The sequence below is a fragment of the Quercus suber genome, unplaced genomic scaffold (assembly GCF_002906115.3).
Source record: "Quercus suber isolate HL8 unplaced genomic scaffold, Cork oak 2.0 scaffold_449, whole genome shotgun sequence".
Lineage (NCBI taxonomy): Eukaryota > Viridiplantae > Streptophyta > Magnoliopsida > Fagales > Fagaceae > Quercus > Quercus suber.
This window is the reverse complement of record NW_027069900.1, coordinates 77,007-140,959: the sequence shown is the minus strand read 5'-3', so window position 1 is coordinate 140,959 and position 63,953 is coordinate 77,007. Positions and strand designations below refer to the sequence as shown.

The following is a 63,953-nucleotide window of genomic DNA, read 5'->3' as shown; positions in this document are numbered from 1 at the left end:
ACCCAGCAAACACCGAAACCAGTTACACACAAACCCAGCAAACCCAGCAAACACAGCCACCGAAAAAAAAAAAAAAAAAACCAGAGAAGCTCCGAGCTTGACGTCCAGCTACCGCGCCGATCGAAGCCGATCTCCAAGCCACATCGGTCTCCAAGCCGATCTCCACCGCGCTTGTCGTCCAGCCACATTGCCGATCGCAGCCACGCCACATCGCCGAGCTTGACGTCCAGCCACATCGGTCTCCAAGCCGATCTCCACCACGCGTTGACGTCCAGCCACCGCACCGATCGCAGCCACGCCACCGCGTCGATCCGAGCTGGCTTGGTGATTCGGCGTGAGCTCTGAGAGAGAAGCTTGAGAGCTGAGAGAGAAAAGAAAGAGAGAGACGATGAGAAACAGAGAGAGGCAGAGAGAGAAAAGAAAGAGGAGAAATGGGAGGTGAGAGAAAATTTCGGGTATAAAAAAGTATTAAAAAATTATTTTTTTTTTACAACCCAGCTACAGTGCCATCTTACATTTGAGATGGCACTGTAGCAAAATCCCAAATTTTTTTTAGCATTTGAGATATGACCTTCCCATTGCTGATGGATTTTGGGGTTTAAATGCCAAATGTTCTTAACATTTGGCATTTAGAAACCCAAATGCGGATGCTCTAAGGCTGAAAATTGTAAAAACCATTTTAAAATTGTAGGAAAAATTATATTACCAAAAAAAAAAAAAAAATGACGTGGCAGCTGATGTGGCGCAACGTGAGAGCAGCAACATTAAACGCTACGCTTCAACTTTTAGTAATATATAGATATAAATAATGTCTCATTGTTGTTCTCAAGGGCAGAGCTACATAAAATTTTTGAAAATATTTTTATACTATATGGAAATATTCAATATTTTAAAAATTAGCTCACAAAAATAGGGCTTGGCTTCCCAAATATTTGAGTTAGTCCAATAATTTTCTTAAGAAAAATTGTCCAATTGGTCATTGTAGTTATAGAGAATGTATTATTCCTCAAATTCATTTATTGTTGTAAAATGTGTTCTTGTATCTCTTAAAGTTTTGGATCATTCATGTCTAAACACTTTATTAGTTCAACTGAAAATTTTTTACTCGCAATGGTAGACAATTGGGTAACTTATATTCAAAATGAAAATTTTAAGGATTTCACTATAGAAGATAGTGAAAGATGAATTTAACTCCTTAAAACATTTAATTTTAAGGATTTCACTATGAAAGATACTAAATTGTGTCTGTGTGTGTGTGTGTGTGTGTGTGTGTGTTGATGTATGTGTTTGTGTATATGTATGGAAGTTTGTATAGACAACAAATTAGTAACACAAATTGGCCCTCAAAATAAAAATTTCTAGCTCTGCCTGTCTATTCTAGAGCATTGGGTGTTTTTTTTTTTTTTTCCTTCTTTCTTGAGACCATTGGATTTGTTCAACTTGGCAGCTTTGAAAGTCAATTTATCCTAGGCCGGATTCAACTGGTTCCAATTCAAGAGAAAGTTTCATCAAAAAATAAATTCAAGACCGAGCTCAATAGTATTGATGAAACTCGCTCTTGAATTGGAACCGGTTGAATCCATGGCCTATGATTAATTGACTTCCAAAGCTGCCAGGTTGAACAAATCCAATGGTCTCAAGAAGAAAAATAAATAAATAAAACCCATTGTTCCTATTGAGTATTGAGCTCGGTCTTGAATTTTTTATTTTGTTTTTATTTTTGGATGAAACTCGCTCTTGAGTTGGAACCGGTTGAATCCGTGGCCTAGGATAAATTGTCTTCCAAAGCTGCCAAGTTGAACAAATCCAATGGTCCCAAGAAAGAAGAAGAAAAATCTATATCTATATATTACTAAAAGCTGAAGCGTAGCGTTTAATACAACTGCTCTCACATTGCGCCATATCAACTGCCACGTCATTCTTTTTTTTCTTTTCTTTTTTAAAATATAATTTTCCTACAATTTTAAAATAATTTTTACAATTTTCAGTCCTATAAATGCAGCCCACTACTTATTTATTTACTTCCATTACTTATTTACACTTCTTCAACCTTTCTCTCTCTCTTACCGTTTTATCTCCCCACTACTTCTTCAATCTTTCTCCCTCCTTTACCTTTTCATCTTCCCACTACCCTCTACATTAATATCATTCTTCTTCTTTCTCTTCATCTTCCTTTATTTTTGTCTCTTCTTATTCACACATTCTTACTATAAATTTGCCACTATCTCTTCTATTCCATGCATAGTTTTCCCTCACAAAAAAAAAAAGGTTTCCTCTCTCTCTCTCTCTCTCTCTCAATTTTTTGGTAGATTTTTTTATTTTTCTTGCATCTCTACTTTAGGTTGATAATTTTTTATATTCTTTAAAACTCTATTTTGGGTTAATGCAATTTAGTTTAGTTTTTTAAATTGTGATTTAGTTTAGTTTTTTAAATTGTCGTTGTTGTTTTTTTTTTTTTTTTTTATTCTCTTTGAATGTTAAATGTTGTCCTATTGCGTTCTAAAGAATTAAATATAGCATATACAAATATAATATTATTCTATTACCTAGCATGATTTAGATAATTTGGTATTTATTCTGTTACATAGCATATTTTTTATAGTGCTCAATTTAGATGTTAAACTGTGAGACTTTACTAATTTTTGTTTATTTTCTAATCCTTTGTAATGGACAAAGTACTCTTAATAGTTGTACTAGAAGTACTTTATAATGCCATTTATTTAAAGAAAAGCAAAGGTTAGCCAAATGAAAGAAAAGCAAAGGTTAGCCAAACAAAAATAATCAGATAGGTGACAAATTTTAACTTTTGCAATTTTATTTTAATTATTATTATTTTATAACAATGCATGTATAGAAATTTAATTCTTAGATTTTGCTAATAATTGTTTATTTGATAATATGTTTTGAGTGGCCGAAATTATAATTTCTACAAAGAAAATAACCTTAATAGATTATCAAAAACAAAATTTTATCTTAATATTGGTTCAATTAATCATTGTTAAGTTTTATTAATTTTTTTTAGTGTATGTTTTTTTGGTGTTTTGGATTGATCCTATATTACATTTATGATTGTTCTTATAATAAATAAAAATATAATTACTGTAAGGACTCAATTTGCGTTTGATCCTGAGTACAACTGGGTTTTTCAGCCCAATCAAGCTCAAACAATAAATTTGTAGAGAGTGGGTCAAAGGTTTAGGCGCTGGCCCTCGTTCACCAAGCATGAACTCTTGTTTATAAAAGAAAATATTTGGAGTTAATTTACAACTGGGGGAATGCTCCTCGGCCATGGCCGAGGAGCCCCTTTTCTTCTCTTTTTTTTCCCCCCCTCTCTTTACTTTACTTGCTTTTCTTATATAGTCTTCATCTTCCTATCTCCTTCTTCCATCTGTTGATCATCCATTCGCCTCCTTTCTGGCCATCCGTCCCATCAGAGGCCTTATCGGTACTCAAGTGGTTCACTCTGATCAACGTTGCCCTGCTAAAGGGTTATATCCCCATTAATGCGGCTAGAGGGGTTAGGTGAATGCATTAAGTGTGAATGTGACAGCTTGTTCTGGGCTTGTCCCCTCCCAAAAGTTATCCTTAGTATGCCGAGGACGGAGAGGTCCTCGGCGTGGGTCAAAAAAGGGGCTTTGTCTAACTTAGCCTTGGCTGGTCAGTCCTCCTCGGAGCTGGCCTTGGGCCTACTACGCAATGGGCTGTGGCTGTCAGGCCCACGGGCCCCACAATAGCCCCTCAAAACCCTGCTGCACGTTTCCTCGGACGGGGAGGAGGGTTTTGATACCTACAGGCCCTCTTAGGCGAATCGCCCCACTTCGGTTTGTGCTAATGCTGGCGACTTTTCGACTACTCGATGTGCGTTTTTTACGTTTCAAGTCTTAATACGTGCCCACATTAAATTTTGGCGGCACCACGTTTCCCACCTTCAACGGTGTGATGGTAATCGTTCGGTGGGGATCTCCTGCTTTTATGGGCAGGCAGTTACATTTGGGGAACCTAAAGGGGAGTATAAGTACCTGTTTAAACCGCCTAGTTTCCTCATTTTCGTGCTTACAACCATTGAGGCGTATGACTTGAGTCTAGTTCAACTTGCACTCTTCCTGAAGAGAATCGTCATATTTCTATAAGTCTTATTCTTCTAATGACCTCAAATTTCCTTGATTTTACTCCTCCTTTTCTTCTTCTGGAACTTTTAGTCGTCCTTGGGGAATGGGTAAGTTTAAGAAGTTGGTTGAGTCCGACGAGATGATGAACAAATTCATTGTCAACTATGGGATACCCAACAATGTGAGTTTGAAGTACTGTGAAGAAGGGGAGTGGTACCTTAAGAGAAGAGAGGGTGAAGTCGTAATCCCGATAGTCGCTTTCGTAGAGGGAGGGATGAGAATCCCTATGAGGCCGGTGACCCTCAATTACCTTAGGCATTTTCGCCTGGCTCCTACCCAATGTGCCGTGAATGTATTTAGGATATTAGGGTGTGTAGATATCTTGAATGAGAAAATGGGGCTGAGACTGACTCACCACGATGTGAACTGGTGCTATAACCTTCATCACCTGAGGGGTAAAACGTACTATATGAAGACAAGGGACGATAGGATTCATCTCATCCAGTGTCTTCCTGATTCCAATAAGGGGTTGAATCCAGATTTCCTCATAGTGTCGAGGGAGTGGCACAATGGCTTTCATTTCCCAACAGTAGAGGGGGAGCCAGGTAGGATACCCGAAGTAGAAGACAATCTAGGTTTCAATATTTTTATCTTTATAACCATATATCCGCTTTGGTTTATTAACCATAGGAGTTTCATTTTTCTTTTCGCAGATCCGCACGCTTTTGCACGTCATTTCCACCTGGTTAACAAAGCGGATTTGGAAACCGTTCTCAGGTCGGACCTTTTCCTGAACGAACCTGATAACCAGGTCAGAGCCGCTCATCAAATCCTCAGATGCGACCCAGCTCAGAAATCATTCCCAATTCCGAAGCACGTAATTAGAGCTCGTGATCCTCGGCTTACGCAGATCACCATGGTGGAGGACGGTTTTGCATTTTCCGAGGGGTCTTATATACCTGAAGGCATTCCACTAGCAGGTCCCTCCTCATTCCAACAAGTAACAGTGGTCGAGGAAGGACTATCTAAGAAAGCAAGGGAAGTGGTTGAACTGAGTTCTTCCGAGGACGAATATAGTGTATTCGACCTAGCTGATCAGCCCGAGGATCCCTCTAGTGACCTAAGGGACCCTCATTTGTCCAAAGCCGATCCTCGGTCCCTAAGAGTTGGTACGCAGGCTGAGATGGGTTTAAAAAGACAGCCCCAAACCAATCTTCTTGACCTGCTCGAAGGCGGTTCCAAGAAGGGTGTACCAGAAGAGTCACAGCCCCCAGCACCTCCGCCCCAGATTTCAGCTGTGCAAACTAGGTCGTCCTCTGTCCCCATAGTATCAGACCCCCAGACCGAGTCTCATGACCCGAAAAGGAAGAGACTTTCCAAGGGTAAAGAGCCAATGGATGGGAGCAAGTCCCACTCCCCGCCCGAGGAGGGTAGATTTCGCAGGCCTCCGAAGCAACTGAAACTCGGTGGTCAACGGAAAGGTAAGAAGGCCATTCAGCAGTCCGAGGCTCAAACCTGGCTGCCCGCTGCCATGCTCCATGATCAGCCCCTGATGGATAACGCCTCAATGCGGGAACCTCAAGGAGCCGAGGGGGCTCTCGTAGCCGATGCCCTGGAGAAATCTCTTCTTCTTCCTACTGACATGGCCGAGCTAAGAAATATGAGTGGGTTAGAGGTTGTCCTTGACCTCAAGAAATACCTAGGCATGGTGGGTCCTTTGGCACCCATTTACTTTATTCGACTTTTGTCACTTAGTACCTTCCTTTCTCTTTACAGAGTTACTTGTTTTCATTGGCAAGCTATCCAGGCTCTTTTCAGGTTAGATGAGGAGATTGATGGCTAGAGCAATGCCTTAGCGCAAGAGCGTGACAAGTTCTTGGAAGCTACTAATACCCTCAAGAGATCCGAGGCTGACCTAAAAAAGGCGACCGAGGATCTGGAGGAGATGACGAAGGCCAGGGACGCTGTTGCCTCCGACCTAGCCATGGCCATGAAGCATACTGAGGATCAAACTAATTGCTTGCAAGACGTTGAGGGTCAACTACAGACTGCCAAAGGGGACATTGTCTATATGAGGGAAAAGTTGACCGCGACAATCCATGAGAAAGGTGTTGCGGAGTATGCCAGGGACGAGGCTGTGAGAGCCAAAAACGAGGCGGTATTTGCAAAAATAGACGCTGAGCGCTCTGTAGAATAGGCAGAGAAGGAGGCTTTCGCAGATGGGGTGGCTAAGACTGAAGCCATCCTTCGGGCTCAAGTTCCTACGGTGTGCAGGCATTACTGTTCTCAGACTTGGCATGAAGCCCTCAACCAAGCAGGGGTTGATGCCTCATCTGACCTTAGGAGGGAGGATAGGGTATATTACCCTATTGCAATTCGCGAGACTACCCCTGTTGCTCCCGAGGAGGGATCCTCATTACCAGCGGTTGAGAGTCACGATAAGACCGCCGAGGATACATCTTTGACTAACCCACCATCCGAGGAGATTGAACCCCAGAGGACGTTGGGGGGAGCTAGAACCGAGGGTCAGGAAATACCACAAGATGTGGCGAGGCTTCCTGCGGACCCTTCGATTCAAAACCCTTAGGCCTTGGCTAGAGCCTCTTGATTTGCTTATCGAATTAGTCTGCCTACTGAGCTGGGGGAACTGGTATACGACATAGGATGATTTTGTTTATTTTCTCTTTCATTTCATTTTGTTTCTTGCCTCAGTGGCGTTGTAAGGAAATTGTATACTTTCTGTTCAAGCGGAATGCTTAGTACTTTGCTTCCAACTACAGATATTTTCTTTTGTTTGCTTTACTATAACATTCTGCTCAATATTTGTATTCTATTTTGGAGTTAGTCTCATGAAATCGCCTGTTATCCTTCAAATATAAATATAAAGACCGTATCATAGCTTGATTCTAGGTGACGCTTTGGTTTTTCTACAGATAGTTATTTTCTCCATGGGTTCGAGTCCGAGGACCATGCAATACCCTGGTTCCGTCTAGTACTTCTATTTTTCTATAAGTATCTAGTTTTCCATAGGTTTAGGTCCGAGGACCATGCAATACCTTGGTTCTATCTAGTACTTCTATTTTTCTATAAGTATCTAGTTTTCCATAGGTTTGGGTCCGAGGACCATGCAATACCTTGGTTCTGTCTAGTACTTCTATTTTTCTATAAGTATCTAGTTTTCCATAGGTTTGGGTCCGAGGACCATGCAATACCTTGGTTCTATCTAGTACCCAGGTATAATGATGTGAATAGTTTTACCATAGGCTTCTGTCTACCACTTCTATTTTTCTGTAAGTATAGGTTTGTCCTCAGACCGCTTTACTGGAGGTGATTCCTCCTTGGATCGGACTACGATCTTTACACGTGGCGTTGATCTCGACTCCAGCTCGAGGCCCCATCTTTTTCATTTATGAAGCGCCCTTTGTCTGTTCGTGTTCTACGCTTAACGCTTCGGTGCGCGAAACGCGCCTTCATTAATGTCCTCATGAATTAACACGAGTCCAACGGTCTGCGGCCTCCTTGAAAATTGGTAGCTTCATTATTAGCCCAGCTGATAATTCTCTTTTCGAACTCTGCATGAATTAATTCTTACCAACCCCCATCCCCTATATAAGGTAGGGAGGTGGTTTCCCCACAATCCATGGACCACTCAATACAAACAGAAAAAAACACATTCTTCCAGCTCTCCAAGCCCTTTTAACAACCCCGCCGGAATTGCTACTGGAATTGGCAAAAGCCGGTATGGCTGCAGCCCCCACTGGGCTTTCGGTGCGGCAGAATCTAGGCGTAACCCCGATGGCGCCCTACAAGAGGTGGCCTAGAGGGATGTTGTTAGAGTACCTAACGTCTCTCCTCGGAGCGCACCCCCGACGAAGAAGACGTGCGAATTCATCTCATAGGCGGTGCTCGAGTGTTGCCGTCTCCAACGGCCAACACTCGTGAGGATCGGAGAGAATCAAGGGAACATCATGGGGGAAGGTATCCCGAGCTGCATCTGCTCCTCTCCTTGTTCCAGCTCCGCCGCGCCGAGAAAGGAGTCGTCGGTGGCCTGGAAACATGATGGCCCTCCCCCTTCCCTGCTTTTTGTGTCAAGCTCTCCCATTCTCTTTATACCAATAAAAGCACGGCTTGACACTTCCCTCCGACTAGCTTTTTTAAGGCAGGTCCACCTGGGCCTCTGATTGTAGAACTAGTTGGTAGGATTAGCTTGTAAATTTGTGTGTGAAACACGCCTGCCTGAGCCTCTGATTGTAATTTGTACTGTTTCTATTTAAGAAATAATAATATCAAGATTTCTCTTTTCGCTGTTATATCTTCTATTTTTTTTTTTTTTTTGTAAAACGACCACTTAGAACAATCGTCTGGTGCACCGGCCAGCACCCTAATCCTTCCCACAAACGGCGCCAATTGTAAAGACTCAATTTGCAATGGGCTGTGGCTGTCAGGCCCACGGGCCCCACAATTACGAAATACATTACTCATTATTAGATTAGTTTAAATTGTAAATTTTTTTTTTAATAAAACCACCATAAAAATAATTATCACGCGCAACGCGCGGGTTCGCGGCTAGTAATAATAATAATAAAAACATCCAATTCTCTAGAACGACATTGAGACGTTATTTATTTGAATGATTGAACGCTTCATTGTTTATTTATTTATTTATTTATTTTTAAATGTCTCTATCCGCCCTTTCTATTCTAGAGCATTGGGTGTTTTTTTTTTTTTTTCCTCCTTCTTTCTTGAGACCATTGGATTTGTTCATCTTGTCAGCTTTGAAAGTCAATTTATCCTAGGCCACGGATTCAACTGGTTCCAATTCAAGAGAAAGTTTCATCAAAAAATAAAAATAAAAAATAAATTCAAGACCGAGCTCAATAGTATTGATGAAACTCGCTCTTGAATTGGAACTGGTTGAATCCGTGGCCTATGATTAATTGACTTCCAAAGCTGCCAGGTTGAACAAATCCAATGGTCTCAAGAAGAAAAATAAATAAATAAAACCCATTGTTCCTATTGAGTATTGAGCTTGGTCTTGAATTTTTTATTTTGTTTTTATTTTTGGATGAAACTCGCTCTTGAGTTGGAACCGGTTGAATCCGTGGCCTAGGATAAATTGTCTTCCAAAGCTGCCAAGTTGAACAAATCCAATGGTCCCAAGAAAGAAGAAGAAAAATAATAATAATAATAATAATAAAAACACCCAATGCTCTAGAACGACAATGAGACATTATTTTATTGAATGATTGAACGCTTCATTGTTTTTTTTTTTTTTTTTTAATGTCTCTATTTGGCCGTTTTGAGTAAGCAAATTGATTGATGGGCATGTGGGTATTTTAATTTTATTCATTTGAAAAGGAGATTGAGTAAATTTCTTTTTAATCCTTAAAAATTTGGAAATGTTTCATTTAAACCTTAAAGCTTTCAAATTGTTCCATTCAAACCTCAAAATTTCGGAGAATATCTCATTTTAACCGTATAGTTTCATATACTTTTATCTAAATCTTAGTATGCATTTAGATATCGCTTATTTTGTTGAAAGCTGAAACTGAAAATAATAAAAAAAATCATTTTTTGTTACTGTTCCCTTTTAAAATTACTGTTCACATGCCTATTTGCACTGTTCATGGGGCGCTGAGTTGGAAAAAAAAAAAAAAAAAAAAAAAACGCAAACAAAGGAGAATCCAAACAAAGTCTTAGAGTTACTGGGTAAATTTCATTTAAAACTCAGAGTCATTGAATACAATTAGTAATGTAATGTTTATTAGTGTTAAGTGTTAACTGAATAAATGTGATAGAAACTTATTTATTTGTTTATACAAAATAGAAATTTTATTCTAGCCTAATTTAAGAGTATATGTTTGTAAAGTTTCTTCCTAAAAATTTGAACCCTCCACACCCCACAAATCTTTATATTTGTAGAAACAATAGTAGACTTTATTTATGAAAAATCATGCTGTAAGATGGGAAAGGGGAAGAAGGGACACTCTTCTAACTATACAATGACCTCCTCCTCTTTTACAGCACTAACCAAAGTTAAGGCAGCACAATTACATTGTAAAAGTATACTACGAAAAGAAATAAAAGTAAAACTATCCTTAAAAAGATTGATGTCTTCGAGTATCCAATCAACCTCAAGAGAACAAATTCTATCTGAAATCAGTAGGTACATCAATTTAGCAAAATTGCATTCAACATACAACTTGAAGAAATAGATGCTTTGACAAAACAGCAGAGCCATTCTCATCACTAAAGCCGCTGTGCAAGACGATTCAAGCTCTTTTGTTGTCGACAACATGTTGTTGCTAAAACTTCTCCCTTGCAGTTCCGAATAAGCAGTCCAACACCAATAGATGAGCTGTTCCTTGATTGTGAAATGGCCAGGTTCAATTTATGAATTGAATCCGAAGGAGGTGGCTGCTATTTTGGGAAAAGACGAGTTGGAGCTTCGGTGTTTCTCTGCTGAACTTCCACATACTCTAGCCTATATAATTCAGCCCATGACCACAGATCCACGGAGGATGGACTTTTATTCTCGAAAATTAACTTGTTTCTGCAATTCCATATCAGCCAACATGCCGTGCAGAGGGTGTCAAAATCTGGTTGAGATAACTTCTTGAGAGCAACCTCTAAAGCATCAATGAAGCAAATGTGTTGTGGTAACTTGGAGCAGTAGGTTTCTGGCTGGAGCTTGGAGGTCTCAAGTAGATGTAGGCTTTTGGGCATCGAGGGTTCATAGCGTCCTAATGTATTGCAACTATCTTGCCCATTGAATATTTCTGACAAATGGTCGGAGGAGAGGTTTTTACTCATGAGGCTCGGGTTTTCCTACTCTTAAACAGTTCTTGGTGTTTAGTGTGGTTTGATTGCTTTCCTCTTTATTTTCTTTGCTTTACTACATTATCATGCTTTGTGTAGTGTAGTTTAGTTTGTTTGGAAATTGGTTAAATCATTTACACTTACTATATTGTCCAGTCCAGTTTACACGTGCTAGGAGTAATTTAGCATATTTCAAAATGCGTTATAATGTTAAATTTCTTGCAGATAAATGTCAATGTATTATACCATGAGTAATGATAATTTTCTGCATAGGAATTACGGCTATACTATTTTGAGACATTTTAACAATGTTCTTTGTAGTGATAGTTGAATTGAAACAGACTTTTCCAATTCTCTTATAACTTCACCACTAGAACTTCTACTTCCAAACTTCATGTTCTTTTATCTTGTGAGTTTCTCTTAATGCTTTTGTTTAAATTCATTAGATCCTCACAAGGAAAAACTGTTGGATTGAAGAAATGTTTCAACATTATTGAAGGAATTGGTCCATGTATACTTTACCTTCATAGAGATTCTAGATTAAAGACTATTCATAGAGATCTAAAGGCAAGTAACATCTTGTTGGACAAATAGCTAAATCCAAAAATATCAGATTTTGGAATGGCCAGGATTTTTGGTAATAATGAAGATTAGGCCAATACTAATAGGGTTATCAGAACACAGTAAGTACCTTTTGTTTTGGTCAATTCAATTAGATATCTATATATCATATACTATATATAATAGCAGAAGCTGAGAGAAAGTGTTTATCTAAAATTCAAACACGTGTACAGTTAATCTTTAAAAAAATCGTACAGTGCATCGTTTGGAGAAACATCCTATTACAGCCTGATGTCTCTGAATATAAATACAACACTAATTGCTTCAATGGGTATATTACATTCAAAAGGCCTGCCCGTGTACGGAGAAAGAGAGAGAATGACAGAAAGAGGCAGAGTTTGCAAGGCCCCAAGAGAAAAAGAGAAATATCCAAGGCCGGCAATTGTTCGTTCCCTGGACAGACTTAGACCATCGGAATAGAAAGCACAGAAAGAAACTGTTATGCCATATATCAACCACTCAAATCATCGGAATCAGCACCGGTAATTTTTTTTTTCTTCCATTTTTTAGATCTGGGTATGAAATTTTACTTTGAATTGAGTTTTTTTGTTGGATAGGTTTAGATTTGATTCATTTTTGTTTTGGGTTTTAGGGTTTTCTATCAAAATGTTTGTAGATATTTGCTTTTGTTTTGAGAAAAAAGGGAATCGTTTCCCAGTTCCTTTAAAAAATTCTTCCTTCTTCTTCTGACATTTTTATTAACAATGCCTCCAACGAGTCCCTATTCTTTCTCTGACTTTTTTTCCCCCCACCAAATTTAAAGTTATATTACTTTTGCTATATGTTTTCCACTTATACAATCGTAGTTAGATTTTGGTTCCAAGAATTAGGGTTAAGGAAATCAGAATTATGATATGTGACTATTTTTTGTTAAATATTTTCGGTCATGGGTTTGTTTGAATTCTTCTCTTTTGGATTTAAATCATTCAATTTCTTTCTTTGCAGAAATGAAGTGGAATCTTTCTACAATCTAGAGTATCTAATTTAATCAAAGCAAATTGTTCGGTTAAGGTTTGTTGGAACCGCAAGCATAGAGAGACATGCTGTTTAGCCATAACCGGTAAAGTTTTTAGTTTTTGTTTTTGTTTTTGTTTTCATTTAATAAATCTAGGGATTGAATATGATTTAGGTTTGAATTTCTTGGTTGGATTGGTTTAGATTTAGATTTAGTTATCTACCATGTACAAAAAATACCCGCTCAAAAAACAAACACGCGTAAAACAAACTTGAAACGCCACACTCAAAGGAAAATGATGCATTTATATTTTCTACATAATCTGTGCTTAAGGGGGCTAAGTGTAATACCTGTTGCTATTTCTGTGATGTATGTCCATGGCTGTATTTCTGCTACTGCATATTCTGTTTTCTGCAGAATAGGTTAGGATTTTCTGCATAATTTGTGCTTACAGGGGTTATTGTAATATCTGTTGCTGTTTTTGTATTCTATGTCCATGGGCTGTATTTATTTTGTTGCATATTTTGTTTTCTGCAGAACATGTCTTTGTTCCCCTATATTTATGCTTACAGGGTTGTTGTGTTTGTACATGTATTTCCCTTTTATCAAATAAAATTTCTATTTAAAAAAAAAAAATTTCATAAATACTACTGACTGCAATTTGTTGGCATTGTTTGGTTTTGTTGAACACCTCATGGGTAGTTAGCATATCTTCTCAAACTTTCAAATGTCATTTATCTCAATTGTTAATTTAATTTTTTTCCAAGCAAGGGAGAGTAGCACATAGTTGAACTCTTGGTAGTCGGCAAGTACACCTAGACCAGACAAAGGTGGTTAAAAGGCAAAGTAGTAAAATCTGCTCACGGCAGGCAATATAAGAAGACCCTTGTCGTGCCCAGAAAAGAGGATCAAAAAACAGGGAAAAAACAGGGGAAAATCACGAAATAAAGAAAGAAAGAAAGTAAAAACAAAGGGAAGAAAAAGATAAGAGAGAAAACAGAAAACGAAGAGAGTTAATACGGTGGGCATGCACCAGTAGGTCGATTTCCCTCTCTCCCTCTCAAAAACCTGCTCTCTTCCAAAAGTGAGAAGGATTCCTTTGAGCATTAACCATTCAGGTCTAGTTCCCTCAAAGCCATTAATCTCCACGGCAGGATCTTTCCTAAGAGATTAGTTGCATTGAGAAGAGGCGTTCTTCCTTCTTTGGTTTTGCTTCTGCGAACCAAACTTGGCTTGATTTATGTTTCTTCTTGATTAACTCATATTATCATTCACTCCTTTACTTTCTTTGAAAAAGTCATTATTATCACTATGATTATGTCTCATAAATAGAGATTATTTGGTCATTTTCTATTAAATAGTCAGAGGACTCTATTTTTTGTTATTGTTATTATATCCGTCTGCCATAACTCATCTGAAACAACTCTACCTGCCATAAGCACACTCCTGGCAGACGAGGCATAGTTTGTGCGCAAACCGGCCCAAATTGAGTTGCAGTTGGACCGGTCTCAACTCCTTTACTCAGAAACATTCGGGCCCACTACCGCAGGAGGCAGCCCAGCCCAACGCATAACACAAAAAAGGCCCCTACACACACTAACTTGAGAAAAATGTTAGCTTCAAAGTTCTTCAGTTCATCTAAATGATGAAGATCAAGAAGCTCCTTAGTTACAAAACCCTTGGCGCAAAGACGCAACAACTTCTACAATGAAAAGATGATGAATTTGGGAAAATTGACTACAGTCACAATATGCATAAATAATCACTTTGCATCAAGGTGCATCTGTTTGCATCAAGTGAGACGACCCTTAAAATAATCTTTATATATGTCTAGGGTTGTGAAAAAAGAAACCCTACACAAATACACTTAGATATGCGTGAAAAGAGATCTAAAAATCTGAATTTCGTAATTCTCAATAGATACTGTTTCTGTCGAGCATAAGCATTGATCCTTAATAGATATCTATCTATCGAGATTTAATGAACAGCACTTCTTCACTTGTTTCTTAAACAGATTTGCATGGCTTCAATACCAAACTTGAACTCTTGTTCCTTGAAATACTAAACTCATCCTAAATCTACCCAATTACAAATAAAGTGTGTTTTGTCAAAGGATTAGCCAATTTACATAACATATGTTCTAACAAGTTCCACATATATCCTAACAGAAAATACTCCAGAAAATATTTTTAAGTGTTTGGTTATGTTCCTTTGAATACTATGGAAACAAATTTTCTGCCGCTAATAACATGTTGCATTAGTGATAACATGTTGCACGACAGCTTAATTTTCATCAGATTCTGTAAGGCAAAAAATTGATGTGGCATGGCCAATTCTTCGTGAAGCTGTCTTCTTTAATAAGATGTTAACACCAGCCTATACCAAATTTTGAATAGCTTCACAGTATAATTAGTTTATCAATTACTTAAATTATAAACGTCTTGTCTCAATTATCCAGATTGTTGCAAATGAAACTTGTATATGCAAAGCTCAATTCCTGTATAATGGCCTAGTAATAGTAATGCAGAAGGAAATTATAATTAGAATCTAATGATGAAAATCAAAGCCAAAAACAAGTATGAAGAAGACAGCCCCACATATGACACAAAGGAAAATAGATTTCAGTGTATAGGATCAAAGTGTCCAAACCAAGTTCGCCATTCACTAGCTTCTTTATTTTTTTTTTTTTTTTGATAATTTCATGAAATATTCATTAAACTGAAAACACAGATACAACTAAGAGAGCAGCCAACAGCTGGGAATAAAAACAACAGCAAATTATACCCCACACTCCCCAATGAACTCAAGAGCCCAGCATTTAACATGTGTTTGCCTATTACAGTTTTGAGTTTTCTTTCCTTGGGCTCCAGCAACCCTTTCTAAAAGCCCCTTCTGTGGGCATAAAGGGGAAATGGTGAGCTCATTGAAAGGAGAGGGATTATTTGTGGGAAACGGGCAGTGTGGAATAAGGGCCTCAGATGCACACAATAGAGAGCCAAAAACCAGGGCCTTAACAATTCCAGTCTTACCCTTCACAGAAAACTCTTGGGAATCACGGGAGAACCCAGTTGAGGAGGGCATTGGGCTCAAGGTGTTGTTGGAGCTTGTGTGATTTGACAGATCTATTGAGCGCGCCTGCTCCGGATCCAGCCATACCAGACTAGCATCCACCGGAATCTGAACTCTGGTGACCTCCTTTAAACTTTCCCCCACCGAACCACCACAGCAAGCAGCTCTATGATTCTCAAAAGCTTCCATAAAGCCCATGCTTTTTCTGGTCCATCCCCCAAAATACCTAAGGCAATCGGTCACACCAAGACCCGAAACACCACAAATAAAACAAAAGAGATGAAGCCGCTCCATTTGAAACCTAAATTTGGACCTAACCTGGAAAGCCATTATTCCCATATCTACAAACGATTGAACCGAACCCCACATCCAATCAGTTCTTGGAGAGAACTTGAAGACTCGCGCGCACATCTCGTGAGGTCCGATCACGTAGCTAAGATAGAGAAAGCTTCAACCACTTCTGTGGAGAGTTGTAGATCTTAAAACCCCCAGTGACAGTTGATCCAAGATGCTGATGGAAGATGGAGAGAAGACTAAGAAAGCTACTGAGACTAAGAGAGCTACTGAGACTTAAGAAAACTGTACAAGAAGAGGGAGAGAAGACTTGTACCAGGCAAGAGAGAAAACTCCTATTGAGGGAGAGAGAGAGAGACTTTCTCTCTCCTACAATCCGTAGGAGAGAGAAAGTGAAGAGTCATTTACCTTAAAGTCATTCACTAGCTTCTTTAGAAGAGTGAACTTTAACGTTTCAGATTACACAAGTCAATATAATTTTACGTTGTCCATGATATTCATAGGCTTCTGTAGGTAGTAACTATTAGAATTGGTTTGAACATTGCAAACAGATCTCTCTCTCTCTCTCTCTCTTTATTATATATATTTTAAATATTTGCTTTACTTAATTTCATGTCAATGAATCAATGATGCCACACATTTCTTTTTCCTTGGTTTTATCAAATTGTTATAGCCTGACTAAGGAAATATTAAGGCTCTTGGTGGTTTTTGTGAAGAGGATCAATTTGTTTTTTCAAATTTATCCTCTCTAACCGTTGCATCAAAATTAATGTTCACAACAGTTGGGGGGGTCCCATTTACTGCTACTAACTTTTGATTCATCCGCAAATTCCCAATAAATTAAACAGTCATTGTACAATTTTTTTAATTTATGAAATTAAAATCGAAATATCTAACACTTCCCTTTGGTTTTTGCTTTGGAAGCTTGTCCAGATGAAATCACTGCTCACTACCTGATAATTTACTAGTTTGTTACTAATGCACATGCATGAACCCTTTCAAAAATAAACACGATGCTTTCCTTACTAAAGTTGAATAATTAATGAGTATAGCCATTTGTCGCAAAGACAAGAAATCCACTTGATGCAACCATGTCTTTTAAGACCCATCTTTTATTGTATATATACGATATAAATTTAGATATTAGATACTCTGGTGCTTTATGCAACTTATTTCAGACAAAATATACAAGACTGCGATGAATTCAACCGGTTTAAAGAAACGAACAATTCTAACAAGTAACAAACCAGTGTGAAATGGCAAAGAATCGGATGCTGAAAAAGAAGCATAAAGTTTTCCAACACTTCGAGCTTCTTCTACAAGCAAAACCTTTTTCTTTGGCTGAATACAAGCATTTCATTTACTGGTTGAACTATAACTCATCCATGCCAGAGTAATAATGACGGAAAACACAGGAGAAGTCCCTAGTTTCATGGCCATCCTTGCAAAGCTCTGTATATCTGCAGGAAAGAATTGGTTCATCAGCTTATGATGATTCAACTTAACATGTTGCATTAGTAATTTCAAGCTTCACCCTCTTGTTCTTGTTGCACTATAGCATAGTTTTCATCAAATTCTATAGGGCAGAAAATTGATGTGGCATGACCAACTTTTTGTTCAATTTATCTTCTTTAACAAGCAAGATGTTAACACCAGCCTGTATCAAATTTTGTAATAGCTTCAGAATTTAATTAAAATATTAATTACTTAAAATTGTAGCGACCATACAGATTGCTGCAAATGAAACTTGGATATGCAACAGGTCACTCAATTCCTTCAAAATGGCCTTGTAGCAGTGATGCTGAAGATAATTATAATAGTAATTCTAATAATGATAAGGTCAAGCAAAAAACAAGTTCGTTCAGTTCCAATATTCAAGTTTGAAGAAGACTGCCCCACATATGAGAAAAAGGAAAATGAAGTTTTAAAAAATTGCAGGATAATCTTGGTTGGAAAGGTAATAATCACTAGTCATGGAGGTTAGATAGAGAGGTTAAGTAATTCAAAAATCACTTCGACTGACTTTTGAGGAAAGACCATTGTAGAGATAGCAAAAGTTTGATACCTATTTTGTGAATCTATCCAATACTAATAGGTTTATGCAAAATCAAAATAGAAAAAACAATCACACAAGAAAGACAGTTTTTGTGGTTGAAGCCTTCGGCCTCCGTCCATAGGCAAAGTCAAAAAAAGAGTTTCATTAAGAAAATATAGATATTACAAAGGTGACATAAAACCAAGTCCAAATGCATCCAAAGAGTTCTAAACCTGGTGTGTAAAGGATCAAAGTTGTGTGAAACTGACGTTTGGCCAGATATATATGGTTGACTGCAGTCGGTTTTTGCTTTCTGTGGAGGATACCCAATTCTATTAGCAGTAGGAAAAAGTGGTTTTGTTGTACATAGCTAGGACTTAGTGCTTTGTGCACTTCAATGTGCACTATTCAAGCCACCAACTCAACAACCTTAAACTTTATAGTTGTGTACTCCACACAGAACAACAACTGAAAATGAGGGAGGAAAAAAGATGGAAACAACCAACTTTATAGTTGTGTACTCCACACAGAACCACATCTGAAAATGAGGAAAAAAAAAAAAAAAGATCAAGAGACATAAAGTTAAGGAGATGGACTTCATTAAGTGGAATCCAGTTTCTCTAGATTATTTAGGATAAACCACATTAAAATTCTGTCAATCTTGGTCGTTGAAAATATTTTAAGCATCCATGATTGCCACATCATTCTCACACACAAAGTCACACAATTATTGAAAACATAGTGGAGTACTATTTTGACTGGTGTGACAGTCTCAACCGCTGGTAGTAGGGCTTGGAAAATGACAGTAGACCAAAGAAGGGGAGGTTTGTAAGCTCTATGGTCAATCAAGTGAGTAGCAGCTCAGCAGAAACATTATCAATGTACTACCTTGTCTTGTGCAATATTGTTCACCAAAGCCCTACAAGCTCCAAACGTGTTTGATAATCTCAAAATTATATTTAAAAAATCAACTTTTCTATCCTCATTTTTGGAGAACTAAAGAAAAAATTCAAAGTTGCATTTACACGTGATTAATTATTTTTTTAGCTCAACTGGTAAAATCTCTAATGGTTGAATAAGAGATTTGGGATTCAATCTCCACCTACACCAAAAACCGATTGGTGTTTTGTTCTGATGATAAAGAACTATCATTAGGAACGGACGTCATAGGTTGAAACTCTCTCAAAAAAAAATTTATTTTATACAAGCATGTATCTGACGTTCTCCATACTCTATGTCTAGCCTCATAGTTTATTTCTTTTCTTTTATTTTTCTTTTTTTGGCCTCAAATCAACATATAAGTCATGCAAATTATGTACTAAAAGCATACGGGTTGGCCTCTTTATATTCATAGAAGCAGTTTAGGATAAAAGCAAATTCAATTGAGCTTAGTCTGACTAGCTAGTCTGGGCTACAGCAATATGTTTTATCAAAAATCCTCGGCCATCCCAGTCTTGGCTCCAGTCTAGAAATTAGACAATAAGTACAACACGGTTCAAGATATATTATTAGAATTACTCAATATGCAATGAAAGCTGACTGAAGTCACTAGTGATAAAATGATTATCAGAGGATCAGAAACTGAACAATATTTTATGCTAGAATTATGAAAATCCTGAATTGCTATACAAAGGAAAAAGGACATACAACTCTAGAGCATGGGATGTTAATGGGCATTTTTGACCAATGTCTTTGGCTGATTCTGCTGCAAGGTTTAAGTCTTTAGCCTGCAGCACAAAGAAGTACATAAAGATCAGAACCAAAGATTTAAATTACAAACCACTAGTTAGGTATGTTTCTAATAATATTTTATGACAAGAAAAACCAAGAATAGTCAGGCAGGTCTTTAGTCTACTTGACTCATCCTAGCTCTCAAATAAGCCCATCCAAGGATTAGGTGCCCCACTGAGTGATTGAGCCACCAAGTGAAGCAGAGAGTACAGGCACACAAAGGGTTGGGGAGTACATGACCATGTTATCTAAATTAACATTAAAAAAGTCATCATTTTACAAGCAAACAAGCTAAACCACTTACCATAAGCTTAGATGCAAACCCACCGTCATAATTCCTAGAAGAGGGTGCTCCTTCCATCACTCCAGGAACTGGATTATAGCTGTCACTGTCATTTGCATGTCCTTAGTATATAGATACTGATTAACCCAGGAGAAATGCAGATTTATTTAAATTTGAGCCACAAGGCTGCCAACCTGATAATATGCCCCACTGGTAGAGAAATTCAATTATATCTCTCAAGACCACTATTGAACTACTGATATCCAATGACCTAGAAAAGCCATATTCCTGATCTGTTTCTGTTAGTGGTGGTGAATGCTCAATAATTCAATAAACATTGTTTGCCCACTTCTAACAGCATAGCTTTTGGGATAGATGGTTGCAAACGGTTTCTACAACAAATATATGGGTGTATTCATCCAAATTACTCTTTTAATGAAGGTTTTTTCTGATGTCATAAAAGGAGAGGAGTCTGGGAAACTATGTTACGTGTCTCCAAGGTAGCTTTTTAAAAAAATAAAAATTTGGGTTTATCTTATGCAAATTTCTGCCAACAAAGTTTTACTTTAAGGAAGAGGTTCCAATCTTAATTCATTTTTGTTTTGCCAATTCATAACTTTTAGTCACATTAAGATCATCTTTCAGCACAAACTTCAGAACTAGTTTAGGGTACTCGTGCTTCCATTGTAGTCTTGTTTGAAGGAGAGTATCAAATGTCACTAACAGATGAGTACAAAAGAAGTATTAAATACCTACTCCAACAGCGAGCACTTGAAGAGTTGAATACTTTTGTCAGAGTACTGGCAGAAATTCCCAGAGACTGACCAAGAGCAAGGGCTTCTGAAACACCAAGCATGCTAATAGCCATTGCCAAATTATTGCAGATCTTTGCAACCTATACAACAAACCCATGCTCCAAGTATCAAATACATGCAACAGATTCTGATTGGCTAAGAGTTAAGAACAAGATTCCAGAATAAGCAAAGAATAACCATATTTCCTTCATTCACAGACTATTACACAGGCAACATGGAAGTGTATGCTCTTGTGATGATTAAGGATGAGGAAAGGAAACCTGAGAAGAATGTCCTTAAACAGAATTTTTTTTTTTTTTTTTTTATGACATAGGAGAACTTCACTCAGATTAGTTTTCCATTTCTTTCCTGATGTACAACATTGAAACATCTCACTCTTGAATGGTGAACTACCACAAAAGCAAGCTGATTTAAGCATGATGAGGCAGATTTTTTCAAATCACATTTCAGTTGAGACTAGGGTTGGACCCATTTGAGTTGATCAGACATGCAGATTTCCATGTATGCATTGCAAGGACATTACTAATATCTTCTTATCCAAATAAATGTGTCAGGATGGGCATGCTAGATAAGACAGTAGCTTATAACCTCAAAACACAGAATACAATCAATGTTGTATTGTTGTTGAAAAGCAAGAGGCAAATTATGTTAGATTGCACCAGAGAATATCTGCAAAGAGAACCAAGCAAACTCAAGTGATCACAACTTCCATTACCACATGAATCATAATATTAATGCAACAAACCAAATGACCAATCTAAATGGATTCTTGGAGACTATTAAGTGATTCTTTTAGCTCTCCATTGAACATATTGAGGTTATACTAATCATATATTCAGATATATATATATATATATATTTTTTTTTTTTTGATGACATAGGAGAACTTCACTTAGATTAGTTTTCCATTTCTTTCCTAATGTACAACATTGAAACATCTCACTCTTGAATGGTGAACTACCACAAAAGCAAGCTGAAGATTTAAGCATGATGAGGCAGATTTTTTCGAATCACATTTCAGTTGAGACTAGGATTGGACCCATTTGAGTTGTTCAGTCATGCAGATTTCCATGTATGCATTGCAAGGACATTACTGATATCTTCTTATCCAAATAAATGTGTCAGGATGGGCATGCTAGATAAGACAGTAGCTTATAACCTCAAAACACAGAATACAATCAATGTTGTATTGTTGTTGAAAAGCAAGAGGCAAATTATGTTAGATTGCACCAGAGAATATCTGCAAAGAGAACCAAGCAAACTCAAGTGATCACAACTTCCATTACCACATGAATCATAATATTAATGCAACAAACCAAATGACCAATCTAAATGGATTCTTGGAGACTATTAAGTGATTCTTTTAGCTCTCCATTGAACATATTGAGGTTATACTAATCATATATTCTTATGCCACAACAATAAAGCTTTCTTCATGATGGTTCCTAAATGCTAAAAGATGCTATATAGGACCTAAAATGATTTTTTTTGGTATTTATTACAAAGTTATATGATTCATCACTCACTTATATCTTCCAAATAACTTTATTTAAACTCTCAATTATGCTTAGAAAGATGAGTATATGAAGCTCAGACACAAACAATGTTAAAATAAAAAACAGAAATAGTCAGTATTGATGTTAGAATGCAGAAGCTAGAGAGAAAGAGGACTCAGGGGAATTACACAGTTCGGCCTGATGGCCTACGACCACAGGATAAAGCCCCAGCGGCTACATCTTTACCATATGATCAAGTGTGTGTTACACAGAACCCTAATGAGCGTACTTATAAGTGCTAGGGTTAACCCTACATGGGCTTACAATATAATTAGGCCTCTTGGACCATTACACATAATAAGTCATAAACCCATATCTTAAACAAACAATACCTACTATAAGTCAACTTTTTTTTAAATAAACAAAACAGCATGGTTTCAATATGGGATCTTCATTCTCTGATATAAGAATATTTTATAGCATCTCATCCCAACATTGTGCAGTGACATGTATGCTTCTCTGCTAGTCCAAGTTTATTCAGAAAAGTAAGATCACCTCAGAAGGGAAATATAAAAGACGGTTTTAGGAGTGCACTGTATGCTGAGAGTTTTAAATTATTTCCTCCATCATTAATTTAACTTTCAAATACTCCATATGGAAATAAGTAAAAAAAATAACATCAGAAAGTTAAACTTCAAGAATGTATGAGAACTTACTGAACCATTTCCTGCTTTCCCACAATATATTGTATTTTTGCCCATTGAAAGGAATAAGGGTTTTGCAGCCAGAAAAGCTTCCTCGGATCCACCAACCTGGAATAATGCTAGCTTTTGTTCATAAGTTGATCATTATCAGAATACAAAATTTTGGTGCCTTCAACCTAACACAGCCTCCCCAACCTCTATACCATACAGGTCCCCTAGCTGTAAAAAATCCTCTTGTTTAAACGAAGAAAAAGCAACAATAGTAGCTAAATATAATTTCAGAAAGAAAACCTAACTATGTAAAAATGTTGAACCATTGGCATAACAGATTGTCATCTGTGAGAGAAAACTAATAATCGGAGACCATGCCATTAAAATGTATACTAAAAGGTGGCAAACTTTGCTACAAATGCAATATAATTTGAATTAGGAAATTTCTTAATGATTAGGCATAAATAAGTTGACTTATGGTTAGAATTTTGATCCCACCAAATTGGTTAGCATTTACAGATACGTTACATTTTAATTTAAACTGATAGCAGGTTGCTAGATTAGCTAGGATTTATGTTTATCAGATGGGAAAAATTTGAGATCATCAGTCAAATTCTAAACAAGTGATGTTTGGTGCAGGTGGTAGTTATGGGCCTACACCAAAGCCATGCATTTCCAGCTTCAAATAGATGTAATAAGGATCCACTAAAGAAGGTGAGGGCAACAAGAAGCCATGGAATTATAGTTGAACAATTCTTGATTCTAATTAGTTCATTATGAATTGTAATATGCTACTTTTATGGCCAAAAAACACAATATCCTGTGATGACAAGACTACTCTGACAGAACTAAAAAGAAACCATGAAAAAAAGGGAATAACTGTATCAGAGAAGCTCAGCTTGTTTACTTTCATATAGCCAAAAAGGTTGTCAGATGGGGTTCCAAAGGGGATCTTTTATGTGTCTTCTAAAGGGTAAGTTTGAGACAAGAGGATCACCTTTATATTGAGTGCTCTATCATTTGAAGATTATGGAGGGAGATCCTTTTGAAGTGTCTTTTTGATAGATAGTGAGTGGGTGGTTGAGCTCACTTGGGTGATCAATACTCATTTTAAGTAACGGTTTCAGGCACACATAACATAAGCTTGCTTGGCATGCTACTTTCTACCTTATTTGGAGTAATAGGAATGAGAGAACTCAAAGTGGTAGAGCTAGAAGTCACTTTGAAGGACAAAAGTGGAATCATACCATGAAAGTAAGTGTGCCAGCTTCTGCAGCAAGAACACCCCCAGATACTGGAGCATCCAACATGACAGGAATTACCAAATTGTCTACAAATAATGAAATCTGTCAGTCCTTATATATGGACAAGCATAAGGTAAGTCAAGCATATCTAAAGATAAAATTATAATCATGTATTGAAATTCCACTTCCTCGACTACCAAAAAAATAAAAATAAAAATCAGAGATTCTCTGGTTCAAGATCAATATGAAGGCAGGTTTCACCAAAAGTAGTTCATTAGAAATGCCAAATTGTTAAGATGAGTCTATGCTGCAAAAGATTATAAAATACTAAGTGATCCATACTTTTAAGGTAGGGCTATGTTTAGAGTACATAATCATGACAGCACCAATGCATGAATAATTGATTTCTCAGTAGATGCAGTCCTTTTTAGTTCCATTCTGTATTTTCCTATTTTCCAATATCAACTGATATGTTGGTTTATATCTCTTGACTAGTTAATTGACAAAACTCAGTAACTTTAGAATTTATTTGAATATTTCATCTATCACATTATCGATTTTAATATGTATTAGGTTACTAGTTAAAAGCTTCAAAAAAAAATTAAAAAGAATCAAAAAAGGTTACTAGTTAAAGGTAAGTCAAGTTCTGTAATTGTTGCTCTCAGCTTGGTATTAGAGAGTCACTAGTTCTAAGACCTAGTCCCCTTTCCAGGATTGTATTTAAGTTCGTGACATTGGTGTTTTCCAAGTGTGTTTCCTATGTCTTATTTTGTAACTCTTCTGTTATGTAATTCATTTTTATGATTCCTTCCGCTCCATTCTTGTGTAGGTCCTGTAGGATCTTGAATCAAGGTGCAAGAGAGAGAGAGAGAGAGAGAGAGAGAGAGAGAGAGAGAATAGTTTGAAGAGTAATCCACATCCCTGTTATGCGGACACACTACTTTATAGCCAAAATATCAACAGCCATCTACACACAGACAGGACAAGAACTTGAAAAGTTAACAGACAAGATTATAACTAACATATACAATGGCAAGCATCACAAATGACTGGCAGGCAGGTCAAGCTAAAGCCTAAAACACAGTCTGCTTAGTACTTTAATTTACTAGTTAGTGTTACCTTTCTTTCCCTTTAAATTACATTTAGATACAGTCACAGAAAGCTCTCTCGATGATTGTGGATCAATAGTAGATGAATCTATAAATAACCATGGTCTTAGGAGATTGCCACCTTGAAGCAAACCTTTTGGTCCAGTGAAAACATCAAATACCTACATAAATTCTATCAGTATGTTGATTCTGGCATCAAGACCAAAAAAAAAAAAAAAAAGACGTTCATTCTGTCTACACAGAGTTAATGACAACAACCACCTTGGAAGTAAGAACCATTATATAAATATAAACAAAACACATTCAAGACCATACTATAGTGTTATAGACTCAAAACTCAACCTATCAAAATTTGAGTTGGTGCTCAGGTAGAAAACATTATAGCACTCACAAAGACATCTTATAAGCAATAATAACTAAAATGAATGATTATTTCAAACCCGGGAATCAGCCTCTCAAAAACAAAATTGGAAGGTAAGGCTATCTACCAATCATCTCTCCCACACCCACACCCCATAAAAATGGGAGTTTTGTGCACTAGGTACATCCATTGTAATAATTATTTCAATCAAATCCCAAAAATATGTAACTTTCCATTTATCGGTATTAATATTTGATTTTTGAATGGTTCTTCACATTGTGCTCTCTTGCTGACATCATTAGCACAATATGTACCCATACAGTAATTTAATTCATAAATGACTTGTTGGTACAGTTTACATACAAATCTCTAGCAAAGCTGACAGGTACTTTGGAGCCAAAAGTTATGATATCAATATTTTCTTCTTTTTAGAGGTGTCATCTCCTAGGTGTTTTGTATAATACAGCAAAGATCCATGGCATCTTCAATATTTTCTTCCTTTCTTGATTAAAAAAAAATTCAAAATAGCCAAACAGGCATCATTCATGTACACACTAAGCGTACAAGAGCAACGCCAGTGAAACTGAATTTTACAAGGGATGTATTAATCAAGAAAAGTAGTGGAACTTCCACTGCTTTACTTGATTTGTTCTTCTTCCACTGTGGAAGAAGAACAAATCAACGAAGAGATCCTTCAAACTAAGAAAATTAAAAAATGAAGGTACATAGTGAATCCTATTATAATTAAGATGGATAGGACCTTCACACAATGTAATTTTTCTTATTTTGATTATATATTCAAGCATCATCAATGCATATGCACGGACTTGATACAGAATCTAAGCAGCAAAAATGAAGCTTTATATTGTCCACCAAATATAAAACATCACGTTCATAGTTTAGTTGTATATTAAACAAAAACTAATTTCAAATAGTGATAAATTTCATTAATATAAGAAATTTTATCTCTATTTTTGCTTGTTAGAACTCACTAAAGTTGAAGATGAGTGAACTTTCTTTAGACGCTTGGAAGAAATACAGAAGAACAGCAGTGCAGGCAAAGCATGCAATATGGTGTCAACAATGAGGATATAATTCAGCGGGTTTTGATGATATAGGGTAATCAACTAGGTAGTTGCTGTCAACTGGCAGATTTTAAAATCAAAATAGGCTTTCACTAAGAATCAGGTACAAGACAATATCATTTGCAAAGTTGGATAGAATACCAGGGTCCTATAAAAATAGCTCCCAGGTACTTAGGGATGAGCCAGACTAAAATACAGTGTGAAACTAAATTACTGAGTAAAGATAATATTCCAAATTAATTATTGGACATATCTTTGGAATCTGAAGGCTTGGGGACAAGCCAGACTAAAATTCGAGTGTGAAATTTTAAGTGGGATAAAAAAGAAATCAAGAAATATTGATAATGATTATGAGATGGCTAACTAATATTAAATGACAATTTTATGACTTATCAAAAAATATTTTGGATTTAAATTACATAATTGAAAGGGAAACTTGATTAGACTGAATGGAAGTAATCCATAAAATATATATTCCTTATATTAAATAATGAAAAGTTCACATTAACATCCAAAATAGGTGATGGCAAACATGTTGAAGAAGATTAAGCTTTAACTTTGGTGAGTTACTACATTATGGAAGACCATGGAACTAAGCGATGCAAATAATAGAATTGAATAGGTGTATACAAAGAGAAAAAGAATGAAACTATAGAAGTATAAAACTCACATGAGATGAAGAAGGCAACATTGTTATTACAACGTCACTTGCTTCTGCAACTTCAAAAGGTGTTTCTTTTGTTGGAACTCCCATGTCAGAGAACTTCTTCATGGCATTACAATTTCTGAAAATCGACCAAACTTTCCACATTAATTCACATTAGATATGTGCATGGTAATCTTTTCATCAATGGAACAGGCCAAATTAAATTTACAGCACACTTGAAAGGGCTTCACTGCCATGAAGTAAATGTTCATTGCCCTCATTTTCTACATAGCATGATGTGAATTCTGCACTGACTTGAACATTTCTTGTTGTACAACAAATGAAATAACTAATTGAAATCCAAACAAATTGAGGAACTCAAAATACTAACTTGAGGAAAGGAAAAGATTCAAGTCCATTACATGTCATGAACAGTCACATTGTATCCAGCCTTCAAAAGATTATTCACCATTCTGGAGCCCATATTTCCCAGCCCAATGAACCCAACACTCTGTAATATATAATAGTTTGAGAAATTCTTAAACAACTCTGCAAAAAAACTCACAGGAACAAAAAAATGCCAGATTTTCAACTGGGTCGTGCTAAAAACCCTTGAAGCAATTATAAATATTTTAGAGCCTCAACTTTCATACCCCAGAAAGCCAAAACCCACAATATATACAATCATCAAATCTTTTCACAAAATTCAAAGGAAATAACATGATGAAATTGCAGAATTCATTGTTTAAGATAAAGCTAATTCATTTAGGCTGCCTTAATTTACAATCAACTGTATATGGTTGCACTTATATCTCAGCAGAGAAGAAATTAAGGACCCAGAAAACGCAACGGTTAGAAGAAAGAGAAGAAAGCTTTACCTCAAACTGGGATGATGAAAAACTGCGTATTGAAGAAGAAGAAGAAGAAGAAGAGAAGGGGATACAAGAGAAGATTTGTGGTTGGAAAGAGAAAGCAGTGCTGCTCTCACCCTGCAGATCGCCATACTCATCATCTCATGAACTACCACTTCACTTTGTGCAGATAAATATGAACAACAAGCTCACTTCTATTATTATACCAATTTGTAATAGAATAGTATATGATTGTTTATTCATAAAAGACAATGTCTTTTCTTGCCAACTCTTTTTTTTTTTTTTTTTGGAAAACTCGGAGGGTGATTTCACTCGTGAGATAAAAAGGGACTTCAATTCAATCCAAGACTATATAATAAGTGAAAAGTTTTGCTTTCACTTTATGGTTTGTTGTTACAGTGAAGACTAAGATTAGAACACACTGAATTGTGTAATGCAAACCCAAAACATCATGGGATATAGATAGTAACATGACTGAAGAAATTAATACGGCCCAGTTCTTCAATTCAATTCAAATTAATTCAATTATGGGCTTTCGTTAGTGGCCGTCAAAAAACCTCAGTTTTGTGTAAAATATAAGGTAAATTGCAAATTATACTCTAAAGTTTGGGGTGTTTGAATTTTATACCTTAAAGTTTCAAAATTTAAATTTTATCTCCCTAAAGTTTGGAAGAGTTGAATTTTACACTTTAACATTTTAGAATTTAGATTTTACCTCATAAAGTTTGAGGATGTTTAGCTTTTACACCCAAAATTCTGAAATTTCAGGATGTAAATCTTAGCACCTTTAAACTTTAAGAAGTAAAATCTAAACACAACAAAATTTAGGGGTAAAATCAAAATTTTAAAACTTTGAGGTATAAAATCCAAATACCCAAACTTCGGGGTAAAATTCAAATTTTGAAACTTTAAAGGATAAAATCCTAATTTTGAAACTTTATGGTGTAAGATTCAAACACCCTCAAACTTTAGGGGTGTATTTTACAATTTACCTTAAAATCTATGTAATGAAATTTTTAGAAATCTTATTATCACTTCTTTTAAATTCTCAACTGTTAAACAAAATTATTGATTGTCAATTAAAATCTAAAGACACTTCGGCCATAGTTTTGTAATCGGACCAGCCGGTTCAACTAGGAACTAGGCACCAATTCGGTCAAACAAAAAAAACCCTAAAATCAGTCAAAATTGGTCAAAAATCGAGTAAAACTAAGAACTAGGACCAAAATCGGTTCTTTGACCGTACCGGTTTTTAAAATCATGCTTCTAATATAGCATTCCATCTCCAACTAATATATATATATATATATATAGAGAGAGAGAGAGAGAGAGAGAGAGTAGCATCTCATCTCCAACAAATATATTTGGTGAAAATACAATGTTGGTCTATGAAGTTTGTCTATTGTGTGTTTTTTGTCCTTAATTTTCAAATAAGCATTATTAGTCTCTAAAATTTAAAAAATGAGCATTGTTGATCTCTCCATTAACTTTTGTTAAACTATTACTTATATGTCTAACGAAACAATGACATGGCACTTTTTTTTTTTTTTTTTCATGTGGCAACTTATTTTGTTTAAAGAAAAAATAAAACAAACACAAAATTACACTCATAAATCTGACCTGTTTCAATTTGCATCCTAATTATTCACCGGTCTCAAGAAGCTTGGCAATGTCTCGGTGCATTGTTTTTATCTAAATCTCACTTATGTTCCTCAGAAAATATATCTAAATCTCTCTTACCATTCGTCAATTTCAATCCACATATTATTCAAACAATTCACATTCCCTTGGTCTAATCCGGTATCATACAATGGAAACTCTTAATTAATAACTATATTGTGATTTATGCCCAATGCTTATAAATGGGAACATCAACAACAACAACAACAAATGTTTTAGAATTAATCTAAGAGAGAAAAACCATTTGGCAGTTTTATAGCCCTTGTTGAAAAACGAATACCAATTGAATATCAAATGGAATTTACAACTTGGAAGTGAAAAACAGTAAGGCAAATTCCAAATAAATTCAAAGAAAGTACATCCACTGACACCTTTGTGAACGTGGCGGCGCATTGCTGCTCCAGTGTGCATTCCATACTTCCATCTCGAGTACGATTTTATTTTGAGAAAGTAGTCAACTACCAAGGTCTTCCAAATTTGGGATTAAATTAGGGAAAGAAGCGAGTTTGGATTTTAATCACATGTGTGATTTTTTAATAAAAAATAAGTTGCCACATGGGAAAAAATAAGTGTCATATCAATGTTCCGTTAGACAGCAAGATTTTAATAGAAGTTAATAGGACCAATAACTCTCATTTTTTAAATTTCAAGAACTAATAATGCTCACTCAAAATTTAAGAGACCAAAAGCGCACAATAGACAAACTTCAAGGACAAACATTGTATTTTCGCCAAACATATTTTGTATATATAGCATCTCATCATGTCAAGAATGTGAGTGGTGTTCCTAAAAAAAATATATGAGTCGTGAATAATTGAATTAACTTGAGAACCATCGTGGATTTCAATTAGCTTAACTGGTAAAGTTTCTGATATTAAATAAGAGATATGGGGTTCAATCTCCACCTACACCAAAAACCAATTAGTGTTTTGGTCTAATGATAAAGAGCTATTATCATAAGTGGACATCATAAGTTGAAACTATCTTTTAAAAAAACACTTGAATGCCATCTAATAATAAGTTCAAACCTCTTCTATGGGTAAAAATTTGCCTCTTGAAGGGATGATTCCAACCCTCCTTGAACTCATCTCTTAAGATGATTTATGAAATGGCTAATTGAGAACTATTTTCCTCTCTTTTTTTAAGTGCTATTTTGTCTTAAATTATTATTATTATTATTACACATACATACATAGGGTTGGATTCAAGTTACATCTAGTATAACTCTAAGCAATGTTACACCGTGCAATAACTTGTTATATAATTCATATTTTGAAATTCTCACCGTTGAATTATACGTTCTTAACATTCATGCTAATTTTCATGTCAATTGAATATTATTTACCACTCGATCCATAAACTCATCTTTTATGCATTATTTTAATCTATAAAAACTTGAATTTAAATAATTGATTGATGATATGGCTATTAATTTTTTATCACCTCGAAACTTTGCAAGCATGAAGAATATACAAAGATAATTTAATCTAACAATGGATAAATGGATTTGTTAAAATTCGCATCCAATTAAAAAATATTGAGTGATAAACATTACTTAAAGTTACCCTAAATGTAACTTTAACCAACTCATAGATATATATATATATATTACATATTCCATACATATAAACCCTAAGATTCATAAATCTTAGTTCATCTCATCAAATTAAAGGTTTATGCTTGTAACTAGATGCGTAAATTTCATTTGTGCACTTTAAATTTCATAGAAAAACATTCATATCATTAAAACCCCAAATTTTGGCCTAGTCCTAGCCTTAATGTTTTATTCTTTGATTACTTTAAAATATATTATGATTTACCCAATTGCTATAACAAACCCTACTTAGATGCTCTAGTTACATATTATTTTAGTCAATTCAGTGCCATTTAGTGAAATCCTTTTTAAATTGGAAAATCTTAATTTAATTTTATAAGTTGGGTCCGGTTAATGTATTCCCTTAGGAGCATACATTAATCATCCATTTTAAGAAACATTTTATTGAAAATTGGAAAAGCTACCGAAAAATTTTATCACTTCTTCATTTGTCCATAAAACATTTCCTAAAATTGTTTACTAACATTAAGGAAACATGTTAGTAAAACCCTTATAAGTTTAATCCTTAAAGATCCCTATTTGATAGATGATTATAATCTGGTCATAATCTAACCAAATTGAGAGTTCCAATCCTTAATTAAGAATCTTAATTTCATTCTATATATCTATCATTTAAGGAGATGATAGCTGGAACACAAAAATCCCCCAAATTAGGAATGTCATTTGTAACCCTAACCCTAAGACTTAAAATCATTAATAATTCACTAAAAGCCACTATACATCCTAATTAATGGCTCAAATCTTCAATTTGGGTTCTCAATTACATGATTTAACTATCAATGGAAAGAAATTATTGGTAGCAAATAAATATCCCAAATCAAGCCCTAAATTTAGAATTTAGAGTTAGTGGCTTTGTGGAATAGGAGGACCTGAAGGTTAAAAGGAGGGAGAACACCAGGACATAAAAACTAAGAGTCCAAATCTTCTGTCCCACTTTTCCTGCCTCACTCTATACTCCACCAATAAATACTTGCCACGTGTTCACCTAATTAATTAAATACTATCATTATTGACTTATTAATTTTCAATTATTAATTTGACTTATTAATTCTACAGTTACTAATTATAGTAGTATTTAATTAATTAGGTGAACACGTGATAAGTATTTATTGGTGGAGTATAGAAGAGCAGGAAAAGTGGGACAGAAGATTTGGACTCAAAAACTAGACATTGAGGTTTCCTTTGCATCAACTCAAGTATGTATCTGTTGTGCCATGTGGTTTATTGGGTTATGCATAGGTGGTTCCAGGATACTATTTAGTGTGAGGTAAAACTAGAAATTATTATTATTTATATTAAATAAACTTATTTTCTTTACATTTCTTCCACAACACCAGGCCAGAGCCAATAAAAGGCTACTTAAGAAATTTTTGTTATATTCAATTTGATTCTGCAGACTGAAGATTAGACCAGTATTCCTCAACAAGCTGCCCAAACAGGGAACCTTCTTTGTTCATTAACTTCATTGGTTCATCATACTCCACTAATTTTCCTGAAATACAATGGAAACATTTCCTATTAGTAACGTATTCATGCCAAAACTAGATCTTGGGAATATTTGGATTAGGAAATTTAAAACTTAGATATATCAATATAATGGAAGGCATAGGCATCCACAGACATGTAAAGGATTTGGGTGCTCAAACAAAAAGGGAACATTAATTCTATATCCAAGGGTTGGAGTAATGTGTAACTTACCATCACTAACACCGAGAATCATTGTGCAATCCATCACCGTGGGTATCCTGTGAGCTACAGTGATCACAGTACAATCTGCAAATTCAGCCCGAATAGTTTTCTGCAGAATCATATCGGTTGCATTATCAATTGATGCAGTTGCTTCGTCAAGCACCAATATCTTACTTCTCCTCAAAAGTGCACGGCCTAAACAGAAAAGTTGCCGCTGCCCAATGCTCCAATTTGATCCAGATTCCACAACTGAGTGACAGGTTCATAGTTGTTAATGATCAAATTTTAGAACTCAGCACGTGCCACACATTAAAATATTGAAACGTTACCTAAGGAGTCTAGGCCCTTTCCATTCTCTTGAAGAGCCTCTTGTAGCTGGCACTTTCCAAGAACCTTCAAACGGAAAATATCACTTATTCTAAAATTCAAACCCATAGAGAATTAAATGATTAATACTTCTTTATAAGCATTGTTTCACCCAGTGGAAGATCCAATGAATACTTATAACGTTAAAGCAACCAGAACTGGAAAATAACTGAAATAGTACCTCCCATATTTCTTGGTCAGAATGTTGAGACATGGGATCCAAATTGTATCTCACAGTTCCATTAAAAAGAGTAGGATCTTGAGGTATTATTCCAAAACGTGACCTCAAATCATGAAGTCCAATTGTAGAGATGTCAATGCCATCAACAATAATCTTCCCTCCAGCTGGCTCCACCAAACGAAAAAGAGCACCTATTAGAGTAGTTTTCCCACTGCCAGTTCGGCCAACAATACCAATCTTGTGCCTCTTCAAAAGTGCAACTTATCCCACAAAGAACAAGTGGTGCATTGGGCCTATATCTGACCTGTTTTAAATCAACTATCTCAGTATGTACATGTAACTTCCTTTGATTTGACATTAAATGAATCAAAATTTACCTGCAAATCTTGTATCTCCACTTTACCAACAACTGGCCAATTAGTTGTGGGCGGTTCTCTTCTATTACTTCAGGTGCTTCACTGGGAATATGCATATATTGATTTAGCCTTTCCACACAAATGATGTTATCTGCTATAGTGCTTTGCTTTTGAATTGAACGGACAACCATCATGTTTAACGAAAGTCCATAAGCAAGTGCCATTCCAATGAATCCTGCAATTGCAAATCATATAGGAGAGGCGGTAGTTCAATAGCATCTCTGAATTATATTTCCAAAATTTTCTTCCTAAAAATAAGGCAGAGGCCTAAAAGATGTTTAAGTAACTAAATTACTGAAATGGTCCTACTTCCAAGAATAACAATCGTATACTGACCAGGGCTAAAAGTCTGATGAGGAAGCAAAACATGCAAAGTGCTGCAGATGCAAGAACAATCGCACAGAGTAGTTCTATCCATTGAACCAACCACTCATTTGCCGAAAAACAGTGGAAAAAGGACTAGCATTTGTATCAATGAGCCCAAGATTCCTTTTGAAGAACAGGTCTTCCTTCTCAAAAGCTCTTATCGTCATGGCTCCTGCTGCAGACTCAGCTAGATGGTTTGCCACAAAGGACTTGGTCGTTCCATTCATCCGCATCAATTCTTTTGCGGAGGCAAAGTAGTATCTCTAGTAAAAGGGAACATTTTCTGTCAAATATACTTGTTAAACCAAAATAAACTTGATACCATTTCACTTGAATTGAAAGGAGCAGCCCTCCCCAACAAACAAGAAACTTTGTCATAGAGTGCAAGAAAGGAAATTTCTCTGCTACACAATTGGTCCAATCAGGTGAACATTATCAACGAATTCTTATAGCTTTTTCACAACACAAGTCATAATAAAATTTGGCCAGAATTCTACAGTATTAATCGAGGCATACAATCACTATGAAAATAATTTTCAAAATTTAACACAAATAAATGGCATGTTATCACAGAAGTACACAAAAGCCTACAAATAGTAAAAGATTATGAAACTCTACCTAAAATTCAGTAACAATTCCAAAGAAGTCCAAGAATTTTAACTTACAAGTTCTATATTCTTATCCCTGACACATGATTTGTCATATTATTTTTCTGATTTGACCCTACACTAAGCTATTACTTATGAAAAGCAATTCCATTGTCCAAAATTTGTCGTATAGACAGTATGCATTGCACTAACGTTCGCTTCGCTTCACAAGATTACCTACTATATTAGCATCATGGAGTCAAGGATGATGGTTAGATAATGTCTAAAATATTATTGATTTTATGGCATGCTTTCACAGAGATATTATTCATCAAAGGACGTTGTCCAGTATTACCTGCAAGCTAATTGTAAGACAAAGCATTGGTATAGTGACAATTAAGTCCTGCCAGGTGACAATGGCTAGTACTACAAGAGTACCACACGCATTAACGGCACCCGAAATGGATATAATAAGGGAGAATGGGACATCAAGATCTATGATACTCAGATCAGAAGAAACCTGCACATAATGTCAGGACACACGTAGAAACATTAGTTTTAGAAGTCAAAGAGGACATTAATATTTTATGTTGCAGACACTTACCCGATTAAGAATTCTACCCAGAGGTGTGGAGTCATAGAAAGACATGGGTGCATGGAAAAGAGAGTCTAATAGCTGTGAAAACAAGGATCCCGAAGATTTAAGACCCAAAGCAACCGTAGAAAGAGTTCTACATATTATAAACAGTATTGTGGCCAATCCAATCAACAAATAAACCATTACTAATCGCAATGTGCTGACACGGGATTATCAATATTAGCAGCCATCCATGAGTTCTGCAATATCTGACTGACCACGAATAAAAGTATTGAGAGGCAGCCCGTGAAGAAGTAGAAGAACCCTTTGTTCTGATTCAGATATTGTTTGTACGGTTTGAAGCCCATGTCTCCAGTCTCTCTCTCTTCTTGCTTAATCAATCCATCAACTTCGTTCGCTTGTAATTCCTTCTCAATGTAAATATTCCTAATCTCTCTAGACGATGTTCCTCGTCTATGGGTAGAACTAACAGCTGTAAGCCTTTCAGAACCTGCCGTTTCTTTATGTGCATTAACAAGGTCCTGAAATTCTTTGTTGGAGGCCAACAACAGAATAATGGATCTTGTTGCAGGATTTTTCCTTCTGACATCAACTGTCCACAAAATGAAACTCACACCAAATCATTATTTGGCACTAACATATTCCAACTAATAAGGAAGTAAAGATCAATATAATGTGGAGGCTAAGTGACTCTTGCACTCATAGTGCATGACATAACTAAAGACTGCATGGAATTCCACCAAAATCTGATGAGTGAAGCCTGTGAAGGGGAGATTGAGAAAAGAATAAAACCACAGTAAAATATTCTTTTGCAGGCATTTCCAAGGACAAGTCAAGTCACAATTAGAANCAACTTTTTTTTTTTTTTTTTTTTTTTTTTTTTGGAAAACTCAGAGGGTGATTTCACTCGTGAGATAAAAAGGGGACTTCAATTCAATCCAAGACTACATAATAAGTGAAAAGTTTTGCTTTCACTTTATGGTTTGTTGTTACAATGAAGACTAAGATTAGAACACGCTGAATTGTGTAATGCAAACCCAAAACATCATGGGATAAAGATAGTAACATGACTGAAGAAATTAATACGACCCCAGTTCTTCAATTTAATTCAATTATGGGCTTTCGTTAGTGGCCGTCAAAAAACCTCAGTTTTGTGTAAAATATAAGGTAAATTGCAAATTATACTCTAAAGTTTGGAGTGTTTGAATTTTATACCTTAACGTTTCAAAATTTAGATTTTATCTCCCTAAAGTTTGGAAGAGTTGGATTTTACATTTTAACATTTTAGAATTTAGATTTTACCTCATAAAGTTTGAGGATGTTTAGCTTTTACACCCAAAATTCTGAAACTTCAAGATGTAAAATCTTAACACCTTCAAACTTTAGGAAGTAAAATCCAAACACAACAGAAATTTAGGGGTAAAATCAAAATTTTAAAACTTTGAGGTATAAAATCCAAATACCCAAACTTTGGGGTAAAATTCAAATTTTGAAACTTTAAAGGATAAAATCCTAATTTTGAAACTTTAGGGTGTAAGATCTAAACACCCTCAAACTTTAGGAATGTATTTTACAATTTACCTTAAAATCTATGTAATGAAATTTTTAAAAATCTTATTATCACTTCTTTTAAATTCTCAACTGTTAAACAAAATTATTGATTGTCAATTAAAATCTAAAGACACTTCGGTCATAGTTTTGTAATCGGACCAGCCGGTTCAACCAGGAACTAGGCACCAATTCAGTCCAAAAAAAAAACCCCTAAAATCGGTCAAAATTGGTCAAAATTGGTCAAAAATCGAGTAAAATTGAGAACTAGGACCAAAATCGGTTCTTTGACAGTACCAGTTTTTAAAATCATGCTTCTAATATAGCATTCCATCTCCAACTAATATATATATATATATATTTTTTTTTTTTTTTTTTTGGAAAACTCGGAGGGTGATTTCACTCGTGAGATAAAAAGGGGACTTCAATTCAATCCAAGACTATATAATAAGTGAAAAGTTTTGCTTTCACTTTATGGTTTGTTGTTACAGTGAAGACTAAGATTAGAACACACTGAATTGTGTAATGCAAACCCAAAACATCATGGGATATAGATAGTAACATGACTGAAGAAATTAATACGGCCCCAGTTCTTCAATTCAATTCAAATTAATTCAATTATGGGCTTTCGTTAGTGGCCGTCAAAAAACCTCAGTTTTGTGTAAAATATAAGGTAAATTGCAAATTATACTCTAAAGTTTGGGGTGTTTGAATTTTATACCTTAAAGTTTCAAAATTTAAATTTTATCTCCCTAAAGTTTGGAAGAGTTGAATTTTACACTTTAACATTTTAGAATTTAGATTTTACCTCATAAAGTTTGAGGATGTTTAGCTTTTACACCCAAAATTCTGAAATTTCAGGATGTAAAATCTTAGCACCTTTAAACTTTAAGAAGTAAAATCTAAACACAACAAAAATTTAGGGGTAAAATCAAAATTTTAAAACTTTGAGGTATAAAATCCAAATACCCAAACTTCGGGGTAAAATTCAAATTTTGAAACTTTAAAGGATAAAATCCTAATTTTGAAACTTTATGGTGTAAGATTCAAACACCCTCAAACTTTAGGGGTGTATTTTACAATTTACCTTAAAATCTATGTAATGAAATTTTTAGAAATCTTATTATCACTTCTTTTAAATTCTCAACTGTTAAACAAAATTATTGATTGTCAATTAAAATCTAAAGACACTTCGGCCATAGTTTTGTAATCGGACCAGCCGGTTCAACTAGGAACTAGGCACCAATTCGGTCAAACAAAAAAAACCCTAAAATCAGTCAAAATTGGTCAAAAATCGAGTAAAACTAAGAACTAGGACCAAAATCGGTTCTTTGACCGTACCGGTTTTTAAAATCATGCTTCTAATATAGCATTCCATCTCCAACTAATATATATATATATATATATAGAGAGAGAGAGAGAGAGAGAGAGAGTAGCATCTCATCTCCAACAAAATATATTTGGTGAAAATACAATGTTGGTCTATGAAGTTTGTCTATTGTGTGTTTTTTGTCCCTTAATTTTCAAATAAGCATTATTAGTCTCTAAAATTTAAAAAATGAGCATTGTTGATCTCTCCATTAACTTTTGTTAAACTATTACTTATATGTCTAACGAAACAATGACATGGCACTTTTTTTTTTTTTTTTTTCATGTGGCAACTTATTTTGTTTAAAGAAAAAATAAAACAAACACAAAATTACACTCATAAATCTGACCTGTTTCAATTTGCATCCTAATTATTCACCGGTCTCAAGAAGCTTGGCAATGTCTCGGTGCATTGTTTTTATCTAAATCTCACTTATGTTCCTCAGAAAATATATCTAAATCTCTCTTACCATTCGTCAATTTCAATCCACATATTATTCAAACAATTCACATTCCCTTGGTCTAATCCGGTATCATACAATGGAAACTCTTAATTAATAACTATATTGTGATTTATGCCCAATGCTTATAAATGGGAACATCAACAACAACAACAACAAATGTTTTAGAATTAATCTAAGAGAGAAAAACCATTTGGCAGTTTTATAGCCCTTGTTGAAAAACGAATACCAATTGAATATCAAATGGAATTTACAACTTGGAAGTGAAAAACAGTAAGGCAAATTCCAAATAAATTCAAAGAAAGTACATCCACTGACACCTTTGTGAACGTGGCGGCGCATTGCTGCTCCAGTGTGCATTCCATACTTCCATCTCGAGTACGATTTTATTTTGAGAAAGTAGTCAACTACCAAGGTCTTCCAAATTTGGGATTAAATTAGGGAAAAGAAGCGAGTTTGGATTTTAATCACATGTGTGATTTTTTAATAAAAAATAAGTTGCCACATGGGAAAAAAATAAGTGTCATATCAATGTTCCGTTAGACAGCAAGATTTTAATAGAAGTTAATAGGACCAATAACTCTCATTTTTTAAATTTCAAGAACTAATAATGCTCACTCAAAATTTAAGAGACCAAAAGCGCACAATAGACAAACTTCAAGGACAAACATTGTATTTTCGCCAAACATATTTTGTATATATAGCATCTCATCATGTCAAGAATGTGAGTGGTGTTCCTAAAAAAAATATATATGAGTCGTGAATAATTGAATTAACTTGAGAACCATCGTGGATTTCAATTAGCTTAACTGGTAAAGTTTCTGATTATTAAATAAGAGATATGGGGTTCAATCTCCACCTACACCAAAAACCAATTAGTGTTTTGGTCTAATGATAAAGAGCTATTATCATAAGTGGACATCATAAGTTGAAACTATCTTTTAAAAAAACACTTGAATGCCATCTAATAATAAGTTCAAACCTCTTCTATGGGTAAAAATTTGCCTCTTGAAGGGATGATTCCAACCCTCCTTGAACTCATCTCTTAAGATGATTTTATGAAATGGCTAATTGAGAACTATTTTCCTCTCTTTTTTTTAAGTGCTATTTTGTCTTAAATTATTATTATTATTATTACACATACATACATAGGGTTGGATTCAAGTTACATCTAGTATAACTCTAAGCAATGTTACACCGTGCAATAACTTGTTATATAATTCATATTTTGAAATTCTCACCGTTGAATTATACGTTCTTAACATTCATGCTAATTTTCATGTCAATTGAATATTATTTACCACTCGATCCATAAACTCATCTTTTATGCATTATTTTAATCTATAAAAACTTGAATTTAAATAATTGATTGATGATATGGCTATTAATTTTTTATCACCTCGAAACTTTGCAAGCATGAAGAATATACAAAGATAATTTAATCTAACAATGGATAAATGGATTTGTTAAAATTCGCATCCAATTAAAAAATATTGAGTGATAAAACATTACTTAAAGTTACCCTAAATGTAACTTTAACCCAACTCATAGATATATATATATATATTACATATTCCATACATATAAACCCTAAGATTCATAAATCTTAGTTCATCTCATCAAATTAAAGGTTTATGCTTGTAACTAGATGCGTAAATTTCATTTGTGCACTTTAAATTTCATAGAAAAACATTCATATCATTAAAACCCCAAAATTTGGCCTAGTCCTAGCCTTAATGTTTTATTCTTTGATTACTTTAAAATATATTATGATTTACCCAATTGCTATAACAAACCCTACTTAGATGCTCTAGTTACATATTATTTTAGTCAATTCAGTGCCATTTAGTGAAATCCTTTTTAAATTGGAAAATCTTAATTTAATTTTATAAGTTGGGTCCGGTTAATGTATTCCCTTAGGAGCATACATTAATCATCCATTTTAAGAAACATTTTATTGAAAATTGGAAAAGCTACCGAAAAATTTTATCACTTCTTCATTTGTCCATAAAACATTTCCTAAAATTGTTTACTAACATTAAGGAAACATGTTAGTAAAACCCTTATAAGTTTAATCCTTAAAGATCCCTATTTGATAGATGATTATAATCTGGTCATAATCTAACCAAATTGAGAGTTCCAATCCTTAATTAAGAATCTTAATTTCATTCTATACTATCAATTTAAGGAGATGATAGCTGGAACACAAAAATCCCCCAAATTAGGAATGTCATTTGTAACCCTAACCCTAAGACTTAAAATCATTAATAATTCACTAAAAGCCACTATACATCCTAATTAATGGCTCAAATCTTCAATTTGGGTTCTCAATTACATGATTTAACTATCAATGGAAAGAAATTATTGGTAGCAAATAAATATCCCCAAATCAAGCCCTAAATTTAGAATTTAGAGTTAGTGGCTTTGTGGAATAGGAGGACCTGAAGGTTAAAAGGAGGGAGAACACCAGGACATAAAAACTAAGAGTCCAAATCTTCTGTCCCACTTTTCCTGCCTCACTCTATACTCCACCAATAAATACTTGCCACGTGTTCACCTAATTAATTAAATACTATCATTATTGACTTATTAATTTTACAATTATTAATTTGACTTATTAATTCTACAGTTACTAATTAATAGTAGTATTTAATTAATTAGGTGAACACGTGATAAGTATTTATTGGTGGAGTATAGAAGAGCAGGAAAAGTGGGACAGAAGATTTGGACTCAAAAACTAGACATTGAGGTTTCCTTTGCATCAACTCAAGTATGTATCTGTTGTGCCATGTGGTTTATTTGGGTTATGCATAGGTGGTTCCAGGATACTATTTAGTGTGAGGTAAAACTAGAAATTATTATTATTTATATTAAATAAACTTATTTTCTTTACATTTCTTCCACAACACCAGGCCAGAGCCAATAAAAGGCTACTTAAGAAATTTTTGTTATATTCAATTTGATTCTGCAGACTGAAGATTAGACCAGTATTCCTCAACAAGCTGCCCAAACAGGGAACCTTCTTTGTTCATTAACTTCATTGGTTCATCATACTCCACTAATTTTCCTGAAATACAATGGAAACATTTCCTATTAGTAACGTATTCATGCCAAAACTAGATCTTGGGAATATTTGGATTAGGAAATTTAAAACTTAGATATATCAATATAATGGAAGGCATAGGCATCCACAGACATGTAAAGGATTTGGGTGCTCAAACAAAAAGGGAACATTAATTCTATATCCAAGGGTTGGAGTAATGTGTAACTTACCATCACTAACACCGAGAATCATTGTGCAATCCATCACCGTGGGTATCCTGTGAGCTACAGTGATCACAGTACAATCTGCAAATTCAGCCCGAATAGTTTTCTGCAGAATCATATCGGTTGCATTATCAATTGATGCAGTTGCTTCGTCAAGCACCAATATCTTACTTCTCCTCAAAAGTGCACGGCCTAAACAGAAAAGTTGCCGCTGCCCAATGCTCCAATTTGATCCAGATTCCACAACTGAGTGACAGGTTCATAGTTGTTAATGATCAAATTTTAGAACTCAGCACGTGCCACACATTAAAATATTGAAACGTTACCTAAGGAGTCTAGGCCCTTTCCATTCTCTTGAAGAGCCTCTTGTAGCTGGCACTTTCCAAGAACCTTCAAACGGAAAATATCACTTATTCTAAAATTCAAACCCATAGAGAATTAAATGATTAATACTTCTTTATAAGCATTGTTTCACCCAGTGGAAGATCCAATGAATACTTATAACGTTAAAGCAACCAGAACTGGAAAATAACTGAAATAGTACCTCCCATATTTCTTGGTCAGAATGTTGAGACATGGGATCCAAATTGTATCTCACAGTTCCATTAAAAAGAGTAGGATCTTGAGGTATTATTCCGAAACGTGACCTCAAATCATGAAGTCCAATTGTAGAGATGTCAATGCCATCAACAATAATCTTCCCTCCAGCTGGCTCCACCAAACGAAAAAGAGCACCTATTAGAGTAGTTTTCCCACTGCCAGTTCGGCCAACAATACCAATCTTGTGCCCTCCTTCAAAAGTGCAACTTATCCCACAAAGAACAAGCAGTGCATTGGGCCTATATCTGACCTGTTTTCAAATCAACTATCTCAGTATGTACATGTAACTTCCTTTGATTTGACATTAAATGAATCAAAATTTACCTGCAAATCTTGTATCTCCACTTTACCAACAACTGGCCAATTAGTTGTGGGGCGGTTCTCTTCTATTACTTCAGGTGCTTCACTGGGAATATGCATATATTGATTTAGCCTTTCCACACAAATGATGTTATCTGCTATAGTGCTTTGCTTTTGAATTGAACGGACAACCATCATGTTTAAGGAAAGTCCATAAGCAAGTGCCATTCCAATGAATCCTGCAATTGCAAATCATATAGGAGAGGCGGTAGTTCAATATCATCTCTGAATTATATTTCCAAAATTTTCTTCCTAAAAAATAAGGCAGAGGCCTAAAAGATGTTTAAGTAACTAAATTACTGAAATGGTCCTACTTCCAAGAATAGCAATCGTATACTGACCAGGGCTAAAAGTCTGATGAGGAAGCAAAACCATGCAAAGTGCTGCAGATGCAAGAACAATCGCACAGAGTAGTTCTATCCATTGAACCAACCACTCATTTGCTGAAAAACAGTGGAAAAAAGGACTGGCATTTGTATCAATGAGCCCAAGATTCCTTTTGAAGAACAGGTCTTCCTTCTCAAAAGCTCTTATCGTCATGGCTCCTGCTGCAGACTCAGCTAGATGGTTTGCCACAAAGGACTTGGTCGTTCCATTCATCCGCATCAATTCTTTTGCGGAGGCAAAGTAGTATCTCTAGTAAAAGGGAACATTTTCTGTCAAATATACTTGTTAAACCAAAATAAAACTTGATACCATTTCACTTGAATTGAAAGGAGCAGCCCTCCCCCAAACAAACAAGAAACTTTGTCATAGAGTGCAAGAAAGGAAAATTTCTGCTCTACACAATTGGTCCAATCAGGTGAACATTATCAACGAATTCTTATAGCTTTTTCACAACACAAGTCATAATAAAATTTGGCCAGAATTCTACAGTATTAATCGAGGCATACAATCACTATGAAAATAATTTTCAAAATTTAACACAAATAAATGGCATGTTATCACAGGAGTACACAAAAGCCTACAAATAGTAAAAGATTATGAAACTCTACCTAAAATTCAGTAACAATTCCAAAGAAGTCCAAGAATTTTAACTTACAAGTTCTATATTCTTATCCCTGACACATGATTTGTCATATTATTTTTCTGATTTGACCCTACACTAAGCTATTACTTATGAAAAGCAATTCCATTGTCCAAAATTTGTCGTATAGACAGTATGCATTGCACTAACGTTCGCTTCGCTTCACAAGATTACCTACTATATTAGTATCATGGAGTCAAGGATGATGGTTAGATAATGTCTAAAATATTATTGATTTTATGGCATGCTTTCACAGAATATTATTCATCAAAGGACGTTGTCCAGTATTACCTGCAAGCTAATTGTAAGACAAAGCATTGGTATAGTGACAATTAAGTCCTGCCAGGTGACAATGGCTAGTACTACAAGAGTACCACACGCATTAACGGCACCCGAAATGGATATAATAAGGGAGAATGGGACATCAAGATCTATGATACTCAGATCAGAAGAAACCTGCACATAATGTCAGGACACACGTAGAAACATTAGTTTTAGATGTCAAAGAGGGACATTAATATTTTATGTTGCAGACACTTACCCGATTAAGAATTCTACCCAGAGGTGTGGAGTCATAGAAAGACATGGGTGCATGGAAAAGAGAGTCTAATAGCTGTGAAAACAAGGATCCCGAAGATTTAAGACCCAAAGCAACCGTAGAAAGAGTTCTACATATTATAAACAGTATTGTGGCCAATCCAATCAACAAATAAACCATTACTAATCGCAATGTGCTGACACGGGGATTATCAACATTAGCAGCCATCCATGAGTTCTGCAATATCTGACTGACCACGAATAAAAGTATTGAGAGGCAGCCCGTGAAGAAGTAGAAGAACCCTTTGTTCTGATTCAGATATTGTTTGTACGGTTTGAAGCCCATGTCTCCAGTCTCTCTCTCTTCTTGCTTAATCAATCCATCAACTTCGTTCGCTTGTAATTCCTTCTCAACGTAAATATTCCTAATCTCTCTAGACGATGTTCCTCGTCTATGGGTAGAACTAACAGCTGTAAGCCTTTCAGAACCTGCCGTTTCTTTATGTGCATTAACAAGGTCCTGAAATTCTTTGTTGGAGGCCAACAACAGATAATATGGATCTTGTTGCAGGATTTTTCCTTCTGACATCAACTGTCCACAAAATGAAACTCACACCAAATCATTATTTGGCACTAACATATTCCAACTAATAAGGAAGTAAAGATCAATATAATGTGGAGGCTAAGTGACTCTTGCACTCATAGTGCATGACATAACTAAAGACTGCATGGAATTCCACCAAAATCTGATGAGTGAAGCCTGTGAAGGGGAGATTGAGAAAAGAATAAAACCATAGTAAAATATTCTTTTGCAGGCATTTCCCAAGGACAAGTCAAGTCACAATTAGAACTACTAATAATCGCTCATATAGTCCAAAACAACTTAATAAATACCCAATCTGAGACTTTTAACACTCATACGATGAATCTAATCCATTTAGGGTGTCACATCTCCAAAATATTACTTTTGTTTGAATTGGGAAAAAAATATGCTAGATAAAATATAAATAAGTTTTCTATGCACTTAATCTTCTATTAAACTCGAGTATACTAACCAAAACTGAACTGAATTCAGGCAGGAAATCGACTTGATGGGTCACAAGTAAGACTGTCTTCTTGGATAGTGCTCCCATTACATATTCCTATCACAGTTTAAGTAATTTACACTTGAAGTTAGTATATAAATAGTTTTTTTTAAATTACATATACATGGAAGGTGGTCAAGAAATATGATTACGTTAAATATGCTCGTTGCAGTTTGTGCATCCAAGGCACTGAATGGATCGTCTAAGAGAAATACATCAGCATCCTGATAGAGAGCACGGGCAAGTTGAACACGTTGCTTCTGACCACCACTCAAATTAATACCTCTCTCTCCTATTTCAGTGAGATCACCAAAAGGAAGCAACTCAAGGTCCTTAACCAATGAACACCTCTCCAGTGTTTCTTTGTATCTTTCACTATCCATAGCAGACCCAAATAAAATATTGTCCTGTATTGTCCGACTTTGAATCCATGCTGTTTGAGAAACATAGGAAATCTTTCCATAGACTTTAATCTGTAATTTCAATGAAAGGAACCAAAATACTCAGAATACACTTATGCCATATGAATGCATATGCTTGAGAGTTGGAAGTGTAGGAATGCATATAATAAGAGAGTTTTCTTCAAGGCTAAAATGTATTTTGTAACTAGAAAATAAAGTAAAAGAGCAGTAGAAACTTACGCTTCCCTGAATCTTTGGAACTTCTCCAAGAATTGCTGCTAGAAGAGTTGACTTGCCTGAGCCAACCTCTCCACATATAGCCACCTTTTCGCCAGGTCTAACCTCCAAATTTAAATCTCTCAGGGTGGGATTCGATAAATTCTCTTCCCATGAAAAGTCTGCTGAGTTAATAAAAATGGAATGATCCACACCCTCCACGTTGCAAATTTGCTGGACATGTGAATTCGGTAGCTCCGGTGCCTCAAGGAATTTTACAATACGTGCAAATGCAATTTTTGCTTGAATGACCACTCCAATAACATCAGAAAACAATGCAATTGGCTCCTGAACAAGGCGAAAAGTTGCTAAAAAGGTGAAAACGTTATTTGCATGAAGAGGAATCCTGAGGAAATAACAAGCTACAAATGTAGCACAAGAGACCAAAACTGGAGTGGACCAAAAGAGAAGGCTATGAAATGCTTTCTCTAACTGCACTTTACGTAACCATTTGTACTCAACCTTCCTTAAATATTCTATAACACTCTTGAAATGATTTTCCCAAGCATACAGTTTCAAAACCTTCATGTTCACTAAAGCCTCAGAAGTAGCCTTCAATCTCTCGCCTTGTGCCACCGTTAGCTTAGACTGAAACTTATTCTGTAGCTTTGCAAGTGGAATATTGCAAAGCATGGTGAGAACTATCACCAACATTGCTGCAATTGTTGCTAGCCCCACTACACGGAAAAGAATTACTATTGCAATACATAGCTGGAGGCATGTTGTCCAAGTCTGATGGAGCCAATATGGAAATTCTCCAATCCTATAAGCGTCCAATGTAACATAGTTCATTATCTCAGTACCTGAGTGAATCAACCTAGCAGAATTGGTTAATCTCAGTTGCTTTTTATAGATGGCTGCTATGAGCAATGACCTCACTTTCAAGCCAACTAGCCTGCTTCGAAAGTACCAATGCCTTTCTGATACGGATTGTATGCATTTTAGAAAGAAAAATGATATTGCCAACAAGTAACCTTCGTGCTTAAAACTTTGTTTTCTCTCGGCAACCAATATGAAGGCATTCAGAAGTAGAGGACCTGTAGATAGTGTGAGAACATATAACAAAGCCAGGCACCCAGAAAATAAAATTTCTTTCCAATGACATAAAATTAATGCCTTTAGAATTAGAGTTTTCGACGAAGGGTCCTTTTTTTTCTGTTTGTTAAGTTGCTCCAAGAACAGGAAATAACAATTTTCTGCTCGTTCTGCCTCGTGCAACTTAGGTATATCTGCATCCTCCAAAGTTTTCTTCTTGCCCCTTTTCATCAACGGATTTAACCACCAAAATGACATTCTACTAAGGAATCCAGCTTTAGCAAATGGAGTAACAAGACCAACAGAATCACTGTCACCATTCATCTTTCTGTTTTCCCTTTTGCGCTTTAACGGTTTAACCTCTGTATTGCATACAAGAACAAAATTATAGGTATATACAGAACTTATAGCACACAATCTATATATTACTAAAAGCTGAAGCGTAGCGTTTAATGCTGCTGCGTTCACGTTGAGCCACGTCAGCGTCCACATCATTATCTTTTTTTTTTCTTTTTTTTTTTTTTTTTCCATAGGCCCAAATAAAGCAGACTTGTACTCTTGATACGGTTTCCTACATCTTGAAGGAAATAAATCAAACGGTGGAGGAAACTCCTTGAGCGAGACAGATGGAAATAAGAAAGCAAAGAAGTCGCAACAAACCAATAAAGATTTGATTTACTACCAAGAATGTTGTTCTGTGATTGTTACATGATCCAAAGTATTTGTAATATCTTCATATCTACTGCTGGTTGCTTCCCCCACTTTGCACTCTGAGACAAAGAAAATGCACAAAATATTGACATAAGAACTTTATAAATAGCAAGTACATATCCCTCATAACCCCATAACATTAAGACTAGATGAATGAAAAAGGGATTGAGCGATGGGTTTGAGCTATGGGTGCTTCCCTCTTTCTTCTTAAACTAGTTTACTATAATAAATAAACAAATAAAAGGAAGTAAAAGAGAGTGTATAATTGATAATATTAAGAAACAACAACAAGAACTAAGCCTTGGTCTTAAATTTTTTGGGTCGCCGATAGATCCTTAACAGATAAGTCAAAGTTGGCCACCTCTTTTCTGTTCTACCATTCTATTCTATCTAAATTCATACTCTTTATTTCTTTCTTAATTAACATGTCATTTTTTAATACTTCCACTAATGTAATTTTCATTTTTCAGTCTTCCACTTTTTTCTTTTTTTTTCTTTTTTCCTCAACTTGAATGAATTTACTATTTCTCATTGGTACATTAATTACTCTCCTTTGAAACTGACCAAACAAATTGGACATAAAAAGATTTCTTTTTGTTCATGAAATTTAGAATTAGTAGAGGTTTTTTTTTTTTTTTTGAGGAAAAAAAAATTAGTAGAGTTCAATTTATAAAATTGCAGTATGAATTATACTTGGTTAAATCTCATCTAGGCGGAATAACTATGCACACTGGGACGGACCCAAGGGGGCCCGGCCTCCCCTGGCCCAACGAAAATACACTTTTGGGCCCCCGGCCCAACGAAAAAAAAGAAATTTTTTTTATAGGTTATATTTTTTATTTATTTATAGTGTTACGTCTCACTCTTCCAACAACTTAAACCACTCCCTTTTAATTAGCCTAGCCCAACTAAGAACTACCAAACTCAAAAACTTAACAAAAACAAAATTTTAAAATAAAAAATAAAAAATCTTATCAACCCAGTATTAGAGTATTAGTATCTGATGTTCTAAATACTTAAAATTTAGTACTCTTTAGAACATCAAATACTAAAAACACTATTGTACAAGAAATTTCAAATGTTATATTCATATAGCAAAAGTAAGTTTTGGTTTGTGAAAATAATTTTTTTTTCCAACAGCTGATGCTCTTAAGAAACAATATTATTGTGTTTTTTGTCTTTGTTGATAAATGATTACATCTTAATATATTAAGAAACAATTATCTTGTGTATTTATCGTAATTGATAGTTTGTTAGTACTATATAGATATCTATTTGGATTTTTTTTCCTTATGCTTCAGTCCCCTAGCTTGAAATCCTAGGTCCGCCCTATTTGCACGTTCTTGATCTTAGATTAGCCTAGATGTAAACGACATGTGGGGTGAGAGGATTGAGATCATCAGAATATCGGTAAAGAAAACAACAACAACAACGACAACCAAAAAAAAAAAAAATCTGCTCGTTCTGCCTCGTGCAACTTAGGTATATCTGCATCCTCCAAAGTTTTCTTCTTGCCCCTTTTCATCAACGGATTTAACCACCAAAATGACATTCTACTAAGGAATCCAGCTTTAGCAAATGGAGTAACAAGACCAACAGAATCACTGTCACCATTCATCTTTCTGTTTTCCCTTTTGCGCTTTAACGGTTTAACCTCTGTATTGCATACAAGAACAAAATTATAGGTATATACAGAACTTATAGCACACAATTTACTATAATAAATAAACAAATAAAAGGAAGTAAAAGAGAGTGTATAATTGATAATATTAAGAAACAACAACAAGAACTAAGCCTTGGTCTTAAATTTTTTGGGTCGCCGATAGATCCTCAACAGATAAGTCAAAGTTAGCCACCTCTTTTCTGTTCTACAATTCTATTCTATCTAAATTCATACTCTTTATTTCTTTCTTAATTAACATGTCATTTTTTAATACTTCCACTAATGTAATTTTCATTTTTCAGTCTTCCACTTTTTTCTTTTTTTTTATTTTTTCCTCAACTTGAATGAATTTACTATTTCTCATTGGTACATTAATTACTCTCCTTTGAAACTGACCAAACAAATTGGACATAAAAAGATTTCTTTTTGTTCATGAAATTTAGAATTAGTAGAGGTTTTTTTTTTTTTTTGAGGAAAAAAAAATTAGTAGAGTTCAATTTATAAAATTGCAGTATGAATTATACTTGGTTAAATCTCATCTAGGCGGAATAACTATGCACACTGGGACGGACCCAAGGGGGCCCGGCCTCCCCTGGCCCAACGAAAATACACTTTTGGGCCCCCGGCCCAATGAAAAAAAAGAAATTTTTTTTATAGATTATATTTTTTATTTATTTATAGTGTTACGTCTCACTCTTCCAACAACTTAAACCACTCCCTTTTAACTAGCCTAGCCCAACTAAGAACTACCAAACTCAAAAACTTAACAAAAACAAAACTTTAAAATAAAAAATAAAAAATCTTATCAACCCAGTATTAGAGTATTAGTATCTGATGTTCTAAATACTTAAAATTTAGTACTCTTTAGAACATCAAATACCAAAAACACTATTGTACAAGAAATTTCAAATGTTATAGTCATATAGCAAAAGTAAGTTTTGGTCTGTGAAAATAATTTTTTTTTCCAACAGCTGATGCTCTTAAGAAACAATATTATTGTGTTTTTTGTCTTTGTTGATAAATGATTACATCTTAACATATTAAGAAACAATTATCTTGTGTATTTATCGTAATTGATAGTTTGTTAGTACTATATGGATACTTATTTGGATTTTTTTTCCTTATGCTTCAGTCCCCTAGCTTGAAATCCTAGGTCTGCCCTATTTGCACGTTCTTGATCTTAGATTAGCCTAGATGTAAACGACATGTGGGGTGAGAGGATTGAGATCATCAGAATATCGGTAAAGAAAACAACAACAACAACGACAACCAAAAAAAAAAAAAACCATAATATCTGTAAATAATATGCTACATACCCAGCTGCCATAAACAGACAAATTGTTGGTCTACATACCCAGCTGCTAAACAACAAAATTGACAAACAAATTGCTGGGGTTTATTTGTGTAGTAATATGTTGGACCTTTATTTTGTACCGATATCTAGTGCAGGTGTTTTTTTAGTTTTAGTTTGGTTAACTCTCTGTTTTGTATTTTGCTCACCAACTGCTTTGCAGTTTGCTTGTGAATGAAAGTGATTCACTATGTGAAAGCAGTTTGCTTGTGAATGAAAGTGATTCATTATGTGAAAAATGTAAGTTCATGATTCTGACTCACACAAATAGGCTTAAGTTCATATTGCCGATTGCTTTGCTGCAAGCATTCCAGTAAGAGAAACCAACTCAGCATTAAATGCAACTACTTAAAAATATAAGCAATTCCATATTTCATTAACCATATGTTTTCTTTAAAGTAGACTAAATTATTCTTGTACTTTGAAAAAAGAAGGAAAAAAAAAAAAAAAAAAAAAGAGGTTTTAAAAAATTGTACAAAAACCAAAAATAATAATTAAAAACTAAACCCTTGAAAAAGCTAAAAGCTAAATGAAAAGGCCAAACAACAAGGGAACATAAATTTGTAGAAAAAGTGAAATTTTAAAAAGCCATACATAAACAAAATAAGCTAAAAACTCTAAAAACTAAAGGTACCCTATATGGAATCCTTGTGAAAATGAGAGTTAAAAAGAGGAGAATAAAGAGAAGTATACATAAAATGTTAAACAACTAACCAGTGTACTAATCTGCTTGCTGTTGAACTTACCAGTGTCCACTATGACATATTTTATTCTTTTATGGAAGGTTGAGCACGAGAGAGCATGCTATAATGAACGCAAAATATGGAAATTATGCTTAGAAATGTGGAGAATTGTAGAACGAAAAGAGAGTGCATGTAGAAAAAGAAGGAACACAAAATATGGAGATTTCAGATATAGTTAGGGAAGTGGAGAAGTGTATATATATACTACTTAAAGGCTCATGCGATTGCATGGTTTTATCATAAACTTATAAAATATATTTTTTATTTGAAAAATAATAGCAAAATAAATCATTATTATAAAGAAAGGAATAAATTGCATTGGTGCAACAACTATTGAATATAAAATGATGACGGCTCAACAAAAATTATCTTCTAACATCCCAATTGTGCTGTAATGACATTTGATCGTTACATAAAATAAATTGGATATCCATTAGCACCTATTGTTATCTCTTTGGAAATTAATTTCTTAGTGCAAGAGCCATTTACCATGCCGGGTGAGTTTTTGTTTAATGCGCCAGATGATCCATGCATGCATTATGAATTGAGCTACTGCTTCATATTTGCTACGCCACATGGTCCATGCATGCATCATGAATTGAGCTACTGCTTCATATGCATCAGGACCTGTATCTTTGTTTGGAATTTTTGGCAATAGCGAAGCCAAATCAAAATATGTGCATGGGGCAATCTTTTTTTTAGGAATTTAATAGTGCACAAAACTACATAGGGCAAACAATATATTTTTAATTATTTGTAAATAACAATATTAATTGTGATAATTTTTGTTTATATAATTACTATAATTAACTTGTAATCATGCAAAAATTGTCATTTTGAAGGGTTTTTATTTGATAATATTTAGTTTTTCATCATACCTGCAAGACTTAAATGTCTCTCCCAAACTGCTGACCCTGTACAATGTCTTTTATTAACTAATCCAGTTTTATTTTGAAGACTCTAGTCTTCAAAATAACTTTTTATTTTTATTTTTTGCCTGGTATTTCATTCAAGAAGCTTTGAATCTCTAGTCATTTCGGATTTTAAGTGAATGTGATGAATGGATCAAGATTATCTTCCCATCTACATATTGCCATGGCATCCAAATAGTTTTGTATCATTTATCTTGGTCCCTGTAAATGTTGTAGGGATAACTATTATAGGGATAACGGCCCAAAATTGTGTATTGGGCCTTGGGCCTCATCCGAGGACGTGGGTATGTCCGAGGAGGGGCAAATAACTGTGAGAGGTTCCAAGTTTAAAGTCTCGTAAGGAAGGAACGGATGGAGGATGTCCGAAGAGTAACTCCTTCTCGGACGTGATGAATACGATCTAGATCTGTATTCCAACAACCTAAGTGTAACGCCCCAAAATCATAAGCAATAAATGTCTATTTAATCTGAATAATCCATAAAATATGTTAAATAAAAGAAACTAACAACCTTGAATCTCATCACAAAAGTCAGGGCTCTAATTCACCAAATACAAAACATCCTCAAAATAATTCTCCAATACAATGTTTAATGCCATAAAATAATAATAAAATCCTCAGTTCTACAAAAATAGTTTGTAACTGCTGTCTCCCAAGAATCTCTACTCCATGGGTCGGGTCCGGGTTTTATTAATAAAACCCGGACCCGACCCGAAACCCGACCCGGATATGACCCGGTTACCAGAAAATTACTAAAATGCCCCTGCTATATATATATATGGTTGTAACTAAACCCTAACTCCCTATTTCTCTAACCCAGACCCAGCCGCCTCTCCCTAACCCTCAATCTCTCTCTCTCTCTCTGTCACTCACGCCACCAAACTCAATCTCTCTCTCTGAGTCTCTGTCACTCACGCACGCCATCAAACTCAATCTCTTTGTCACTCACGCAGCCACGCACGGCACGAGCACGCAGCACTCAGCCACGCACGAGCACACAGCCACGCACAAGAGCACGCAGCCACGCCTCGGCCTCACAGTCACTCCTTGACCTGAGCCACGCCTTGGCCTCACAGTCACTCCTTCAGCTCTCTCTCTCTCTGATCTCGAACAGGGCCAAGACTCTCACCTTCAGCCACGCCTCAGTTCTTTATATTTATTTTTTTTTTTATCCGAAATCTCCTCTGCTGGTTTGGTTATTTCTGGGTTTGCTTTGAGGATTGAAAAATGGGATTTTTTTTTTTAAAAAAAAATTTATTTGGGTGTGGCTGTGGAGATTTGAAAAGAAGGGATTTTTGGGATTTGTCTGTTTAGCCGTGGGTTTTATTTGGGATTTTTGGGATTTATTTGGGTTTGATGTTGAGTTTGGACTTTGGAGCTTGTTTCAAAAAATCTTTCTTTCTGGTTGGGTAGCCGTGGGTTTGATGTTGAGTTTGGACTTTGGAGCTTGTTTCAAAAAATATTTCTTTCTGGTTGGGCTTAACGGGGCCCACGGGGCCCGCGGGGCCCGGCGGGGGCGGGTCCGAGCCCCGGAAAAAAAATCCGTTTACTAAACGGGCCGGGTCCGGGCTGCGGGTCTTGCCCCGCGGGTCGGGTCCGGGTATGCAAAAACCCGGCCCGAACCCGACCCGTTGCCATTCCTAGTAAGGAAGGAACGGATGGAGGATGTCCGAAGAGTAACTCCTTCTTGGACGTGATGAATACGGTCTAGATCTGTATTCCAACAACCTAAGTGTAACGCCCCAAAATCATAAGCAATAAATGTCTATTTAATCTGAATAATCCATAAAATATGTTAAATAAAAGAAACTAACAACCTTGAATCTCATCACAAAAGTCAGGGCTCTAATTCACCAAATACAAAACATCCTCAAAATAATTCTCCAATACAATGTTTAATGCCATAAAATAATAATAAAATCCTCAGTTCTACAAAAATAGTTTGTAACTGCTGTCTCCCAAGAATCTCTACTCCAGTAATCCCTCTAATGTATCTGTAATGGGAAATAAAGGGGGATGAGATAACTCAATAAGTGGAATTCACTAACATTGGGGTGTGGGAACAAACCTTCAATAAATAATTCTTACAGCAATTTCATAACTTGGAACTCATCATTATTTATCATCAAATATTTCATGTAAAAGAAAAATATCTTTATATCGTGAGCCATCATAATATATATATTAATACCATCACATAAACAATTTACTAGGCTTTTCTCGTGGTCAACGTTTACGCCCCGTTGACAGGGTTGTGTTGTCCCCTTTTTGGGACTGGAACCTCCTTTTCATCCCATTTCTTAAGGATGGCTCCTTTGGAACCTAAAGGTGCACTTGTAGTGACCCGAAAGGGGATCTTGCAATCCATGAAATCCCACATCGCCTAGGGAAGTACATGAGAATGTGTTTATAAGGAACGACCTCTCTTCAATGTGAAGAGACCTTTTCCCCAGCACAACCTAGGGAAGAACAAAACCGTGAGGGGTATGGGTCTCAAAGCGGACAATATCTACACAGGTGAGGCGGGGTCGTTACAGATAGTATCAGAGCCAGGCCCTAGCCAGAAGTATGGGTCCCACACGCGAGGACGCGTGTGCTCGTAAGGGAGGTGGATTGTAGTGACCCGAAAGGGGGTCTTGCAATCCATGGAATCCCACATCGCCTAGGAAAGCACATGAGAATGTGTTTATAAGGAATGACCTCCCTTCAGTGTGAAGAGGCCTTTTCCCCAACACAACCTGGGGAAGAACAAAACCGTGAGGGGTATGGGTCTCAAAGTGGACAATATCTACACAATTGGGGCGGGGTCGTTACAGCACTCCCTTGCTAAAGAGCTTCCTTTTTAGATCCTCAATAATTTACTCACTTGCTAAGGAGCTATCAAATGTGCACTGTTCCCTTTTGGGACCGTCTCTTGCTAAGGACTAGCTGCAGTATGGTTGTCCCTTACTAAGAACTAAATACCATACTGAGCTTCTAATCACGACTTGTCATAGGTTTTCAAAACATATACAAGATGCTCACATAAATAATTCATTCAAGATGCTCACAAAAATAATCCAATCATAATTCTCGAAAATATAAAGATATATCGCACATACAAATTTAAATAAATTTAGGTTGTCCCACAAGTTTTTCATAAAACGAATAATTAATGTGCACATCAAGAAATTGTAAAATATCCATTTATACGTATAGAATAACAATATATTTCTTATGTATATAATAGTTTAATAACCAACACTGTTTGGGAAAACCCCCAAAATTAGTAAACACCACTTACCTCTTAGTTGCAAAAATAAAAGAAATCAACCTCCCTTGAATCACAAAAATTCAGTAGAATAGAACCAAGCAACACCAAAAAAATAGGTTCGTCAATACATAATTTCTCACTTAAAAATCTATTTTAACACTTAAACAGTTTTATCCTAAACAATATTGATATATCTAAAATTCTCCCTTTATTCACCTAACTATCCAATTTACTATTGAAAGCCACGTATTGCCTTAATTTGTTGCTTAGCATTCCCTCTTGATGCACTGGATGTCCATTGACTCTAACATTATATATATATATATATATATATTCAACTTAACATTGAAGGCCACGTGAGATCGCTTTAATCTATCAATCTAGTGCTAGAATGCTCTCTTGATGCCGCAGGACATCTACTGACCTTAATATTATATATATATATATATATATCAATCTAACATGGAAAGCCACGTACAAGCCTTATATCAATCTAGTTGTCTATTGTCCCTTTAATGCCGCTGGACAAGGATTTAGACAATAATCGAAGTGTGATGGTTGATCGGTCAACCATTGAGGCTATGTGTGAATGCAATAACCATAAGCACCCTTTTCACTTTAACATGGTGACAAAGTCCAAGCCTAATACTCTATTTGGTTCAATTTCAAAGTCTGAGTACCTTCCTGACATATCGACCAAATCTTTATCTAATATAATACAATTGCAGGAGCCCTTTTCTATAGTATAATGATAGTCTAGGTTCATATCAATTGCTAGCTATTGACTATTCAAACTTCTTAAATCTTGAGCATGAGAAAATCATACCTGAAGACTCCAACTCAACGCCACAGTGAAGAAAGACAAAGTTCAATAGTCAGCTGAAGCAAAAAAAAAGAAGCCTCCATCAGCAAAATACACATGTGACTAAAGAGGGAGAAGACTAGGGTTTTCAAGGCCCATATATTTACTTATGTCACCTCACTTGGGCTTCATATCCTATAGTATTTATCTTATTTTTAATACCTTAGGCCCAAATTTATTTAATCCATTTAATTAGAGGCCTCCTTTAAATTTACATATAATAATTTAATTGGTATCAAAATTACAGTGTGTTACACTAAGTGACCCTCCAGAAGGCTCCGATGATAAGGACGTTCATCATACATGTATAAGGGCGATAAGAACTCAGAAATATCAAAAGAAAACTTGCTACCACCGCATTAAATACACTGCATCTACTTTTCTGGCCGCATTTATGTGGAAAAGACACCTGAATAGTGATACCTTGGCTACCACAACTCATAGAGAGCCAAAAGGGATGTCTGATGGAACATGCACTTAAGTGAAGGCTTAGATGATCAACAAGTGTAGGATGAAGATGGTCAAAAGGGGAGCTATATAATGTAAGAGACCCTCTATCAAGAAGAGATCAGAAAAACTTGAGAAAATACACTATAGCAATCAAAGTTGCACTTGTAATCAATTCTGTTGATTTTTACAAAGATTTGCCTCCTCGGACAATGAACTCATTGAGTCCTATGTGCTCTAATTTTTGCTTGATCATCTTTTAAATTTATACTAGCCGTTGTTAAATTCATAGAGGGCCTAGTTTTTTGACCCACTCTTTACAAATTTATTGTACTGGGTTCAGTGGGCCAATATCCCATATCATTTGGGCTTGGGCTGTAAAACGAGACCTTTTTTATTCTTTACAGAGTTCACTACTTATCTTGATTAGATTCAACCTTCATTGGTGCTTAGTTAAAATTACTTGCACTAATCACAGGGTATTGTTGTTGATTTTTATTGAAACTAAAGTGGCAATAGTTCAAGATCATTTACAATAACAGTAAGCCTAAAAGCATATGAAGCGAAGACACAAGAGATAGAAGGAAAAGTATATTCATTAATTAAAAAAGAGAGAATACACTACATCCCATGACAATAGTGCACCAAAAAAAAAAAAAACCCTACTACAAAAGACCCCCACATGTGTAAACTCAAGGATTTGATATTCCTAACTTTTAGCAAATCAAAACCCCACTTTTTCTCTTCAGATGCGAAGGAAAAACCAAAGTTTTGAGGGGCTATTGTAGGGATAAAGGCCCAAAATTGTGAATTAGGCCTTGGGCCTCATCCGAAGATGTAAACTCAAGTATTTTCGAGGAGGGGTAAATAACCGTGAGAGGTTCCAAGTTTAAAGTCTCGTAAGGCAGGAACAGATGGAGGGTGTTCAAGGAGTAACTCCTCCTCGAATATGATGAATACGGTTCAGATCTATATTCCAACAACCTACGTGACCCTCAGAAGGCTCCCACAGATAAGGACGTACATCATACACGTATAAAGGCATAAAAACTCAGAAATATCAAGGAAAAACTCTACCACCACATTAAATCATGTATCTACTTTTCTGGCCGCATTTATTGGAAAGACACCTGAAAAGTGATCCTTGGCTACCACAACTCACAAAGAGCAAAAGGATGTCTGATGGGACATGCACTAAGTGAAGGTTAGATGATCAACAAGTGTAGGGTAGATGGTCAAAGGGAGCTATATAATTAAGAGACCCTCCATTAGGAAGAGATCAGAAAAACTGAGAAAAGACACTTAGAATCAAAGTTGCACTTGTAATCAATTCTGTTGATTTTACAAAGATTTGTCTCTCGACAATGAATCATTAGTCCTATTGCTCTATTTTTGCTTGATCATCTTTTAAATATACTAGCGTTGTTAAATTCATAGAGGGCTAGTTTTTGACCACTCTTACAAATTTATTTATTGGTTCAGTGGGCCAATATCCCATATCATTTGGGCTTGGGTGTAAAACGAGACCCTTATTCTTTTACCAAGTGATTTACAACTTCTTGTTCAATTTTTGGTTGTTTGTTGCATATAATCCTTAGTCTTTTTTCTTCAATAGTTGTATATGCATCAACTATGATTGTTGGAAGAGTAGACTACCACAGAGTATTGTTTGTCCTTCATTTCTTCGGTACTACATCCTATATGCATAATATATGCTTCCTCATTGTTAAGTGAACCACAATATGAGCATTCAAATGTTGGTTTTCCAAAGTCCCATGCTTCAAGACACATTCCTATTTATAATCAATCAATATATATATAAAAGCAGAGACCTCACGTGGAAGAGCACGAGTTTCTGCCAAGTGGCACATTCGTTGAGCTTCTCTCATTTAGGCTTTCATCTTTTCAAAATTTACATTTATGTAAAACTTTTAATTCATTGAATGTGTCAATGAAGTGAATACACATTAATTATCTATAAGTATGCACTAATTATATATATATATATTATAAAAGAGAATTTTATATGGTTTTTTAATATATATATATATATATATAAGAAAGAAAAATCATCACATGAGAGACCATGCGATTTTGTCATGTGGCACATTGTAAGAGTAATTTCTCATTTAGTTTTACACCTCAACTTCTTTACATATTTGGATTATAATAAAATTCTATTAATAGGATATCACTATTTTCACTAAGTGTTTAACTTACCATTATCATACTTCAATAACATAAATATTACATTATAAATTTTAGATTATATTTCCATAAGCCACCTAAACATTGACATTTTTCTCAAAAAAATAAATAAATAAATAAACATTTACATGAAATTACAAATTTTTTATGCTAAATCCAAGCCAATGTAGAAACAAAAATTATGATTAAAAATTTCAGCAAAAAAATAAATGATTAAACAAACAATCAACTTATTACACTACTTTTTTTTTTTTTTTGAGAAGATATTACACCACATAATAACTAATTTCTAATTTATGTAACTTTTTCTCTATAGTTTAAATTCTACATCCCCTTAATTTTGTGTTACATCATTAATTTAACAAAAATCTCTTTATGTTATTGCAACATTACTTCATGTTATTACTTTAAAATATTTTGGATATTCTATACAAGTTTTTCACATAAAATTATCCGCGCGTCGCGTGGCACCATGGCTAGTTTTAATAAATATAAGAAAAAATGTATTACTGAAAATATAAACTTCAGTATTTTTATTCTTACTTCTAGTTGTATTATTATGTCGTTAGTGTTACAGTATTTGTAGTCTTTTTTTTTTTTTTTTNAGTATATTCATTAATTAAAAAAGAGAGAATACACTACATCCCATGACAATAGTGCACCAAAAAAAAAAAAAACCCTACTACAAAAGGGTCCTAATGACTAAGTCTTGGTCTTGGAGGCTGAAGGGTCAACAGCTTGACTTGGCTAGGAGGTGGCAGCATCCTTGGCTTTAGGATCAGCTTTGTTACCCATAGCCTCTATTTCCTTTGCATTGGATGCAGCTTCTTTGTCCTTGGCTTCAAAGGGGAGTTTCTTCTTTTCTTGTCCCTTGCCTTTATCCTGGGCTCCTTCAGCTCCCTCACCATGATCATCAACCTAGCCGGATCCCTTCGAAGCCTCAAGAAGAGCGAAAGCAGCTTGGCTGGTAAGGGCAGCTCGGATGCCTCTATAGTGTGCTCAGGGAGAGAAGAGTCAAAACCTGGGAGTCCACGAATTTCTGGGTGGTAATATATACTCCCAGGTTGCCTCAAAACAGAGTCTGCAGAAACTCTTGCAATGTCAAGAGCCTTACCCCACAACATCCAGTAGTCCCTGCAGACCCCAGAAAGATCCTCAGCAAGTCTCACCTGAGTTTCTTCAATGCCGAGCTGGTAAAACGCTTTTTTTTCAGCTTCAGCTACCTCCTTGGCCAGTTGAACCGTCTCCCTGGTCTTTTGCAGCTTTGCCCTAGGTACTTGACCATCTGTCTTTCCATGGCCAAGTCTATCTTTGTCAAATACAGCTTCTAGCATTGGTCCTCAGTTGCCTTTCCGCGGTCTTTAAACCCGCTTCAACACTCATATGTGCCTGGACCGCCTCCTTTAGCTTCTCAGATAGTCCTGCCTGCTCCTCTTTGAGAGCTCCCAAAATTTTCGTGGTCTCAGTACAGGAATGGGCCTTTGCTCCGGCTGGTTGCAAGCATCCTTGACCTACATCTGGCCACGAAGACCTATTAGGTAATCTGCATAAAAGTTACAGAATGATCCCACGTGAGAAGAGGGAAAAATAAAAAATAGAGACTAAGTTTGTAATTCAAAAGATGTATTAGACCACTTACCATAGCAAGGTCCCTCTTCAGGGACAGAAAGAGGTCTGGTTGCTTAAAGTGCCTATAAGCATCCATATCCCTCAGTAGAAGTAGTGGTTGCTCAAGAGCTTCAGCAACATGACCCACATGCCCCCCCTAGAAGTTTCAGACTAAAGCGTCCCAAGGGATGGTGGCTCCATCCACCTCAAATTTGGGGGACCATGCTCACAATGGTCTGCGTACTTCATCTCCTTGGGAATCCTCCCTACTCTCCACAAAGGAAGCCCGTTTGTCTCTTGCGCACTTGGGCTGCTGTGTCCCCTTTGAAGGAACCATCTCACCCTCTTCTACGTCATGCACCTCTAGCACTTTCCTCTTCTTTTTTGGATCGGGGCAAGGAAGCTACCCGACTGCAACCATGAGGAGAGGAGGGGGAGGCGGAAAGTTAGCTAGAACTTGGGACTTGTTGGCCTCTTTCGATGTTGACACTTTATTTCTAGCAGCCATAATTTCCCTTAGACTTTTGTTTCCTTTATTCGAAGCCATCCCATCTTCCTCCTCTTCTGAAGTGTCGTCTGGATGGGCAACCACAAGAACTGGGACATGAACACTTGAATGCCTATCAGGTTCGTCCTCAGTGTCCGAGACAGGAATCACTTGCACCTCTTGAGGCTCCTCCGCTTCGAACTGAAACTTATCAAATTTACTTCGAGCAAGGAATTCGAGGAGGCAATCCCTTCTTCAGCTGCTGCTGCTTCTTCAAAGGAACTTGTTGAACTGGTTGGACAACCAGAGGAACGTTCTGTTGGAATGGGTGTACTACTGGTGGAAGGTCGTCTAGAGCTAAAAAATTGGGTCAAGATATGTCGATCCTAGCTATCCGTAGGTCACCCGCTCTTATGGCGTGGCCGCCCTCTTGGAATATCTCTAAAATGGGCTGAAAATCCAAAATCAGATAAACGACCCGCAACTGCCTGTCTTACTTATAAAGATCTCGGATCTTAGCAAGTAATTGAGGACTTCGACTTAGTTAAGCTAAGCTTAGGAGCTACTTGCCTCCCATCTGTTAACACAAACGAAGAACAAAACATAGTTTAAAAGTTAAAATCCATCATTAAGAAAGAGCAAGACAAAAAGGAGTAAAACATGGTCAGAGTTAAAGAGTCTAAATCTATTGTTAGGAATTTTGTCATGTGGCACATTGTAAGAGTAATTTCTCATTTAGTTTTACACCTCAACTTCTTTACATATTTGGATTATAATAAAATTCTATTAATAGGATATCACTATTTTCACTAAGTGTTTAACTTACCATTATCATACTTCAATAACATAAATATTACATTATAAATTTTAGATTATATTTCCATAAGCCACCTAAACATTGACATTTTTCTCAAAAAAATAAATAAATAAATAAACATTTACATGAAATTACAAATTTTTTATGCTAAATCCAAGCCAATGTAGAAACAAAAATTATGATTAAAAATTTCAGCAAAAAAATAAATGATTAAACAAACAATCAACTTATTACACTACTTTTTTTTTTTTTTTGAGAAGATATTACACCACATAATAACTAATTTCTAATTTATGTAACTTTTTCTCTATAGTTTAAATTCTACATCCCCTTAATTTTGTGTTACATCATTAATTTAACAAAAATCTCTTTATGTTATTGCAACATTACTTCATGTTATTACTTTAAAATATTTTGGATATTCTATACAAGTTTTTCACATAAAATTATCCGCGCGTCGCGTGGCACCATGGCTAGTTTTAATAAATATAAGAAAAAATGTATTACTGAAAATATAAACTTCAGTATTTTTATTCTTACTTCTAGTTGTATTATTATGTCGTTAGTGTTACAGTATTTGTAGTCTTTTTTTTTTTTTTTTGAGAAATCCAACCAAACCACTCTCATTAAATCAACATATGCAATCTATCGTGAGTAACAAGGAATGTTCTCAAACCAAACAACAGGCGAAAACTTAACTTTAGAGTTTTTGGCTAACTAATCAGCAACTCTATTACAATCTCTATGGACATGAGAGAAAAAATAAAACTGAAGCTCCAAGGCAGCAGCACGTGAGTCGTCCACCAGGTGGCCAAACCGAGACAAACTGGTGCTCTCCGAATTCAGACTCTTAATCAAGGTTTCAGAGTGTCCTTCAAAGACAACCTCCTGCAATCCTAGCTCTCTCGCAAAAATAATAGCTCTTCATTAGCAAATCTTCGCAAAAATGGTAAAATACCTCTTTCACCCAAAAGTTTTAGCAAAATGCCCATATTCTGAAACTATTTAGAAAAATACCTCTTTTTTGAAACTCGAGTTTCAATGAAAAACTTGATTTTGCGAAAATTGAGTTACTTGAAAAAAAAATATATGAAACTCGAGTTCCATGTTGTTTTTTTTAAGTTTAATTGCCTATAACTCAATTTTCTAAAAATCTAGTTTTTCATTAAA

General features: G+C 35.5%; 2 protein-coding genes, 1 long non-coding RNA gene and 1 pseudogene across 7 annotated transcripts; 1 reads left to right on the top strand and 3 right to left on the bottom strand.

The window, feature by feature from the left end:
- The first annotated feature begins 11,804 nt into the window (after window positions 1-11,804).
- On the top strand, window positions 11,805-28,206 carry LOC112006084 (uncharacterized). 5 transcript variants are annotated; one of them, XR_010624472.1, is made up of 3 exons: window positions 11,815-12,031; window positions 12,495-12,609; window positions 28,188-28,206. It is a non-coding gene; the product is annotated as an uncharacterized LOC112006084 (long non-coding RNA). The 5 variants fall into 5 exon arrangements; XR_010624469.1 differs by lacking the exon at window positions 28,188-28,206 and adding an exon at window positions 15,235-16,415; XR_010624471.1 differs by lacking the exon at window positions 28,188-28,206 and adding an exon at window positions 13,276-14,502.
- On the bottom strand, window positions 16,948-28,509 carry LOC112006083 (probable 3-hydroxyisobutyrate dehydrogenase, mitochondrial). The gene is given in 11 exon segments (XM_024038381.2): window positions 16,948-17,327; window positions 19,550-19,629; window positions 19,938-20,022; window positions 20,669-20,811; window positions 22,944-23,039; window positions 24,170-24,252; window positions 25,286-25,436; window positions 27,392-27,506; window positions 27,790-27,878; window positions 28,246-28,295; window positions 28,298-28,509. Coding segments are annotated over 11 exon segments (1,062 nt in total). The 5' UTR covers window positions 28,380-28,509; the 3' UTR covers window positions 16,948-17,239.
- Window positions 28,510-32,913: 4,404 nt separating this feature from the next.
- Window positions 32,914-36,326, bottom strand: LOC136062756 (ABC transporter C family member 10-like; annotated as a pseudogene).
- Window positions 36,327-42,068: 5,742 nt separating this feature from the next.
- LOC112035413 (ABC transporter C family member 10-like) lies at window positions 42,069-48,026 on the bottom strand. Its single transcript, XM_065762256.1, has 11 exons — window positions 46,632-48,026; window positions 46,143-46,463; window positions 45,961-46,047; window positions 44,910-45,497; window positions 44,660-44,824; window positions 43,683-43,977; window positions 43,306-43,520; window positions 42,926-43,231; window positions 42,708-42,771; window positions 42,388-42,627; window positions 42,069-42,181 (listed from the first exon to the last, which is right to left on the bottom strand). Exons 1-11 carry the CDS (start codon window positions 48,024-48,026, stop codon window positions 42,069-42,071), a joined length of 3,789 nt encoding a protein of 1,262 aa, XP_065618328.1.
- Window positions 48,027-63,953: the final 15,927 nt, after the last annotated feature.

Coding starts and splice junctions, on each gene's coding strand:
- LOC112035413 (XM_065762256.1), bottom strand. CDS start 48,026: ATGAATGGTGACAGTGATTCTGTTGGTCTTGTTACTCCATTTGCTAAA. Junction 46,048..46,142: donor CTGCAACGAGCATATTTAAC/GTAATCATATTT, acceptor AAACTGTGATAG/GAATATGTAATGGGAGCACT. Junction 44,825..44,909: donor TGGGTAGAATTCTTAATCGG/GTAAGTGTCTGC, acceptor CATTATGTGCAG/GTTTCTTCTGATCTGAGTAT.